Source organism: Sceloporus undulatus, chromosome 4 (assembly GCF_019175285.1).
Source record: "Sceloporus undulatus isolate JIND9_A2432 ecotype Alabama chromosome 4, SceUnd_v1.1, whole genome shotgun sequence".
In the NCBI taxonomy this organism is placed as follows: Eukaryota; Metazoa; Chordata; class Lepidosauria; order Squamata; family Phrynosomatidae; genus Sceloporus; species Sceloporus undulatus.
The window spans coordinates 231,414,425-231,486,513 of record NC_056525.1 but is presented as its reverse complement, the minus strand read 5'-3'; positions in this window follow the sequence as shown (position 1 = coordinate 231,486,513).

The following is a 72,089-nucleotide window of genomic DNA, read 5'->3' as shown; positions in this document are numbered from 1 at the left end:
CCCCTTCAGAATGATGCAATTCAGATCCATCGTTCCCATGTGCTTAACACGCTTCGGAATCTATTCTTTTTAAAAGCACCGCCAAAGAACTATTATCAGGAAAGAGCAGGGTTTTGGTGTTTGCTTTGCTTTATCACAATTGAAACCGATCACAGTTGGATGGGAATCGGTTTCAAATGGGAATAATGGTCATATAACATGATCAGCAACTCAATTTAAATCATAGGCCTAAGGAAATGTTGAGGGTGTGTTCATTTTGGGGTTATAATGGCCAGGCCCCTGCTGGTGTCCTAGGCATGCATAAGTTCCCCTACAGAAGATGTTGGACATTTTTGCTGTCTCCATTGATTAATTTATTTGCCAGAAACTTGTTGGAGTCATATACAATAGCAATAGCATTTACATTTCTATACCACTTATCAGTGAACTCAGCAGTCTCTAATTGGTTTATAATTGGTAAGCTAATTGCCCTCAACAAGGTGGGTATTCATTTTACCAGTCTATGAAAAGATGGAAGGCTGAGTCAACTTTGGAGTCCTGGGATTGAACTCATGATGTTGTGGCTGCAGTGCTGGCATTTAACCACTGTGCCATTGGGGCTCCTTATGATTATGTTCCATTTATGTTCCTTTACATGTGCGGTTGTACTTTATTGGCCATTGTGTAATGGGCACATACAGTTCAAGGTTGCAGAAATAGTGTTGCAAAGGTTATATCCTGGTGCATTGATGCAGTGAATCCACAATGTACATTTTTGTTGTGCATTTGATTACACATTTGATGCCTTGGTTCCATTGCTCAAAGTTGCCATTCAGCACACAGTTTGCTACCATGAGGAATATATTATTTCTCATCCTTGATATAGGATCTTGCTGCTGCTGTTGTTTTCCATCAAGTGCACTTTGATGGATCATGACCTTATGAATGAAAAATCTCCAAGAGCTCCGACCATCAACAGCCCTGCTCAGGTTTGCAGAACCATTACTTCCTTGATTGAGTCTATCTGCCTGTAATGTGTTCTTCTCTTTTCCTACTACCTTCCAATTTACCAAGCATTCTTGTCTCCCCACCTCACAGCCCTTTCCTGGCACCCACTCGGAGTGACACCAAAGGGAATAACACCATTGATTTAAATAAATAAATACATCCTGGGTGTAGCTATGGGAGGGGAAGTAGCAAAATGAAAGTATTGTTCGTAACAATGGCAAAATTGCCAAAGGAATGTGAACATGGCAGATATAAGAGTTCTAAGTGTGCACTCTGTGCAGTGCTAGAAAATTTCACTGGCAGCAGAAATCTTATTTGGACAGGTAATGATCTCTTCCTCCTCCTCTTCTTCTTGTACTTATTTTCACTATGTTTCCCCCAAAATTGGGACTCAAAAACACAGTCTAAAAACACAGTACAATTAAAAACTTACAAAAGTGACAATTAAAATGGAATTAAACTATTACAATATTAAAACAGATCATTTTATATACACACAAACACACACATGCTACCCTCCTTCCTACAACCCAAGGAAAAATGAAATGAGCCCTCTTGTTTTTGCCTCCTACACTCACTTTGTATTTTGTAGTACGCTGGCACCATAAGAACCCAAAAGAGATTTATTGCCATTTGAGCAAGCATCCTTCAATTCCACACAGTCTTTCAAGCACTCAATCAAATTGGAAACAGCTTTATTAACCAACCTTTCCACTGCCCACCGTTTTCATTCATAAAAAGAAGAGGGCGATGATTCCAAGCTAACTAGAAGTGATGACATGTGATTCCCTACCCTCAGACCACACCTCTAATATAGAAAGTTCCATCTGATTATTCTGCCATATTCAGTGATGCTGTGATATTGTATTACTGCAAACAACCTATAGTGACTTCCCTCAATCTAGTGTCTTTCAGGTGTGTTGCATTACGACTGTGATCAGATTTAGCTGCCTGGCTGGAGATGCTGGGAGCTGTCATCCAAACCTTTGTAGGATTGGAGAAGAATGTTCTGCAGCTAGGGGGATAACCTGCTGCATTTCCCTCTTGCTTTGGCCCTGGATTATATGAAGTAAGACATGATGAAGATATTCCTGAATAGCAATGGTGGGGTGAACTCCCCAAAGCTCAATTTGGAATTGGGTCAGTAACCATTACAAGTGTCATTGAAGATTATTATATCTGTTTAAGACTCCTTGGAGATCTTTTGCTCAATGATATCTGAGCTATGCTTAATAACTATGACTTGGTATTCCAGAAAAGGTTTTACAATGCAATCCAATAATACATGCCAGTTTGAACACTGAATACAATAACACCTACACCAGGGAAAGTGAGCATAGGTTGCCACTTAATGTACTATAGACATTTTTTGTTGTTGTATGACTTCAAGTTGTTTCCAACATAGGGCGACCACTATACCATATTGGAATATAGGTTCTTCTTTTGCATTACAAACTGTAAACTCTCCAGATAAATGGCATTCAGTTTGTAACATCCTGAAGCATTTCAAGCCAGCAGAATTCCAAAATTTGTTGTTATTGTGTGCCTTCAAGTCCTTTCTGACTTAGGATATCCTAAAATTATCATGGGGGGGGGGGTAGGTGGGGCAGGATTGGTTTAGCAGGGAGTTGCCACTTTCTCCCTCTGGATCTGAGAAGTCACCCAGAGGGTTTCCATGACTGAGCAGGGCTTTGAACCCTGATCTCCCAAAAACCTAGGCTTGGGTCACACTGCAGAAATAAAGCAGTTTGACACCACTTTAACCTCCATAGCTCAATGGCATGGAATTTGATGGGGTATCAGAGCTCTCTAACAGGGGTGGCTAAATATTGCACAAAACTACAAATCCTGGAATGCCATAGCACTGAGTCAGTGCAGTTAAAGCAGTGTCAAACTGCACTGTTTCTGCACTGTGGCACCAGCCCTACTCCAGTATTGCAACCTTTACACCAGGCTATTCCAATATATTCCAAACTAGGTCATTAAAAACTTGTATACCGTGGCCACTGAGCATGTGCAAAGTGTATGTCTGTTGCCATGGGGTAATGACAGAATTTCTATATCTCTGCAATGGGCTTTTAGACTGATGAGAAAATGGGATTTTGAGACATCAGGCAGAATTTTGTTCTGACATCTCCCCTCCCCCCTGGAAGTTGAGCACTTCTGTCTATGGCTCAGCTCTGGCTCGTGTTAAACCTCAAAGATTGATTAGGCTGAGAGACAGGGACTGGCCCAAGGTTAGCTTTGTTAGCTTTGTTTTGTGGCTGAGCAAGATTTTTTAATCTGAGCCTCTCCCATACAAACCCAACTGTATATCTGATACACCAGACTGGCTAATTTTTTCACTGTATATAAATGAGATGTTTGTTTGGTTTTCCCTCCTCCCTCTCCCCCTGAGCATGGCTTGCTGAAAAGGTCACCACATGCTGTGGCTTGTAGCACGATGGAAGAATGAGATTTTCTCATCAGCTGTGCTCCTTTGCTATCTGCAGAGAGAGAAGCTGTTAGAGAAATCCAGGGGCTGTGTGCATGCAAAAATAAAACCCTCTGAATTCAGAGCCCAGGGTAGCTCAAATTTTGTGCCAGGAAAAATGGAAAAGATACAAATGTTTGTGTGTCTGCTGCACTAATTTTGCATAATCTATTGTGGATGGGGGGAAATAGCAATGCAAGCAGCATTGAAGTCTGCCTCCTTTTGAAATCCTGCTCATGCCCTCCCTTTCTCCCTTCTGCTAGCAACATAGGATACTGCTTTACAGTGAGTCAGATCAATAGTCCATGTAGTTCAGAGTTATCAGCACCAGACCTCAGGAATCTGTGGTGAACATATTTAGTTCCTGGATACTGGGCAATATATATAGCCTGTGCTTGTGATTCTTCAGAATTATTGGATGTCAGGATACTAGAAGTGGACAAACGTTATTCCTTCTCTTCCAAAAGTTTGGGGAGGGACAATCCAGGCAACTGGTGAACTTGATACCAGTACCAGGAAAGTTCTAAAATGGACCATTAAATGGTTATTCTGTGACAACGTAGGAAAATAATATAGGGGCTGTGCAGGCCACCACTGCATGCCATGGCCCCGATCTCACCTTTGCAGGGTGCAAAAAGGAGCTGCAAAAAGTGGCTCCTTTTTGCACCTTGCAAAGGGCACAATAACCATGGCATTGTGGCTTTATGTCTCTCCTTCGGGGCTGCATCATGTGGATGCAGCACCAGAGGAGCGCCATGATGCCATGTGCCATGAGGTGCAGTGCACAGCATCATGCTGGCCTGGGGTGGAGGCAGGGCATGTGTCATATAAAGGCCATGCCCCAGCTCTGCCCCCAACCCAACTTTCCTGCCAGTCTGCACAGCCCCACTGTGAAATAACTCAGGCCAAATTTAATCAAAAAAAGAAATGAGATTAGAATGACAGCCTTGTAGATCAGGGGGATACAGTGAATATTGTGTATCTTGATTTTAATGAAACCTTTAAGTAGCACCCCTATGGTATTATTGTGGTAAAATTTTGAGATAGTGGCTAGTAGACTGCAAGCTACACAATGCTGTTTCTAGGTGACTTTGCAGTTGATGGATCAAACCAAAGGGATTCTCACCAATAGCTACTTGTCCTCCTAGATGGAAGTGCCAAGTGAAAAAGAGAAGCTGTGAGGTGGTATAATAATTATCTTAAAATATCTGAAGGGTTGTTACACAGAAGATGGAATGCATTTTTTTTCTGCTGCTCTAGAGAGTAGAAAGTAGGTTCAAATTACAGAACAAGAAGATTCTGACTAAAGATCATGAAAAACGTAAGATAGAGAAATAGACTGCATTGAAGAATGATGGTGGAATTCCTTTCAGTAGAAATTGCATGGCTACATCTTAAGGATGCTTTAGCAATGGAGTCATGCTCTGGTGGATAATTGCATTTTATGACCTCCCTTTCCAGCTCTAGTTCCATGACCCCTAATCTCATCAATCCCAGCCAGCAAGGTCAGTGCTGAGGGCTGATGAGAGAAGAGATTTATTAATATGTGCAGAGATATGGACTCCCCAAAGTGACCTATAGGAACCTGGTACCTCCCCATCTCTGTCAGTGCAAGACCCCTGACACAGCGTAAGATTTTGCCTAAGGCAGGAACTTCATTAGGGGTGTGGGGGGGATACAGACCACACCAACTGACACCCTAAGGGTGTGCCTTACCACTGCTCCCCAAACATCTGCTTTTTGGCAGAAATGGGATGTGGCATTTGCTTGTATCCCATTAAAATGCTGGAGCTCAGCAGAAGAGATAGTGTGAGTGGGTGAAGCTCAGTGGGAGGGGAGAGACCTCAGATTATTTTTTAAAAAATGTTTAAAACACCACATTTTACCAGATTTTTACTTTAACCACATGAAACTATGTGAATGTAAATACATTTAGGCTATGCATATGTTATTGTAATTTAAAGGTATAATTTTAATTTTGCTAGTTGTTTATGTCACAACTATTGCCCTTAAATTCTGTGATATACAGAAATTACAATTTATGAGTAAAATGAGTTCAAAATTCAAAGATATAGCCATGTTTGATATTTGTTGGAAATCAAACTCAGCCAAAACATTAAGGTCTAGCAAATTCCTTACTTGCCTGGACGACAATTTCATTGTCCAAAAGGTAGAAGAGGCAACAAGGGGATCAGCCACTTTAGATCTGATACTAACCAAGAAGGATGACCTGGTTAATGGGGTGCAAGTGGGGGGATCATTAGGTGGGAGTGACTATGTTCTCTTGGAGTTTGTTATACAGTGGAAAGGAGAAGCCAGGCATAGTCAGACATGCATTCTAGACTTTAGGAGAGTGGATTTCAGTAAACTTAGGGAAATACTGGGGGGGGGGGGGTGGTTTTCCCATGGCCAGTAATAGTAAAAGAGAGGGGAGTTCAGGATGGATGGAAGTTTCTCAAAAGGGGGATACTGAAGGCACAATTTCAAACTGTTCCATAGAGGAGGAAAAATGGGAACTGTCTCAAGAAATTGGGATGGATGACTAAGGAACTTTCAACTAAGCTAAGTTTTAAACGGAACATGTACTAAAATGAAAAGGGGGGGGAATAACCAATGAGGAATTCAAGCAAATAGGTAGCACATGTAAGGGGGAAATCAGAAAAGCAAAAATGCAGAATGAGCTCAGGCTTGCTAGAGAGGATAAGAACAATGAAAAGGGCTTTTGGGGGGTATGTCTGTAGCAAAAGGAAGAAAAAGGAAATGGTTGGGCCACTACATGGAGAAGATGATATAATGCTAACAGGAGACCGAGAAAAAGCAGAATTACTCAATACCTTCTTTGCCTCAGTCTTCTCAGAAAAGGAAAAGGGTTCTCAACCTGATGCAGCACCCAAAATGAGCTCTGTGTTGGGGCTCCTTCCTGCGCTTCAGCTAGGCCGCCGTAAGTGGCCTGGGGCAGCACGGAGATGTCGTGCACGCGCTGCGCCGTTTGGACGCAGCACATGCATGACATCATCATGGAGGCCCCCATGTGGACGGGAGGCCACCATGATGACACTACCACCACATACTAGGGTTGCAGGGTGTGCAGTCGCTCCGCCCCCATGCAACCCTTGTACGTGGCCAGGCTGGTGCAAAGTGCCAGTCTGGACCACACCAATGTTAGTCAGTATGTAAAGAGGTCTTTTAGACCTTTGAGACTAACTGAAAGAAAGAAGTTGGCAGCATGAGCTTTCATAGACTTAAGTCCACTTCCTCAAATGCATTTAGTGGAGTGGAATGCATACATAAACATTACTAAGAATACTGTATAGTGTAGCATGGGACGAGGTCAAGAGGATGTGCGATACTGCACTGGGTGATGCCAATCCTGTCATTGGCCTAAGGAAAACACACACACACACACACACAAAAACCCAGTCACTCTAGAAAGAAATCTGATTCTATCCATAGTTTGGAAAAGATACTCCCAACATCCCCCCTGGCAGCGCAACCAGAGATCAAGCTCACTAGGGGGGATTCTTGGACTTGAGGTCCAAAAAAGTAGCAATTTGTTGGATGATACTAGGTGTTGGAGTCCAAAAAAGTAACTTTCCTGAAGCTCTGATTCTAGTCTAAGCTGCATTTCCCATTTTCATCAAAGTAAGCCAGGAAGCATGATTTGAGGTTTAAGAGATTTGTAACCAAGACCTGGACTTATCACTATGTTCTTGGAAGAGAGATCTCAATATCTAAAGATAAGAGAGTGGTGGTCAGAATGTGTCACTGCTGTGATAGTGAATATCATCAGGCCTTGCATACTGATAGCTCTTTCCTGGTGATTACTCCCACACTACCCCCCTTGTGTTTTCTGGTATGACTTCGCTGAGATCTTATCTTTTGAGCATGCACTGAGTTCCACTTTTCTCACTACACTCAGCCATATTTCTACTCCTTGCTTGGATGAGTCCATTCCATTTTCCTGGCTGGCTGGCTGGCTGTTATTATTTTTTTTTAAAGCTGGATATCCCTGTTTTCCTCAGTGCCTCCTAAGCATTCCTCCATTTCATCTTCAGTCTGGGGGAGAAAAAGGCGACACGCTGTTTCAATCAAACCAACCAAAAGAAGCAGCAGAACATACTCAGCATGCCAAAGCCCTGAAGGAACCATTCATTACAAGTGAGCCTCAGTGGGAGTAGGGAATTAGTGCCAAGCTGCCTCCTTGAAGGGTGCTATCAAGCTTTGAAGTGAGGTATCGCACAGTCAACATTGTACGATGTGGGACTGTGTTGAAAGCAAGAGACAGGATGCAACTGTAACACTGATCCCCTGGTGCTTTTTGGGAACAACCTCAGTTGCCTTTTATGGGTAAATGTGTCAGCCCTAATGAGATGCACCACATGCTTTAGTGAAATAAACATTTGGGGATCCTATCATCTTTTCTTCAGCATTTGATATGAGTATGTGTGTCTTTGTTGTGTGCATCTATATTTCTATGCTCGAATGAATATTTGTGAATTTCTTCACACTACCAGTACAGTGGGCCCTTGATATCCACTAGGGTTTGGTTTCCTGTGGATACCAACATCTGTGAATACTGAAGTCCCATTAAATACAATAGTATAGTGAAATGGTGTCTCTTGTATAAAATGGCAAAATCAAGGGTTGCTTTTTGGAACATATATATTGGAATATTTTCAAGTCATGGATGGTTGAATCTGTGGGTAAAAACAATCTGTGGATATAGGGGCCCAACTGTACTTAGTTAATGGAGTTTACTGCCCTAAGATGGGATGTTGTATCTCATACTACTAAGAAGCCCTCCATGTCAATACTTGAAGGACTTCAAAGTGGTATGAGATACATCCGTGGTTTAGCACAAGGGTGGAGAATATCTGGTTCTCCAAATAGGGGTGCTGTCTGAAAGTTTAACAACCATTTCCCACAACCCTAGGAGCTGAACTACACATTACACTTACTGTATAGCATGCAGTTATGACTTTGTTATTACATTACCAGGTGTCCATCAACCAAACACAAATTCACCTATAAGCAGGGTTGCCAAGATGGATACAGGATGGGGTTTTTGTGAGTGTCTCATAGTTTGATAAGCAGGACAAGGGACCACAACATTCCATGAAGCTGGGTGAAGGTACCTGTCTTCCCTACATTTCACCCTCAAACCTTTGGCTCCAGCCATTCCCTTATAACACAGCTCTTGCTATCCTGATGTTTCTCTGCTGTCCTTTCTTCGCTCTCCCATAGGGAGTCACTAACTGTCTTAAAAGGGAACAGCTGTGAATGAAAGTTCAAGAATGAACGGTGAGCAAAGAGAGGTATCTTCACCCAGCTTCACAGATTTTCATGGTACCTTGCCCACGTTCTCCATCTGTTTGGGCTTAATGTTATAGTAGGCCCAATTCATATTCAACCAACCTATAAGTAGCATGATCTAGCCCATCATTCTGTTTCCGCAACAGCCAATCTCTGCTGCTTCTGGACAAGAAATAAGTAAAGTAACCATAACAGCATCCTCTTAGCCAGATTTTCCAGAAGCTGTTATTCAAATGCCTCTTGCCTCTAGTGCTTAGGGTTGCATCTACACCAGTGATTCCCAAATGATGTTCCTCCAGATTTTTGGACTTTAGCTCCCATAAGCCCTAGCTAGGTCAACAGTCAGGACTTCTGGTAGTTGTAATCCAAATCATCTGGAGGAACAAAGTTTAGGAACCACTGATCTACACTGTAGAAGTAATGTGGGTTGACACCGCTTTGTATGCCATGGCTCCATCCTATAGAATCCTGGGATTTCTAATTTTGTAAGGGATTTGCTCTAGCCTGCTTTGGCAAAGAAAGCCGATGACCTTGTAAAACTATAAATCCCAGGATTCCATAGGATGGATTCCTACAGCTTTTAAAGTAGTGTCAAGCTGCATTATTTCTACAGTGTAGAATGCACCCAGAAACAATATAATGGCCATCATGATTAACAACCAGAATTACCTTATCCCTTAATGAAGCTTCCTTTTCCAGCTCCAGTCCCAATGGAATCATCAAAAACCAAAGACAACTGCAAAGCTAAGAGTTTTTAGAAAGCTCCCATTTATTATATTCTGTGCGGGATTTTATAATTTTACTGTGATCATGTTGTATTTTTATCCAGTTATTATTGCATCAGTATTATGATTGAAACTGGACAGTCCATAAATCCATTTTACAATGAGTTTTTTTTAAACCACAGCGATTAGGATACCGTTGGTGTTTCATGTATACATACATTTCCCTATGGAAGTGGGTTGATATTTTTGTCTTATACGTAACATCTGCATTTAATGTAATGTTGCATTAGAGTAGCATGCACCTATAAGCATTAGGTTGTGCAGTCAACTGCCTGTAGATTTGTTTATGCATTTAGTTGTATAATGTTGCCATTTCTCACAGCATTTATATAGCACAACCCTCAGTGTGTCACTTTGTACTCTTGTGATTTACATTGTGCAACTCTGATGTATGATTTGCCTTACAAGTAAGTAAGTAAATAAATAAACTTTTGTGTATTTGCGCATGCATGGACACACACATATACCCACCTAGACTTTAACAAAAATCAAAGAAACAGCTAAACACTTCATCGTGGGTGCAATGTGTCATTTTACTCTCAGTCCTAGAAACTTGTTTTTCAAATACATAATAGCAAGGTTTCTCAGGATCCCATAATAGATATAACATTGTGTTCACCAGGCAGCCCACATACCCTCCAACATTTCATAATTGAAAACTGGGACATATGTGGTGAAGCAGTAGCAGAGTGTGGTAAAGATGGTGAAAGTTATTACTGATAAAGAGGCTTGCAGCAGTTTGCTTTTCCATGAGCGTACTGGGATGGGCAAGGCTCTACGCGCTCTGCTCTCTCCCCTTGCTGAGTCAACTGAGTGAAAACTGCTTTTGCATGTTGAACTCAGTTTGAGTAGTCGAAGTAAGCTGAGACTGTTGTTGCCAAGTTGGGACAATGGAGTATATTTTGTTGTTTGTTTGCTTGTTGTTATTGTTTTTGTTTTTGTGTGCCTTCAAGTTTTTTCCAACTTATGTAAATTAAATGGAGAGAGGAGGAATTGTAGGAAACAGTATGCATAACCACATTTGTCTTAAGTTTTAGAATATATCAGTTTTCCTGGAAGTGAAAGACTGTAATGGATTTGGTTCTCTTTATAAATGGACATGGTTCACTGCCAGAATCTGTGTTGGTTCATACCAGTCTCCCAGCTACAGACATAATGGTCTCCTTCATATCTCTCCACTGCTCACTTTCTTTTCTTGACATGCTGTTTTGTTAGTCTTTGGCAGCCACCAAACGTTGCAAAGGCAAACTAGCCTTCTAGGCTTCCCAAGTGCTTTTGCGCCCATACGCTTCAGAGGTTGGAAAGACAGTTTCACTAACATTGCTGCAAGTGCACACAGAGCAGAACGAAAGAACGTGGAGAGGAAATAAGTGACACAAAAACCTGAGGATGGAAAACAGAAGATGACGAGTGTGGGTGGGTGTCAAACAAGCCCGTCGCTTCCTGCAGAACACCAACAAAATAAGACTTTGGAGGACTTACAGAATGTGCAAATTATACAGCATTAAAAAAAGAAAAACCTAGCCCAAATCTATTGAGACACTCTAACTGAAAAGTGAATCTGAAAAGATTGCATGATCAACTACAAAAGAAGGCTTTGAGTTATTCCATGAGTAATCAAGTATAGAGTGACTGATGGGATTCCATTTTTATCGCTGCCCTTTCTCCTCTTTCACCAGGATTCTTCCAACTCTGCAGTCCTGTGCCTGCAATTTGTATTGCCAGAAAAGTGCTAATAAAATAATTATTTTCTGGATGAATGTGTATGACCAAGATCTCAGATCAGGGAGATGTAGAGTAAAGTTCTACAGGGGGAATTGTGCCATGCCACCTTCTCTTCATCTGCCTCCCAAATCACCTTTCACCTGCTGCAGGGATCTTTCACAACATGGCTGCTACCTGGCTAGCGGAGATATCAGTGCTGGGTATCCAACTATAGGGACATGGTTGGATGTTTCTCTGCCATCTCCCATCTGTCAGTCAGTAAAAAGCTGTGCTGGGGGAGTTGTACCATGTGAAAATTGAATTTTGAGAGGGAGCTGGGACATTGCATGAGCTTAGTAGACAATTCTAACCACAACAATTGATAAAATGACTTATGGAGGCAAAAGATGGACATGTGTGTCTGTAAATCACTAACAGAATGCTAATCCATATAATGACATTCATATCTTCCTACTGTCTCGATTTGGCAAGGATAGTCTTGATTAATCCTCTGTCATCCCATTTTTACAGCTGCTTCTAAAATGTCCCAGTTACTCTCTCTTCCTCCTACTTTCCCCCTTTGTCTTCATCATACTTCAAGTGCTGAAAATTCTCAAAGTTCCAAAATAGTTTGCATTAAACTCAGGGGAACTGGGTGAGAGAAAAGGAGGGCTGGAGTCTTCCTCTTCCCAGTAGGCTTAGGCAAACACAAAGTGCTGCAGTCTCTCCTAGCTTGTGTGTTCTTCCTGATCAATAATTTTTGTAATCTTCACTGCACTCTAGTGTTGCTTGACCACATGTACCAGTTTTTATCTTTTAAATGTTGAAGAGTATGGATGAGTTGAAGCTATCCAAGGCTGAGGAGTGGTTAGATGATGCTGTGGACCCCCGATTGTCTCCCTACAGCATCTCAGATGTGTATGGCTTTAGCATACCATTATATGCCTCTTCTAAGAAGTAACTTTCCAAACGTTGTATTTGGTGGAGGAACCTTTGGTAAGTTTGTCATTTCACCTGCTGTTTGGAGGAACTAGCTAGGCCTTAAAGTGTTGAAATTGATCAGGATCCCATTCTACCAAGGGATCAGAGCATCTCTGCATTGTATAGGCATAGCAGTTTGATACCATTTCAACTGTTGTTTAAAAATCATTGGCTCTGTCAGAAATGGGTGCTAGTTTGCCTCGGGTGAACAAAAGGATATGTTTTTTTCCTTATCTAGAAGCTAAATAAGTTCTGTTTTTACTAAAGCTATAAATAGGTTTTCTGTGTGAAAATGCCTTTTCGTCTCTGGAGTTGGCAACTCATAAGGAAGAACTGCCCAAGGGTTTTTATATTAGTTTCATACCATTCATTTATTCACTTATGCATCTCATTCATACACTGCTTTTCTTCCAGAGTAGGGCTCAAGGTGGCTCCCAAAGAAAATCAATTAAAAAACCTTAACAACAAAATAAAAAGTTCAAAAAAAAAAAACAATTTAAAATTCACCATATTCAATATTATAAAATCATTTAAAAGACATACAAAAGTTTAAAATAAATAAATAAAACATACACCACATTAACTGCCATGTTGTAGTCTGTAGAATTCTGGGATTTGTAGTTCAGCAAGGTACTTAGAATTCTTTACTAAAGTCAATAGTCCATTTTCTTGAACACCAGGACAAAAGCTTTCTAGCAGAAAATTCTAAAACATTGAGATCAAACTAAGGGCCCTTTTGCTATACAGAATTATAACACTTTGATACCACTTCAAGTGCTGTGGCTCCATCTAATGGAATCCTGGGATTTATAGTATCACGAGCTATTCAGAACTCCTTGCCAGATGCTCTAATGACTACTGAAACTACACATCCCAGGATCCTGTAGCATGTAGCCGTGGAACCAAAGTGCTATAATTGTGTAGTGTGAAAGGGTTTGTACAGTTCCCAAGATTTCACTATCTGGAGCCATGGTATTTCAAGTGGTATGAAACTGTTAAAACGTTGTGTAGTGCTGATATACTCTTCTTAGTTCAGCCCTGTGTATGCTAATTCAGAAGTCAGTCCCTGTGTGCTTAATGGACCTTATAACTTCAGACTGCAGGAGAGGATTTTTTTTAAAAAAAGGTGTAGTAGTTTGAGGTTCTCCATAATAAAGAAAGGTTCCTTCTAGTAAACCATCACAGCAAGGAGAAAGCATAGTCCGCTCGCTAAGGTGAGCATACTTGATTTGCAGGAAGGTGTTTCAGTGTGGTGTAGTAGTTTGAGTGTTCCTTTATGACTCTGGAGACCAGGGTTCAATTCCCTGCTCAGCCATGGAAACCCACTGGATGATCTTGGGCAAGTCACACACTCTCAGACCCAGAAAACCCCATGTAAGGTCGCCTTAGGGCAGGAGTTCCCAACCTGGGGGTCGCGAGCCCTTCTGGGGGGTCGCCAGGTTGGGAATCCCCCCTGCCTCCCCTCTCCCCTTCTCCCTGCGGGTGCTGGCGCTGGAGCAGGCATCGCGCGGGGAAAAGGGGAAGGGGTGGGGCTCCCTCCTTTCCCTTCTCCCTGCGAGTGCCCGCGCTGGCACAGGCACGCGCAAGGAAGAAGGGAATGGAGGAGGGGTTGCCTCCTCCTCTCTCTGCCTTCCTGCGGGTGCAGGCACCCTCAGGGAGTCAGGGAATGGAGGTGGGGGTCCCTCCTCCTACTTCTCTTCCTTCCCACGGCTGCCTGACAGCCGCAGGGGGGAAGGGGCAGGGGTCCCTCCTTCTTTTCCTTCCCACGGCTACCAGAAAGCCGCGGGGAGGAAGGGAAGGGGCAGAGGTCCCTCCTCCTCCTTCCCTCCCTTCCCGCGGCTGCCAGACAGCCGTGGGGAGGAAGGGACGGTCAGGGCTGCCTCCTCCTCTTCTCCCCACGGCTGCCAGGCAACCACGGGGAGAAGGGGACGGGTCTACAAGCCCCAGAGGCCTTTGAGGCCAGAAGTCCCGCCTCTTCTCCCCTGGTAGCCTCCCTAATTGGTTGCTTGTATGCAGCCGAAAATCCCCCCCCTTCCTGGCCTCCCAACCTATCAGGGGGGCCACGGGCGGGACTTTCATCCCCAATGGGGGTCGTGGCCCAACAAAGGTTGGGAACCGCTGCCTTAGGGCAACCATAAATCAGAAACAACTTGAAGGCACACAACAAGAACCGTGGTCTCCAGAGTCCTAGTCCAACACTCAAACCACCACACTACGCTGGTTCTCTGGTGTATCTGTTTGTTGTTGTTATTAACTGCCCTCAAGTCAATCTTGGCCTTGTGGATGAGACATCTCCAAGACCCCCTGTCCTCCACTGCTCTGCTTAGGTCCTGTGAACTCATATCTATGATCTCCTTAATAGACTCCATCCATCTAGCAAGCGGCCTTCCTTTCTTTCTACTTCCCTCAACCTTTCCTAGCATTATTGTTTTTTCCCATGAATCCTCCCTTCTCATGATGTGCCCAAAGTACGACAGCCTAAGTTTTGTCATCTTGGCTTCCAAGGACATTTCTAGCTTGATCTGCTTTAGGACCCATTTGTTTGTCTTTCTGGCTATCCATGAGATCCTCATCATTCTTCTTCAGCACCACATCTCAAATGCATTAATTTTCTTCTTATCTGTTTTCTTCACTGTCCAGCTCTCACATCCATACATGGTAATAAGGAATACAATGGCTTGTATGATTCTAACTTTTGTGCTGTGTTGTATATCTTTGCATTTTAGAATTTTTTCATTGCTGTAGTAGGTGTATCTGTAGTAGGCCATTAAAAAACAAATCAGAACTCTAGTTATTCTAATACTATTATTCACTTTATTATTAATTTGTATTCACTTCATTTATATTGTGCTTTGCCCCGCTTACTGCCCAAATCATGACTCGGTTGGCTTAGGGAGTCAGCAGGGCTCTCACTGTAGCTTGAAAAAACAAACTGGTATAAAATCTATTTTATTTGGATGTCACATTTCTAACGATGCTAGTTTTGGCTTATTGGAATGCATTAGTTATTTTACAGTGATTTTAAAAGATTTTATTGGAAGCCTTCTTGATCATAATTGGATTGTTATCCCACCCTTCAAAGGAATAGGTTTGTTTTATTTTATTCATACCCTGCCTTTATCCCAACATTGTACCCAAAGCAGCTTTCAGCTTGAGTTAAAACAATGGACAGTACAAACATTAAAAAATAAATTAATGAATGATTATATTAAAATGTTACTGGTAATTTAAAACAGCTTTTAAAAGGCAGCTAAAGATTATAACAACAATAATTATAAAAATACATATCTATATAGAGCAATGTTCATGCTGGCTGGGCAATCTGAGAAATAGAGATCGTTTCCCAGGACTGATGTTTAGAATATTCTATTAAAGCTTGGAATCCTCTGTGTTGGCAGGACAATTCTGGAAATTGTAGAGCAAAAAAGGTCCCCTGCCTCCAGGTCTGAGCTCTCTCTGGATTATTTTCATTTCTGGCTGATTCAGGAGCTGTAATGCTTCCCCCAAAACTGATTTAAATAGCATTTGCCCCGATTTGACTGTCCCAATTTGACAGGAATAGCCCCAGTCAATCCTCTTCTGTCCCACTTTTTCAGATTTTTAAAAAAAATGTTCGATTTTTCTCCTCCCACTTTCCCCGTTGTTCTCAGTTTACTTCAATCCAGACTTTTTGAAAAGACCCAGACTTTGTTCCTATTCTTTCTGATTTTATACTGGGTTAGAATAAACCATCCTGGAAAGTATAAAAAGTCTCTGATTATACAAGGCACTGACAGAAAATACTCTGGGATAAACAAAATGTGTATGACTCTCCAAAATAAATCAGAAAGAACAGGAACAAGCTCTAGGACTTTCTAGATTTTTAAATCAGTCTGAATGTACTGTTGCAAACTAAGTTCAAAGTACAAAAGTAGTTTGCACTCAGTTAACTCAGCAGGAGAGACAAGAGATGAGAGGGAAGGATTGTGTCTTTCCCAGTAGCCTCAGGCAAAAGTAAACTGCTGCAGCCTCTCCTAGCTTGTCTTTTCTTCCCCATTATCAACTTTCCCCACTTGACCACACTTTGATATTTTCCTGGCCACATGTGTCCTGGTTTTTAATATGTGAAATGTTGAAGGGTATGAAATACATACAGTTTAGGAGGGCCTAAAACTGTTCTTATACCTTGGATGAAATACTGATCAGAATAAGACTGCAGTCAAGATATAAGAAGATTAAGAATGGAGAGGGCAGCTATGAAAGAACTAGACAAGATCCTAAAGTATAAAGATATACAACTGAGCACTAAAGTTAGAATTGTCCGATCCACTGTATTTCCCATCACCATGTACAGAAGTGAGAACTGGACAGTGAAAAAAGTGGATAAAAAGAAAATCAACACATTTGAGATGTGGTGCTGGAGAAGAGTGCTGAAGGTACCATGGACAGCCCAAAAGACAAACAAATGAGTCCTTGAGCAGATCAAGACTCTCTTTCTGGAAGCCAAGATGATCAAACTGAGGCTGTCATACTTCGGTCACATCATGAGAAGAAATGACTCATAGGAAATGTAAAGGGCAGTAGAAAGAGAGGAAGACCACATGCCAGATGGATAGACTCAATCAGGGAGGTCACAGGCCTGACTCTACAAGACCTAAGCTGAGTGGTGGAGGATAATGGATCTTGGAGATGTCTCATCCCCAGGGTCACTGTAAGTCAAGGTCCACTCAAAGGCAGTTAACAACAACAACAACAACAACAACATAGTTAGATTGGGATTTTACTTTCTCTGATTCTAGCAGGTTTCCCACGCAAGGAAGCCAGGGCCAATGGTGTCAATGGGTTGGCTCCCTCTTTGTCCAACTTGGCAGAGCTTGCCTCAGTAGCTCATCTGGCCACAGGCTCACGTGGGAAATCCCTGGACCCCACTGGCTACAGCCTCTCTGACTCCAGCATGGGACTGTTTGTTTAGGCAGGCATGTGGAGGTCACTAAAAGCTGTGCAAAGGAGTGGGGAAAAGAAGTCACACTTGGTTTCCTGAGCAATTTGCAAAGGGCTCTTTCTCATTCAGCCAAAGCTGAATCCATCTTAAAAGGGGAGCCTTAGAATCTGACTACATTAAGGCAAATTTTGAGTCACATCAAATCCTGCTCTGCAAAGCTTGGGCAGCCTAGCATGGTCAAATGCTGCAGATTTGCTTTATCCCTTAATTGGAGGGAGGCTTCACCTGCGGCAAAGTGCTAAGGTGGAAGGAGAAAGTCAATAGGAAGATAGCTGAACATCCACCCACCTCCAGCTTCCTCTTTTTCATATTAGTCTTTAAAATGTTAGCAGCTGTACAGGGCCTTCAAAGGGCACAGTCAGGGTAAACTGAAGTATGGAAAATACCTGTCCTCATACACTCCAACTGTCACGATTTGAGAGGCACAGTCCCAATTAGTCCTCTGTCATCCCACTTTTCCAGCTGCTGTTAAAATGTTCCAGTTTCCTTCTCCTCCTTCCACTTTCCTGCTTATTCTCAGCTAACTTATGTTGCTGTAAACTGAGTCCTAAGTGCAAAAGTAGTTTGTATTCAAAGAACTCAGTGGAAGGACTCTTGACTTTCCTAGTAAACTCAGGGAAAAGCAAACTGCTGCAACCATTTCTGTTTTGTGTGTTTTTCCTCAGCAAAAGCTTTTGCCATCTTGACCACACTCTAATGTTGCTTAGCCACATGTGTCCCACTTTTCATCTGTGAAATACTGGAGGGTGTGTAAGCTGCTGTGAAGTGGTGATACATGCAGGACTAGCTGGAGAAAACGGTGCCACCATCAAGGTACAACATGAGGGTAGAAGCCAATCAGAAGGCGGCAGGAGAGCCTCCAAATGGGATTTAACAGTTTGAAACAAGTGAAATAATGTACATGACTAAACAAGGAAGACTATTTCAGACAAAGGTCTCTGTCACACGCATATCTTCCAACATTTCACAGATGAAAGCAGACTAGTGTGGCCAGGCAACATAGAATGCAGTTAAGATGGTAACAGTTCTTAATGAGGAAGAACAGACAAGCTAGGTGTTTGCTTTCGCCTGAGCCCACTGGGAAGGGCAGGATTGTGCCCCTTCTGATGTTCTCCCCACTGCTGGGTTAGTGAGGCACAAACTATTTTTGCATTTTGAACTCAATTTGTAGCAGCTGAAGTAAGGTGAGGACAAAGGAGAAAAGTAGGAGAAGGAGAGAGAAACTGGGATATCTTAGCTAGGATGCTTGGAAAGCCATAAAGCTTGATTTTCAGCTCCCCAAAAACTCTGGAGAACCACAGAATATCATCCTGGTGGTCATGTTGGATAATGTCCTGGCCTTTTTGAAGAGAATAGGGCTTTGTCTTCATCTAAAGGTATTTTTTGGACAACCCTCTACTTTTTTGGCTGAAAATATAGGGGTGTTCAGGGCTTTGAAGGGGCTAGTGAGGATACCAGTGGCCATGCTGGGAAACCCTCCAAAGGCCACACAATTCTCATTTGTGTTGAAAGACCACTTACCTTGGTGCCTAAGTGTAGAAGTGGGACAAGAAGTGGGACAAGTTGGAAGCATTTTCAATTTCCTAGTAATACCTAAGAAAATTTTACATGGTAAATCTAAATTGCATTAATTTTCTTTACAGAAGATATTGAAAATTGTTCTGTTGACTAAGGAAGTGTTTTGAAAAGTCCATGTTTTGGGCAACAACTCACTGAACCACCAGCCAGCATGGACATGCTGAGTGATACTGACAATTGCAGACTAAAGAAAGGAACTTTACTAGGCTCTGGAAACGTCACAAAACCATTTAAGCAGGATTTTAATGCATAATTGTGCCCAGGAAGGCTTCTTATTGGGGTATTTGCTTTGGTGTTTGCTTTTGCATGTTTCTAATGGTTTTAAATGTTTAACTTGGTATTTTTAAGGAGTTTACATTTTTGACTTGTTCTATTAATGTAGTGTTTTAACTGAGTTTTAATATTGTACTTTTTTGTTGTTATAAAATAATAATAAAATTTATTTATATCTCGCCTCTCTACAAAATGCAATCGAGGCGGTTTGTTGTTGTTGCTGCCACTTTTAAGCGTCTTTTCTGAGCTGCCTTGGGTCCAATTTGGGAGAAAGGTGACATATGAGATAGATAGATAGATAGATAGAACATTTCCCAACAAACTACAGTTCCCATCATTTATTTTGGGTCGATGGGTGGAGGGAGACATAGAAATTGGTATGAAACCTATTATTGACTTTTGACCCAGTAGAAGGTCCAGTAGAATCAAGGATTGGCAATTGTGGGTAATGAAGAAGCAAATTTTTGGTGGGTTTCCCATTCCAAAAATCAGCTGTAGGTCACCACATTTTGGCTTCCAAGCTGATATATGGAAATGAAAGGTTTGTAGTCACCTGACTGAGGCAACGGATTATTATAAAAGCAAGAAGTCAGTTTAGACTCCACACTGTATACTCTGAATTCAGAAAATGAAACCTCATTTAACTAAAAAGGAATGCTATCAATTATTGATCTCTTCATGCAGAACGCTGTTTTAAAAAAAAATTCATTAGGGTTTACTAAGGAAGCACTAAAGCTGTAGTGACCCTTTGTGGGTGTGCGAGAGAGAACTGAATATTTAGTAGAAACTCTTAGAAATGATAAAAGCAGAGAGACTTGCGGTATACTTTAATATTGGGGAAGATGTGAAGTAGATACTAAATGCAGAATAACTCCTTGTACCTCCCCTCCCCAGATCTTGTTTTTGTTTTTTTGTTTTTTTTCCCTAAGTTAACAAGGATAGATCATTCTCTACATTTACTCCTAAACATCTTTATTAAAATTTAAATCAGCAGTGGGTAAACTACTGCTTGGTGCACATATGCCATCCTTGGTGTGTCTCCTCTGCCCCTCTAGCTTGGTGAAAAAATGGTAGACAAATTGCCAAACTTGTCTGAACAGTCCATTGGAGGAGTCTCTAGGTCTGTTTTAGGCTCAATATAGCCTTTTAAGAAAGTGTGGGTGAATATACGCTGCACAGGTATACCACTCTGATAGCACTTTAAACATCATGGCTTTATCCTATAGAATCCTTGGAATTTTTAGTTTGGATTTGTTGTTGTGTGCCTTCACATTGTTTCTGGCCTATAGTGACCCTTAAAGTGAACCTATCATGGGATTTTCTTACCAAGATTTGTCAAGAATGAATTTGCCATTGCCTTCCTCTGAGGCTGAAATATTAGGAGCTGTCCAAGGTCACCCACTGGGTTTCCATGGCCAAGTTTGAATTTGAACCCTTGTCTCTCAGAGCCCTTTGGCTGGTACTCTGACTGGTAGTTTGTTTAAAGACTTTGGTGTAACCTGCATTGTAGAAATAATGCCATTTGAAACATATTAACTGCCTTGGTACAATGCTATGGAATGCTGAGATTTGTAATTTTGTGAAATGCTTAGCCTTCTCTGTCAGAGGGCTTTGATGCCAGAATAAACTACAATTCCCAGGGTTCCATAAGATGAAGCCAGGACAGATAAAGTGGTGTTAAACTGTACTAATTATGCAGTGTGGCAGCAGTCTCAGGCTTTGATTTTGCCCAGGGTGGCTGAGTGGAGATTTGAATACTGGTCTCCCAGTGGCCAAATCCAACTATACCATCCTGGTGCATGTCCAAAGGAGGGTGACCAAAATAATGAAGGGTCTGGAAACCATGCCTTATGAGGAGAGACTTGGGAGCTGAGTATGTTTAGCCTGGCAAAGAGAAGGTTAAGAGGTGATGTGATAGCCCTGTTTAAGTATTTGAAAGGATGTCATAAGATGGAGCAAGCTTGTTTTCTGCTGCTCCAGAAAATAGGACCCAGAACAATGGATTCCATCTACAGGAAAAGAGATTCTGCCTCAACATTAGGAGGAACTTTCTGACAGTAAGAGCTATTTGACACTCCCTCAGAGTGTGGTGGAGTCTCTCACTTTAGAGGTCTTTAAAAAGAGGATGGATGTCAGGGGTGCTTTGATTGTGAATTCCTGTATGGCAGGGGGTTGGACTGGATGGCCCTTGAGGTCTCTTTCCAGTGCTCCAGTTTATAGCACCTCAAAAATCCTTCAGTTTAAAAATCTTTCAGTTGACACTGCTTTAACTATCATGGTTCCATCCAATGAATCCAGGGATTTGTAGCTTATCGTGGCACCCAAGCTGACAGAGAAGACTAAATATCTCACAAAACTACAGATCCCAGAATTCCATAGCATTGAGCCACAGCAGTTAAAGCAATGGCAAATTGCATTAATTCTGCAGCGTAGGTGCAGTCTATGACAACGGAGCAGTACAGTGCGTCCACGGCACTCACGCTACCACGCCGCCATATGCATGAGCCCCGTTATCCTCAATGGGACTCAAGCATAAGCAGAACTTGCCTTATGTGGTGGGGTCTGGAACGAATCTCCTGAGTAAGGCAAAGGACCACAGTATTTCTATGCCACCTTTCTGGGACCCAAGGCAGCTTCCAGGACAATTATGACTGAAGATGGAGGATTTTGACCAGTATGTTTTAGATCTCCTGTAACCTAATAGCAAGATGAATTGCCTCTCCTGAAGGCTTCCTTCCCCCCCCCCTTCACAAAAAAGGTGTTCTAGAGCACCAAGGAGACAAAGTCATCAAAAACATCCTTGCAGAGTGGCACACAGACCCAGGGCCACACCTTGCGCATGCCTGATTTACAGCATCCTATCCATGGTTGTGAGTGGTAATGTTACATTATTTGTGGTTCCAGCTTTCTGTGCTCTTAGGCAGCCTGTTGACACCCGGAAACTTTAGAATTCAAATTCTTTAGAGAGCAATACTGGGGCTAATTAAATTTCCTGTTGCTGCCTTCAGCCATGCAAATCGGTCTGTGCTACGGTGGTTCTTTAGCTCCCAGGAGAAAAATTAAGGCCAACATCTTGATGAGGTTATCCACAGTACATCAACAGGTCACGATTCTTACTCCATTTGTGGTTATTACCCTTTGAACTGATGTTTTCCTCTCACATTTATCACTGGACTCCCAACTGCTTTGGTTTTCTATGCTGATCCTAACAGGCATTGTCAGATACACATTTTCAGAAGTTAATGCAAAAAGTCCATCTTGGTCAAAATGATAACTCATATTACAAATTCATCTTTTCCACATTAAAAACTGATCACATAAGCCAGAGGGGAAGAACATGTTGACATCCAGATATTGTTGGATTAGACCTTCCATCAACCATTGACCATGTTGGTTAGGACTGATGGGACTGGGAGTCCAACCATATCTGGACGGCCATAGGTTCTGTTATTGTTGTTTTTGCTTTGAGCCTTCAAGATATTTCTGATTTATGCCAACTTAAAGGTGAAGCAATTACTGGGTTTTGTTGGCAAGATCTGCTCTGAGGAGGTTTGCCGTTGCCTTACTCTGAGGGTGAGAAAGTAGGACTTTGTCAAATGAATTTCCACATCCAAGTAAGGATTTGAATGTTGCTTTCCTGAAATTGTAAGTTGCATCTACATTGCAGAATTAATGCAGTTTGACACTGCTTTGACTGCCATGGCTCAATGCAATGGAATTCTGGGATCTGTAGTTTTGTGAGATATTTAGTCTTCTCTGTCAGAGAGCTCTGGTGCCACAATAAGCTACAAATCTCTGGATTCATTGGATGGAGCCACTATACCACAATAACTCTCATAAGCTCTATATCCCTGACCTAAATGGTTCAAGAGAGTAGAATTTGCACCACAGACACAGAAAGGATATGATCAAGGGTCTTTCCAGTTAAAATATGGTAGTGCAGCAGGCAATACAGACATTGATGAATTCTCTTACCTTTCCTCACCTAACCTGTAACCTTCCACTTTTCTTTACCTTATATGTGGCAAATCTACAGTGCAGATCTTGGGAAAGTTTAATTGTGGACTGCAGCTCCCAAAATTCCCTGGCACAGGATTGTACAGACTGTATTTTTCTTTTCTTAAAAAGGAAAACTTTTCCAAGTTCTGCACTAACTATAGCAAATCGGATAAAAGAACATTTAGATCAGAAGAAGAATGGTTAGGATAAATAATGGCTGGGTAGTATTCCATCTTCTCTTACAATGTACCAGTCAAACTACTAGAAGAATATTAAAGGTTTTACTCTGAGCTGGCATTTTTCTGAGAGAAACTTCAGAGACAATCTGAGACCTACTGTATCTTTGGAAACAGTCTTCAGAGTTATTGCTAAATTACACTTTTTGAGTTTGTTTTGATTGGGACTGTGAACACAATGTCCTGTTAAGCATTTATGTTGAGCTCATGCAAGCTACATTTGTCCCCCTTCCATGTCCCCAGGTTTTGAGCACTTCTGAAGGAATGTGTAGCATGAAGGTTTGTTGTATGTGAAGCCATTTGAATTAATGTGCACTTGTGTAAAGGGCCAAGGTGAGAACAGAATGTTGTTCCACGTAGGCCGTTGCTTTGATCCACCATGTTGTTGTTGTTAACCACCCTTGAGTGGATCTCAACCCATGGCGACCCTGTGATTGAGACATCTCCAAGACTCCCTGTCCTCCACTGCTTTGCTTAGTTCCTGTAAGCTCATACCTGTGCCCTCCTTAGTAAAGTTCATCCATCTAGCCTGCACCCTGCCTCTCTTTCTGCCTCCAATATTTTTTAGTATTATTGTTTTTTCCAGTGTTTTCTGATGATGTGTGACAGCCTCAGCTTGGTCATCTTAGCTTCCAAGGAGATTTCTGGCTTGATTTGCTCTAGGACCCATTTGTTTGTCTTTTTGGATGTCCTCATCACTCTTCTCCAGGACTACATCTTGAATGAATTGATTTTCTTCCTATCTTCTTTCTTAACTGTTCAGCTCTCACATCCATACATGGTAATAGGGATAAAATGGCTTATATGATTCTAAGTTTTGTGCTCAATCGTATATCTTTGCATTTTAGGATCTTTTTTGTTCTTTCTCAGCCACCCTTCCCATTCTTGATATTCTTCTGATTTCCTGTCTGCAATCTCCATTTCTATCAATGTTTGATCCCGGCTATGAGAACTCTTTTATTACTTCTATTCTTTCACTGTCTAGATTGAATTTGTTTAGATTCTCCATGGTCATTATTTTTGTTTTGTTTATGTCCACCATGACTTTTTTTATTTTCTAACCCCGTGCATGAAATCCCCCTCCAGGTCTTGTGGGCACCACAATTCAAAAAGGATGTTGACAAGCTGGAGAGTGTTCAGAGGAAGGCAATCAAAATGGTGAAAAATCTGGAAAGATCATTCCCTCTGAGGAATGACTTAGGGAGCTGGGTATGTTTAGCCTGGGGTGAGATGATAGCCTTGTTTAAATATTTGAAGGGATGTCATATCAAGGAAGGAGCAAGCTTGTTTTCTGCTGCTCCAGAGAATAGGACCCAGAGCAATGAATTTAAACTACTGGAAAAGAAGTTCCACCTAAATATTAAGAAGAACTTCCTGATGGCAAGAGCGTTTGACAACAGAACATGCTTCCTTGGAGTGTGGTGGAGTCTCCTTCTTTGGGGGTGGGTTAAACAAGGACTGGGTAGCCATATGTTGGGGGTGCTTTGCTTGTGCATTCCTGTATGGAAGGGACTGGGCTTAATGGCCCTTGAGGTCTCTTCCAAGTCCAGGATTCTATAATTTTAGGACAAAGTCTTTAGAGAAGCCCCTGTGCCTTGGAATGATGCATGTGGGTGGGTCCAGCGTATACCTCTGTCCTCTCAACAGCTTTAGGCTGTGTGTTTGGAAACGAGCATTTCGAAATACTTTGGGACTTTGTCCAAAGTGATGCCCACATCTGCTTTGTTAGCTGAGGTGTGCCTGTATTCTGGTTCTTTCAGAGAATATTTGAGAGATTTATATGTTGCTTGCGATGTCTTTGTTTTATGACCTCAGCAGAGCTTGGAAATCTTTTTGGGGTAACGGGGGACCCCACTTCAAGAATTCCCCAACCAGCATGGCTAAGTTCTCAGCTGGAGACTATGAAAGTGGATAAAAGAAGATTAAGCTGGATGTGTGTGTGCACAAAACGAAGACCCTAATGTCATAACCATTTTCCAAGTCATATTTTTTTTTACAAAATTACTGACAGAGAGTAAAGGAGCATTCATTTCTTCTTGTGGTGCTCTTTCTGAAATTCCCACTTTAAAACTATTACTTAAGGGTAGATTCACCCCAAATGAGTCTCTTTGCTGAGATTACTTCCTCGTGAAGACAGTTGGTCCCTGGGGCAGAAGATCACTGCTGAGGTGCAAGTTAGACCCACTGCATTCTTCCAAGATCAATGCTCTTAACTTGGAGATCATCCCAGAAAAGGGTGCATAGGATATTTGGCAGCAACTCTACCTCAGGAGAACTATGAATAGTGTGCTGTTTCACAACATTGTGGCTGTAGTACCAGGAGTTGTCCAGTGCACTGCCAGGGCACCAAGATGTCAAGAATAATGAATGAGAAGGAACACACAAGCTAGCAGAGGCTGCAGGAGTTTGCGTTTGCCTGAGCCTATAGGGAAGGGCAAGATTCTTTCCTCTCGTCTCCTCTCCTCTGTTCCCGTCTGTTTTAGTGCAAACTACTTTTTCTCTTTGAACTCAGAGAAATAATGCATTTTGACCCCACTTTAAGGATCCATTCATGATCTGGAAAGTTACACATGTGCAATGTCATTGTGCATTCAATGGGCATGCATGTGGTGGGTGTATATGTGCATGTGAATGTTCACAGATATGTACATTCAGTTGCACTTTTATTTGAGCAACATTACCATTCTACACAAGGGCTGTACAACACAATTAGTGCATAACTCCATGAGAGGAAATTTAAATTGCACAACCCTGATATAAGATCTCAGCTGAGCATTATGGCTATCCTGCTATGCACCTAGTGATGGTGTCCTAATTGCATTTGGAAAACATGTTTGTTTGTTTGTTTGTTTTTTGCTACAGCAATGAGAGCTTTCCATTGGCTATGTTGGCTGGGGATTTCTAGGGGTTGTGGTCCAAAAAAGTAACATTTCCAAACTGTGCAAACTTATTAGACAAATAGGGCACATTTGACCAAGCAACCAGTTGTTCAGATTCTTACTCCTTTGGATAATGTGCACTTGATCTCTTGTGAGTGTAGAAGCAATTACATCATCCTAAGGAGTAACAAAAAAGACAAACCCTTACTTTATGTAAACTATTTTGTCATGGAAGATGTCTTGGGTTCCACCCTGGGGGAAAGGTGGCATATAAATAAAGTAAATAACATAAATAAATAAATAAATAACCCCCTAGAGGGGAGTGTGGCCCTTCAGATGCCGTTAGACTGCAATTCCAAACAGTCCTTACCATTGGCAATGCTGGCTAGGGCTACTGGGAGTTATAGTCCAACAACACTGAGGCCAATTTGCACACCATTATTATTATTATTATTATTATTATTATTATTATTATTATCCTTTATTTATGAAGCGCCTTAAATTTACACAGCGCTGTACATGCAATCCTTTTAGTTAGACGGTTCCCTGCCCTCAGGCTTACAATCTAAAAAGACATAACACAGAAGGAGAAGGGAGTGGTGACGGGAAAGGGTAAGAGGTCCAGCAGTTCCTCTCAACCTCCGAGGCCTGGACCAAGGCAGATGGACTGAAGGGAGGGCATGGCTTCAAAATGGAAGGTTAATCATTATCCAGGGAAAATACATACTCACAAGTAGGATAATGCATATACAGTACATAGCAATACAGGAAATGGATCGATAAACAGCCAACAACAGAACATCAGATAGTAAGCGACAATTATGCGATGTCTGAATAGGATGGTTTTCAACTCCGTTTTGAAGCTGGTTAATGAAGTGATGGCTCTTGCTTGTGGAGGAAGAAGGTTCCAGGAGTGAGGGGCAGCAAGTGAAAAGGGGCGAATCCTAGTTGTCCTAGACTTTTAAACTCAGCCCTGATTCTGACAGAAGTATTAAAATGTCATTTCTAAAAGCTTGTTAGATGAGGAGGCCACCAGTCCATGTTACTTTTGATTCTTATTTTTGCTTGTGTGGAACAATAAGACTTCTAAAAAATTTACAGTTTTCATCAATAACTCCAGGCTTAAAAGAAATGATGTCATGATAACAGATAGTTCCATTAACTCCATAGAAGGCTTTGCCTTGGAATTAATACGACTAGTCTCCACCATTTATAGAATAGATTTCCTCTTGAAGCCATGAATGTTAGCTCATTTATCCTTAAAACAACCCTGCACAGCAGGTAATTATCCTGTTTTTGAAGACAGCGAAAAAGAGATTGAGAAATTAAGTGAATTGGTCAAGGCCGTGCAATAAAGGTCGATCAAAAATGAAATTAACAACATCCGTGGTCTAATTGTTCTACAGCACTGACTCTGAGATGAAACAACAGAGCAGAAGCATTCAAAGAAACCTTCATAGTAGGCATAGTTAAAAAGTCACATCTAAGATGGTTCAAATTTCTGCAAGATAGGCAAATGATTTAAATTGAGTAGATAGAATCCAACATTAGTTCTGCTAATTATGTCAGTTGTAACTAACACATCCTATTCAGTTAAATGGTATGAACAAGGTTAGACTAATATTAGATTAGATTTCATATGTAACCACTGTCCTGTTCACAGTCTTAAACTTCATTTGAATTTACAGGGATGAACTCTCATTCCTATGTTCACCTTGGATAGGCTGACTAATAAGTGATGAGTATCAATCCTCATTCAGCCATGAAAACCCATTGAGTGGCCTTGGGCAAGTCACAATCTCTCTTCCTCAGAGGAACACAAGGGCAAACCCTCTCTGAACAAGCCTTGCCAAGAAAACCCAGTAATAGGTTAGCCTCAATTGGCAAAGACAAGGCTGCATCTTACCACCCTACTTGTTCAACTTATATGCAGATTATATTGTAAGAAAAGCAGGCTTGGGCACAGAAGAAGGAGGAGTGAAAATATGAGGAAGGAATATTAACAATCTGAGATACACAGATGACACCATAATACTAGCAGAAAACCACAAAGACCTGGAACACCTACTAAGAAAGATCAAGGAAGAAAGTGCAATGAAACATATGGGGGCCATTCAGACTACCATTTAACCAGGTTCAGGATTCGAAATTTGCACGTGAAGTTCATATTGGGCCCGATTCTGTCACAATCCGTGTCGAGGCTTGCACAAGGAAATGCCCCTTACCCCAGGGTAACCAGAATTGGGCTAAAATCCATCTTTTCTCAAAAGACCCGGGTTCCACAAAATATGAACTTGCCCTCGATCATTCAGGGAGGGATTAGGGTCAGAGGGCGGGCAGAGGTCAGAGCATTCCCTCCCCTCATCCGAGGGGAGGGGGAGGAAGAGGAGGAGGAGGAGGAGGAGGAAAGAGCCAAAGTACTGGAGGCTGAGAGGAGGCAAAAGGGGAAATCAGGGTGACTTTTGGGCTGCAAGGGGCTGTAAGAGGGAGGGGGGAGTGGAGAAAGTGATGATGGAGGAGGAGGAGGATGAAGGAGCTCTGGGAAGAAGGGAGTCATGGAGGGAATTCTCTAACGGAGCAGGAAGAGGAGGATGAAGGGCAGCTTGGGAGGGGAGGGTCAGAAGGAAAGAGGAGGAGGAGGATTGCCCAGGGAAATAGGGCCGTGGGGCTAAGCAAGGGGATGTAGGGAAATCCAGCTGCAGCAGAAGGAGCCTCTTTTATTTCTGACAATTTATGCACATGATTTTTTGGGTGACATGTCTGTGTGCTTGCTTGTGCTTTATTTCCTCTTGCTCCTGGGTTATTATTATTATTATTATTTGTGTTATATGCGGATGCTACAGTCAGAATGCCTGTGCTGCATTTCCCTTTTATTCCCAATTGATTCCATGGGTCAGTTGGAACTGACAGGTCACTCTCTCTCAGCCTCAGTGGAAGGCAATGGCAAAGCTCCTCTAGCAGGAGGAAAAGGGTCAGTTCAGGTCAGGTCAAAGGCAGGGCTCCCATCAGGAGCCTTCCCCCCTTTTTTTATTTTTTAAAATTATTTTTGACAAAATATGCGCATGTTTTTTTTTTGCTTGAGGCAGATATATAGATGGCTAGAACATGGCTAGCTGCTTGTTCACTTTCCCTTCTATTTGCTGGCTTCCAGCAAAGGGGAAATGTTGCAAAGGGCTAGACTTTTTCCCCTTTGTGAATCAATGCTATAATTCGAATGTTACATTTGTTGCTTTTGTCAATTAGGCAACTGGCAAAACGATACATGATTTTGCTACTGTCTCTTCAGGGCTAGCCCTGAATTGCTTTTAAAAGCAAAAAGGAATGCATGGCAATCGCATCCTTTTCTGGCATTTCCGAGGTGAGGAAATTATTATTATTATTATTATTATTATTATTATTATTATTATTATTACATGTGTACGAGGCATTCTGGGGTGGCAAGGAGCTGGGGATACAGGATGCATTAGCTTGCATTTTGGGGTTGAAAATGAGACCAAGGGCAGATCATAACCTGCACTGACCCAAATGCCCCCCTCCCCCCTTACACACATGAGGTTTTAAATTTTGACGTGTGCACTTTGGGGCATTTTGTGCATGGCTCTTTTAAAAAAGGAGGAGGGGAGGACACTTCTGATGCCCCTGCAAACGCCACCTATGATGATCACTTGATTGACAGCAGGTGCCTTCAAGGTAACCCGATAAGGCATTCGTGTTAAAATGCCCCTCAAATCTAGTGGGCACTCGCTAACAGAGAGATTTGGGGGAGGGGCATCCAGATCTACCCAGTTCCACCCATGTTAAATGGGCCAGGGGGAATGGGGCCAAAGAAAACAAAAAAAAGTGACCACAGTGAACCTACACAAATTTGAATTAAGACAACGAAGAAATAGAAAAAGTAAAAGAATTCTCATACCTGGGATCAAACATTGATAGAAATGGAGACTTCAGCCAGGAAATCAGAAGAAGATGAAGAATGAGGGGGACAGCTGTGAAAGAACTAGAAAACATCCTAAAATGCAAGGATATACAACTGAGCACAAAAGTTAACATCATACAAGCCATTGTATTCTCTATTGCCATATATGGATCTGAGAGCTGGACAGTTAAGAAGGAGGAGAAGAGGAAAATCAACTCATTCAAAATGTGATGCTGAAGAAGAGTGCTAATGATTCCATGGACAGCCAAAAAGACCAACAAATCGGTCCTGGAGTAGAGCAGGCCAGAAATCTCGCTAGAAGCCGAGATGACAAAACTCAGGTTGTCATACTTTGGATACATCATGAGAAGGCATGAATCATTGGAAAAAACAGTAATGCTAGGAAAGGTAGAGGGAAGTAGAAAGAGAGAAAGGCCACATGCAAGACGGATGGACTCTATTAAAGAGATCACAAGTATGAATTTGCAAGAGTTGAGCAGAGCAGTGGAGGACAGAGGGTCTTGGAGATGTCTCATCAACAGGGTCGCCATGTGTTGAAATAGACTCTAGGGCAGTTAACAACAACAGCAAAGTGTTGCTATAAGTCAGAACTTACTTGAAGGCATACAGTAACAACAAAAAGTAAACTGGGAACAGTTATGGATGCATAATATTTCAATTCAGTCAAACTTGTATGAGATGTTAATGGGTCATAATTATTCTTCAGATTCTGAGCTTTCAGATTCCCAATAGTTTAAAACTCCCAGAATCCCCATGCTGGCAGGATGGTTCTGTGAGTTGTATTTTAAGAAATAACACTGTTCTTTTGATATCTGGCTCTCTTCTCAGCAACAAACCTGGGCCTATAGGGTTAAACCCATCAGTTAATGGAGGTGTATTTTAATTGTTTGTTTTATGTTCCTTTACTCCACTGAGCTCAAGGGGAAAAAAAGGCTTTCCTCTTTTCCATTTTATCCTTACAACAACCCTGTGAGGTGGATCGCTCTCTGTTTTAAATGTTTGCCATAATTCTGTGGATTGCTAGTCTGCAAAGTTCAAAGCATCAAAATATTCTTTCCAGAGGTTTCAGCAGGGTAGGAAAAGCAGTTAGACTGTTGAACAAAACTTTGTTCTTTTATCAGTGTTTTCCCCAGTTACAAGTTTTCTAAAAACAGCTTTGATTCTGAAAGATTGGCAAATATTTCCCCAGACACACAAACAAAACAGACTTGCTTTCCCCTAGCTGCTCTGCTTTGCTAAAAGAACCCGTGAGTAACAGAGAAGCTAGTGAAGCAAAGGGAATCTTAACTGCCTTTTACCATCAAATTACTGAGCTCTGTTGTCAGATAACATACTTCATCAAAGGCCTGACTATGTGTTTGGGTCAAATTCTGGATGGACCTTTTGACAAGGCATAAGGGGAGAAATGCACAAGTAAGTAGAAAAAGGGTTAACTCAGTTTGTTAATAGCATTTAATTAGTTCACTACTTGATTAGTTAACCATTAATTAAACATCTAATTCAGTTGCATTTACATTTGAAGGAGAAAGTTTTACATGTTAAGTTCCCTGCATATACTCATGTATAAGTCCACAAAGTTTAGTTAAAAACTGACCCAAAAAATCTGGGTCGACTTCCATGGTTAAGTACTATAATTTGACACTTATCAAAAAAGAAGCCATCCCCTTTTCTGAGTAGAGAGGTGAAAGGTAAGAGGTGAGCTCATCCTGGAAACACCTAAAAGAAGCATGAACCCTACTTTCTCACTGTGACTTTTTTGAATAGGAAAAATGGCACTGGTGGCAGCTCATTGACACTTCTTCTCAAAGGAGCATCAAGAGGACTCAGGCTTTAAAGAATTTGAAGAAGACATTTGTGTTTGTTTGGCCCCATACAGACAGGCCAATATAAAGCTTCTTCAGGTCACTTTGGAGGTATGCTGTTTAAATGATGCATGCATTCTAAGAATCTGGAAGCCACACCAATGTGTGGAGCATGGCTTTGGTGTGGCTTCTGGACTCTTAGGACACATGCATCATTTAAACAGCATACCTCCAAAGTGACCTGAAGCAGCTTTGTTTTGGCCTGTCTGTATGGGCCCTTTGTCAGCTTTCTTGGGTTAAAATTAGCCAAAGTTATCACATTAAAGTTAAGGGCTATAATCATTTGTAATGTAGGGCCAAAACAGATGGGCAAAAAATGCATGCCCTAACACCACCCCAAGCTGGAGTCACGCCACCCTGCTGACCACACAGCAGTGTATTTTGTATCCTAAACCTCACAATTCATCAACTAAATGGAGGTTAATAAAAAGTAAGAAGTAGGTTAAAGAAACTGTAAAAAAAAATAATGCAGACTTTTTCCTCCTTAGTACTGCTTCCAGTTTAATTAATACGTATCATAATTAATGACCTACTTCTGGAATTAAGTTACAGCTGAAATTTCAACTTAAGTCAATCACTTTAGTTTAAAAAATAAATGTAATTAAATTGTGCCCCTATGCATTAGGAAATTTCCATTTTAACAGATAACTTAAGTGATTTTAGATAATTAATTCTAGACTTCAATTGAATAAGCCCTTAGCATTACATAAAACCCCACAAGTGGACATATTCCATTGCAGCACTATGCTACCCCCATGCAGAATAGTAACATAGGGTGATGCATGCAGACTAATGCTTGAGTAGCAGAATGACCCAACTACAATGTGCAAAAACTACTACATAGCAATAGGAATGGAGGCAAAGGGGAAATGACATAAGACAGGAGAACAGGAAATGGTCATTGCACAGTGTTGAGGGTTGTGAAACAGCATTTACACCATTGCATCCTGGATGTGCCAATAGCACAACATTGTACTCTGCAGTTCTTCACTTCTGCTGAATTGGTTTACTACCAGTGGCAACCTAGTATATTTAACACACAGCAAGGATCATTTTTAATACCCCTCTCCTCTTTTCAACAGCCTTTTCCATGTCTGGTGGAGTTGCTGGCCAGGCAGGAAAAGGAGGTTACTTATTTTCCACCCAACCAGCAGAGCTGCTGGAACCAAAATGCAGCCCCTTCCCACCAGTAGCCACTGGTAAGAATGGGCTGCTGCTGCTGCTGCTGCTGCTTTGCAGCCTTTCCCAAGTACCAGTATGTTAAACCTGCTAGGTGGGTGGGAAAGAGTGGAGATTCACTTTCCTGCCCGGCTACCAGAGCCACCAGGCCAGGAAGGCAGCCTTTTCTCACCAGTGCACCAGATGACACCACTATGTGCTCCACATCCCCTGTATCCCCTACTGACATCCCTGTCCATTGCACAATGCTGAATTCTTTATACCATGTGTGTAGTGCCTACTCCGTATGCATATGTGTCTTCTGAATGAAAGCCACTATATCCAATGAGGAGCTATACCCAATGTTTTGTGAGCTGACATCTGTTCATATAACAAGATTTCCCTAGTTTTCCCCATCTTGTATTCTCTGTATTGCCCATTTGCTTCAGAGTGCACTCTGACTCAGAACTGGAGGATGTGTACAAGGACAGAGGAATCTATTCCACCAGTGATATCTATTCTGCTGCTGAATGGACTGTCATATGCAAGCCAGAAGCCATCATTATTAGCAAGAGGGTTAAGGATGATAAGCATAAGAGAGAGAAGCCTGTCAGTCTGGGCTGAGAATAATTAGAATATCTAGTATGACCCAGATGCCATCAATAGTGGTATAGGCATTTGGTTGGGGATTGTGGCATTGCTGAACTCTAACTAGAGGACCTGAAGACAATGATTACCAACCCTGTCCCTCTTATTTATTTTAATATCAAACCGTTCTCCAGCACAGGATTCAAGGAGGGTTAAAAAAACAAAGTACAGCCAAAAACTATTAACACAAATGTTTTTTTTTAAATAAAGAACGATTCTGTTTAAAAAACACAAGTTCAAAAACGGTTTTTAAAAACACATAATAAGTTATGGACACAACACATACCATTATAAGCTCTATCTAGTTAAATAGAAAGGTCTTTGTCTGTCAGAGGATCCTGGCATGAAAGGGAGTTCCAATACTTGAGAGCAGTTACCACTCCTATGTCTTCACTAAATGTGTGTGTTGGACATCCAACCACCAAAGCATGGCCAGTGGTCAGAATTCTGGGAGTTGTAGTTGGAGAACATCTAGGAACTGAGGTCTGGTAACCACTGGTTCCCCTCAGTTCTATGGCTTAAATTGGGATGGGAATCATGGGGCCCTCCATAGGTTGTTAGACTGCAAGGGCCAGCATTCCTAGCCAGCATACACAAAGGTGAGGGATTCTGGGAGCTGTACTCCAACATTTACATGATTCCCAATGATAGGCCTATGCCTTATTGTTTCTCCCAACTAGAGTAGACCTATAGCATCAGTGCTAACTTAGTATGTCAACACTTAAGTAAACCTGATGGATTCAGTGGTCTACTCGAGTTTGAATTAACAAGCCTCTGTCTGACAGATTAAATTGTGGAAAGGTATATTTTACTAAATATGAAGAATATTAATGTGCTACCTTTGCAAAGGGTACACATAAATTAGGATCTGAAGATTAACAAGAAGACTGCATTGCTCCTCAGTCATTAAATCATTAAAGAGGGGAAACTATTTGACTTGCAAATATAATGTGGCTAATATTCTCACCATAGGAAAAGGCTTGGCTTCAAAAGCTGTAAATCATCCTCTCCTGATCTAGAGCACCTTTCATCCCATAGGATCCTAAAACACTTTCCTACAACTGTGCATAGCCTCATTTCTATTCAACAAGATTGTAATAATGTGCTGCATACAGTGAGCAATCTTTCTCTAAAGCGAAACCTTAGAAGTGTCAGCTATTGCCCAAGAGAATTTCAGTAAATATGCCTAGATCATTGATTCATGCAATTCCAGACCTTTTTCACTTTATTCTGAAAAAGTCAATATTTTTGAAAGATTGAGTGGGAGTGGGGCGTTATTTGTACAGTACATTGCTAACGACAGTTCTCCTTTGGCAAGAATTCATGAATGTTAGGGCCAATGAAACATTATAAATATTAAAGGAAGATTGTTCATGGCAGAAAAACAGAAGGAGTGGAACAGAGGTGTTTGATAGCCACATTCTCCATTTATTGGAAAGACATGCCATGTTTGAACAGCATACTCCTTAAACAATGAACAAAACACAAGAAATGTCAACAACCATAATCTTCTACTGGAAAATAAATAAAATGTTCTCATACCTGAAATGCATAGGTAGACTCTCAGGTTTTTCCAATTTCTCATGTATTTGGGAGCATGTTTATAGAGCCAAGAATGTCAAGTGACAAAGTATTTCCCCTAGGCTCTGCTACATCAGAATATGTGACAGGTGGCTTTTTGTGGTCCTCTGTCAAATTGTTAGACAGCAAAGGCTCATCCTCACCATCAGATATCCCATACCCTCCAACATTTCACAGATTTAAACAGAGACATGTGTGAAGAAAATGGAGACGTTAATGGGAAAGAACAGACAAGTTAGGTGAAGCAGCAACTGTTTGCTTTTGCTTACACTGGGAAGGGCTCATTTTTTGCACTTTCTTCTCTTCTTCTCACTGCTAAGTTAATGGAGTACAAACTACATTTGCACTTTGAACTAAGTTTACAGCAGTTGACGTAAGCTTAGAACAAAGGTGGGAGCTGGGAGGAGGAGAGAGAAATTGGGACATTTTAAAAGCACCTGAAAAATTGAGACAATGGAGGAATGATCAGGACTGTCCCTTCCAAACTGGAACAGTTGGAGGATGTTCTGTCCTAGCTAAGTCTAGTGGGAGTTGCATACCAACACCATTTGGAAGGCCACTAGTCGCCCAGGCATGGTGAAGGCACCCAGGTGCCACATCCAACCCACTAATCTCACATCCCATATGATATCCTATTATATAGTGAAGAAGAATATCAGGATGGACTTGGTCATGGACACACTCTGGAGTATCTTGGAAATGATAGGAGCCCTTAGGTATGTAGAAATATTTGGTATCTATATCAAGCAGAGTGCAGTGAAACCAGTGCGATATGTGCTTGTAGTAGAAAACAGGAGAAAATACTCAAGAAGCTCTTGTAAGGTTAAAAAATGAAGTCGCTCTCTCACTCTCTCTCTCTTGTTCAAGAAATCCATCCTGGGATAGGAAAGGAGGTAAACAAAAGAAGATTTCTATTAATATAAGAGCCCCAAAGCCTAGCTCTCGTGTGGAAGTTTGGCTAGCATTCTTCCTAAAGCAGCAGCCTCATGGACACTTTCTTTTCACACAAAGGGAGACAAAGGACAACTAACTTTTGGGAGAAAGCAAAAAGTCACCTTTGCTGGCAGAAAGGAAGCAAAAAGGCTGGAGTGAAATAAAAGAGCAGGCTCCATGTGGCTGCTGGCTGTTAAGATAGGTTTGGGGAGGTGGATCAGAAGAGGGTATGTCAACAGATCTCAAACTGTTAGGTGGGACCCTTGGGGATTGTGAGATTTGTTTGGGGGAGGGTGGGGGTGTGTGTGAGACTTGGAGGCCCTGATCCCTCTACTTCATTCTCCTTCTCCTCCTTTGCTTCCAAAAAACCCTTTCTGTCCCAAAGGGGAAAAGAAAGGTAAGTACTTTGAGTCTCTTCCTGAGGGAGGAGGAGAGCTGTTTCCATATAAAATGTTAAAAGATGGATATACATGACTATGTGGACAAAAATATGCAAACTAAACAAATAAAATATTTATATTCACATACTATGTTCAGTGTGGCAGGTGAGCCATGTCAACATGTAGATGTGAAGGGGGAGTCACAAAGGTAAAAAGTATGAAAGCCACTGGATTATGTGGTTAAACATTTCTAACTATGACTATGATTTAGGATCTTGGTCTAAGTCTCTAGCACTGTAGAACCTGAGACTGGGGACAAAATGTGGAGGTACTCTTCCATGAAATTGTTCTGTGAGTCACAAATCTGTATTTTTCTTTTAGCTAAAAGAGAGCAAGGCATGCAAGTGGAGAGCGGGTGGCATTATGAGAGCACAAGTTAAGGCAAAGGAAGGTGTCAGAGAGAAGGGAGAGAGAGGATTCATCTACACTGTAAAAATAATGCACCGGTGTAAGCTGAGCTGTACAGTACATGAAACAAGAGAGTGAGTAGGAGAGAAAGTGAGCAGTGTGACTGACAGTGCAAGAAGCAAAGGCAGAGTAGTTTTGCTGAGAAGTAATGGTGACCTCAGAGCACACGATCAATTCTATGACCACACTATTTGAACATTGGTTTCCCTGTTCCAAGTCTAGTCCTTTGCATATAACTCTGTACTAGTTCTCTATGATCATTTGTAATCCTACTAGTTAGTCCCAGCTATAGTACACCTGCTGAATCCACTGATGACTTGAGTCAGCCTCTAAGTAAATTTTATTAATTCAGTAAGTCTATTCTAGTTGCAACTAGCAACAGTGTTACACATTGCTACAGGTATACCTCAATTAATGAAGTAAATGTGTTTTTAGGCATTACTTCTTTAATTTTTTTTTTAAAAATGGTACTGGAGGTAGAGACTGCTTATATCCAGGGATGACATTTTCTTTCACTAGCTTCCATTTTTCTTATGATTTCCATTTTGGTGGCCAAAATTTTATATCTGTGCTTTTCAATTTGCTTGGGGTAGTTGGTGGGGCAGGCTTATCTTTCCTTTTTATCTCCATGTTATTATTCACATATGCTCACTAAAGGGGTTCTGGAGGCAGCTGTTCTTTAACCATCTTGATGTAAGAAAGCACACACAACTACACTAGAAAATATCATTCTCCAGCTCAAGTTTTATTACATTGTTTACAGCACACTGCTGCAACCCAAACTGAAAGTAGGAGTTTCTTCAATCCCCTTTCACCATCCTCCCAGAAAACAACAACAACAACTTCCAACTAGACTGAAATGAAGAGGAAAGGGGGCTGGGTGGGCATTAAAAGACTGTAAAATGAAGCTTCTTTGTCAGATACTTTGTTAACTGATATATGTTTTTAATATACTGCTTTTGAAATGTGTTTTAAACTACTTTTTAAACTTATAAACAGGGGAGAAAACTCCATCAATGCAGCCTGTATTTCCATTACATTTTTTGGCAGAGACTCATTGTTACAAAACACTCTTAAACAGGAATATTGCTTGCAATTATATAATTTTGTATAAGAAACATTGTTATGCCCATGTTTCTTGAAAATGTTGTAACTTGTAGCATGTGACTCCCAAGCCCTGTTTCACAGCACTTACAAACTAACACCAAAAGGCCAAGGTCAGCTTTCAGATAATTTGTGGTGCTGCAACAGTTGTATCTGCTGGTATTTTAACGTTTCTTTTGCTGGTCTTTTTTTAGCAGCCTGTTTAATTTGATTTACAAACCTAATTTCATATTTCAGTGTTGTTGCTGTGTGTGGTGTTACTGCATCGTTTTAATGTTGCAATGTTGTTAGTGTAAGATTTGGTGTTATTTTGTTGGCTGTTGTAAATCACTTTGGGGGGGGAAAGTTATTTTGAAATGTAGTTTAAATAGCTGCTTAAATAAATCTACGGCCCAGTACAGACAGGCCAAAATAAAGCTGCTTTGGATCACTTTGGAGGTATGTGGTTTAAATGATGCATGCGTCCTAAGAGTCCAGAAGCCACACCAAAGTCATGCCCCAGTCCTAAGGAATGGAGCGTGGCTTCCAGACTCTTAGGACACATGAATCATTTAAATAGCATACCTCCAAATTGACCCGAAGCAGCTTTATTTTGGCCCATCCCTATAGCTTTGAGCAGTGGCATTCCCACATAGGAGACTATGGGGGGGAAGGGGGAGGAGCTGGGAGTAAAAGGCATACTCCTGGCAAAGTCACACAATGGTGCTGAAGATTTTCAGACACATGACGCTTATCCAGGACTTAACCCATGAAGATCCAGGACTGCTCCAGCAACAAAACATTCACAGAAAAGTCCAACTTCATCTGAAAATCTTCAGCGTGATTGTGCAACTTTGCTGGGAGTGTGCCTTTTCTTCCCCGATTCCCCCCATCTGATAATCTCCATAATCAAGACTGCAGAACAAATACCCATAAGTATGCATGAACAGTTGTAACTGCCATCTTTGTGATGCTTTTACAATTTACCACCCTTCTGACAAACCATTCTACTCTACATTTTAGCTCTGAGGCATGTCTGGTTTCTGCTGCTTTATAGATGCCCAAATAACTGAATTGCCTCATTGAAGATGAAAGCCCATCTGCTTTGTTTAAATTGTGCTAATCTTGATTGATACCCTTGGGATGGTGTGGGTCTTTATCTGCAGTTCCTCCTTTTTTGTAGCCTTTATGTTCTTCATTTTCTACAGGGCCAGTTGAAGACATTTTGCTGTTTGGGGTGGAATAGTTCATGGTACCCCCCTCCCCTTTCCCTGGCAGGTTAAACCATGATAATAGTATCTTAAACATTTAATTCCCTCTCATGAAACCCAAAATCCTGCTGCTCTAGGAGCCTGTCATATCCTGACTACTGGTAAGGTCAGCACTGCTTTTCAGCATGAACCTAATGGGTCAATAGTTAGCTTCTGGGAACCCTATTGCACAAGAAAAGAAAGTTGAAACAGATTGGGAGAATAGCAGGCTTCTCCTTGCCTCTCTACATGCCATCGTGGCACTTCCGTTCTCCTGTCAGAGGAAGATGGTCATAAAAGTGTGCCTTCTACCAAACAGATTTTCCCAGCAAAACAAAGGATATGCTTTTATGACCATTTCCCTCGGGAAGAGAATGGGATCTTTTGCGACAAGGCTCTGAGACTGCAACCACATTGTAGAAATAATGCAGTCTGACACAACTTTAAGTGCTATGGCTTCATTCTATAAAATTCTGGTGTTTGTAGTTTTACAAAGTCTTTAGCCTTCTCTGCCAAAGACACAGTTTATATGATGTCAAACTGCATTATTTCTACAGTGTAGAATGCACCTTGAGGTATGGTTTGCATGTTTCCTACACACATTGAACAAACATGTTAAATGAGGGAGCAGGATGACACAAACTGATCCATACCCCTGTACTGTTGCTTTCCTGTTGTCTGCACATTTGGACAGAGTGGTAAAGAACTCTCCACACATCTTGATGTATACACATGCAGCTTTTCCATGAGATGAGGGACACTGATGCAAGCAGTGTCCTTTGCCACACAGAGGAATTCTACATACACATACATTAGTATGAATAGAGTGCCTATTCCAACCCTGTACAAATGTGCATCTTAGTACAGGGCATTTTTACCATGGGGAATATCAGCATGGTGCCTGACAGTGTTAGGGACAGAATTTGGAAAAAGTTGCTTTGAGGAACTACCACATCCAGAATCCCTCAGCCAGCATTTTTCAGTATATGTTGGTGGGTTCCCAGGAGTGCCCCCAGGGTTGGGGGGGGAAATGGTCAGGAGACTGCATATACCCTGTAGGCTATGTACATCCATCTCTGGAGTATAAGATCTCAGAGATCCACTACTGTTGTATGATTCTAAAGGGGTTTGTCACTTGTGGAGTCTAGAAAAACAACTGTGGTGAATAGTACTATTATGTGAGCAACCTTTATAGAATGATATTAGTGCAAAGGTTCACTCCATGCCTTTGAGTAAGTAGACCAAGGCTGAAACAAACCAGCCCAAAGGGACGGCATGATGCTGCCCCTGAAAGAGCTGGGTGGGCAATTGCACACCATGGCCCCACTCCAGTGTTTTGCTGCTGCAAAAAAGAAGGAGCAAATTGCCCCTACTTTTTGCAGCATTTTTTCCACCCTGCCACAGCTTTTTGGCATTCCTGTGGCACAGTGCATGTAAATGTGATGCTGTTGGAATGTCATGATGCTGATGCATGTGTGATCAGACATACATCTTTCTGGCAGCATGTGCCATATGAACCCGATGCCACCGCGCCACCAGGAAGCTGGTGCTTACTGCCCATCTGTTTCGGCCCCAAGTCTAAGAAAGCTTATGCTACAATTTCTTTCACACAGTTAATCTCAAAGATGCTACAAAATTCCTTTGAATATTCATTTATTAGTTATTTTTTATATCCCACCTGTTCTCCAATAATTTCATAGTCCTGCCCCTCCCCTTTTATCCTCACAACAAGTCTGTGAGGTAGGCAAAAATGCAAGAAAGAAAGGTCAGCCAAAATGAGTTTTTTGGGGATGACAACGTGAAAAGCCTTGCACTCTAACCACTACATCACACTGTCTCTTCAATAAAAAGAATCAGGCAGCAGAGGAACATGAAAGCTGCATGTCCTCATCAGATCATAATGTGGTGTTCCATTGTGGCTGTCCTATAAGATTTGTCTGTAGATATTTGTCTACAAATTTTTGTGACCTGTAAGATTTTGTGTCATTATCACATGAAGCTGGAACAGCTGAAGGAACATAGAGAGAAGGGGTAACAAGAACATAGGCTGAGCTTGCTTTCTTGAATAACTGGAGAACAGCTGGGATGGAGCTCTTTGAGGATAGCTTTTAAATTAAGTAATTTATTCAGCTTTACAGTGTAAAGCTTAAAAGTCATTTAAGTTACCATTTAGATAAATTACCGTAATTGGTGTTTGGCTAACTCACTGAGCATTTCAGAATCTTTAGAAGTTTTGGCTTTAATTATTACGAGCTTCTAATTCCTATTAACTCAAATTTAAATAATTATACACACAAGTAAAAAAAAAATGGGAGTGAAAAATCTGCCATATAAAATCCAGAACCTCCTGACACCAGAAGGAGGCTGCAATTCCAGTAGTCTGTTTAAAATGATAACAATTAAAATAAGGAAAGTAGAAATAGCACAATAGAGGCAACTGTTTGGGATAATAAAGCCTTGCATCTCTTTCCACAGGGAGTATTCTTTTTTAAAGTTGCAATTATACTAGAATCCACAGTTAGCTGGATGTGGAATTGAAACAGAGATTCCATGCCTGTACTTAATACATCATTACATTTTTAAACTAAGGCTGCATCTGTACTGCAGAAATAATTCAGTTTGACACTACTGTACTTTAACTGTCATGGCTTAATAGAATTCTGGGACTTGTGGTTTTGGAAGACATTAAGCATTCTCTGTCAGAGAGCTTTGGTGCCACAACAAACTACAAATCCCAGGATTCCATAGCATTGAGCCATGACAGTTAAAGTGGCTTCAAACTGGATTATTTCTCCAGTGTGGATGTAGCCTAGGTGTATTTCCCTTCACCAATATCCTTCTATAATGGTTAATTGCATAATAGGAAAAGTGCTGTTCAGCAAAAGTCCTTTCCAGTATTAATGGAAAGCTTCCCATTTGCAGGGTCACCCTGTTTTGTTATTGTTCTGTTCCCCCACCCCTCCATGTGCTAGGAAGATCCTGGATTAATAGGCCTGTTACAGACAGCCAAAATAAAGCTGCTTCGAGACACACTGGAGATACGGTATTTCAATGATGCATGCGTCCTAAGAGCCCAGAAGTCGCACCAAAGCCATGCTCCAGCCTTAAAGACTGGAGCGTGGCTTTGGTGTGGCTTCTGGACTCTTAGGGCGCATGCATCATTGAAACACCATACCTCCACTGTGACTCGAAGCAGCTTTATTTTGGCTGTCTGTAACAGGCCATAGTCATTTATTTGATTTCATGCCCCATTCGAGACATGAAGCGGTGTTGTATTACTGTTATCTGATCATTTTCTTCCACTAACTTCATACAACTGTTTTTCACACAGACCCCTTGGGAGAGAATAGAGAACCGTCTCCTCAACATCTCCCCAAAGATCATCATACAATATTCTTTCTCAGTTACTATAGGCTGTGGCCATGCTGGCTAAGGAATTCTGGGAGTGATACTCCAAAATCTTTTACTCAGGGTGTAAGCATTTAGAGAAGACACCTCATTCTTTAGAGAGTCAGTGTGGTGTACTGGTTTGAGTGTTGGGACTATGAAGTTTTTCACACGACATTGTTATATCGTTCCTTTATCATCCCAAAGTGTAATGGAAGCGTCATAACAGATAGACGATTCCAAAAGATTTTCACATGAGGCTGTTAGTGTTCTTAAAACGCTGATATATCAGAATTCAGTAATAAGTAATTACAAAATGATTTCAAAACAGTTGAATTGCTGAATTCTGATATATCAATGTTTTAAGAACACTAACAGCCTCGTGTGAAAATCTTTTGGAATCGTCTATCTGTTATGACGATTCCATTACACTTTGGGATGATAAAGGAACGATATAATGATGTCATGTGAAAATCTTCAATGACTCTGGAGACCAGGGTTTGAATCCCTGCTTAGCCATGAAACCCACTGGGTGACCTTGGTCACGTCACACTCAGCCTCAGATGGCAATGTCAAACCCCCTCTGAAGAACTTTGCCAGGGAAACCCCATCATAGGTTTGCCTTAGGGTCACCATAAGTTGGAAATGACTTGAAGGCGCACAACAACAAGAAACCTCATTCTGTCCCACTGATGAAATAAGCTTATTGAGATGCTCATGTAAATATATGATCTTTGACCCATGAACCAACATCAGGGCCACCAAAAGGATGTACCTTGCTGAGATAGGGGCCTTACTGTAATGTTTGTTAGAAACCAATATGGAATAGACCTAGTCTAATGTTTCTCTGTGTTTCAAAGAGACAGCATTGTCTACAGGTGAACTGCAGCATTCTGGTCCCGCTGTGCCTGGCCCTGTATAGTACAGTTCAGTAACCTCAAGGGTATATAAGAAATCTATATGTCCTTTTCTACAGATGTTTCTTGAGGCAAAAAATGTTGGCAGCAAAGCAAACCCTTGCTTGGCACAGGATCTTGCCAGGGGCCTGGTGGGCTGCTGCTGATGGATGAGAGAGATCTGATTTCCCTGCTCATTCCTAGTTCTAGGAACCAGCTCAAACAGGAGCATAGAGCTGTATGCTGCTGTCACTCATCTAATAAGAACTGGGCCTACTGTTCTGCCAGTGGTGCAAAAACCTTAAACGGGAATGATGGACTGTAGTGCTGGTTCATAAGCAACACGTTGCATGCAAAGGACTGGCAGGGAGCAATCCTTTCAGATCCAACATCAGCACAATCTGATACCAAAGAAGCTGGTTATGCTGCAGCCTTTGGCAGGCATGAAATGCAAATAATATTTACCTAATGTTGGTTCCCCTTCTTCCATTCCCCACTTTTGTGGTGTTGAGGGCAGAGAGAACAAGGTGCTCAGGGTTCTCCTGGAAGTGAAGGGTCCCTCCACGGGCCAGTTAAAAGCCTGGAAAATGTGCTTTTTAGACTGCAATGCACAGAATTCCCAATCAATCTATGGGATTCTGGAAGGTGAATACATTTTTTTTTACTGAAGTTGTGGAAAGAAGCCTTTTCTTCTTTCCCTCTTTATATTTTAGGGAATAGCCACATAGATTGATGTTCTTTATCTTTAATAACACCCCCCCCCAACTGTCCTGATTTGTCAGGGAGAGTCTCAAATAGTCCTCTGTCATCCCACTTTTTCAGCAGCTTCAAGAATGTGCCAGTTTCTTTCTCCTGCTACCACTTTCCCTATTTGTCCTCAGCTTATTTCAATTGCTGCAGAGTTCAAAGTACAAAAGTTATCTGCCTTCAATTGATTCAATAGTGTCAGAATGGTACCCTTCCCAGGAGGTTTGGGCAAAAGCAAATTGCTTCAGCCTTTGTTAGTTTGTGCATTCTTACTCACCAATAACATTTGCCATCTTTACTACACTCTGTTGTTGCTTGACAAGACATGTCCCAATTTTCATCTGTTAAATATTGGAAGCTATGCAAAATATAAATAATAAATTGTTAAATAACAAAAAAGTTACCAATAAAATATCAATTAACTGAGCACCTTGAGATGCGTCTTTTGTTTCTTCAGCAGATTTTGATGGAAGCTCCCTAGTTTTTGTTGCCTTTCTGTTGGGACCCCATTTCCCAAGGGTGTGAAGCACATGCAAGCAGTTTATAGGGCTGAATTTACTTATTTATTTAATATCCTGCCTTTCTCTCAGTCTGAGATCCAAGGCTGCTCAAGATGTGGGTTCCAAAACAACAACCACTCAATCATTGCAATAAAAAAATAGTTAGCTATCATGGTTAAAAAAAAAAAAGCACAAAACAATTTAAAAGCATTTAAAAATACGAGAATAAAAGTAGAGCCCCTTCCATTAAAAGATCTTTCTGCAACAACTATTTAATACCCAAAGGTCTGTCTCCATAAAGACACCAAAAGGGCAAAGAGGTGGAACAAGGTGGCCTCCAGAAATGAACAGAATTTAAAGTCCAGAGGAAGTGACCTCCTTTCTCCCATCCTGTCATTCTTCTCTCTCTCCCAGATTGCCAGATCTCAGGGGCTGGCCCTAAGTCTCCAGTTTTCATGTGTCATTTCCAAACAGAAAAGGAGGATGCAAATTCCTCAGTTTTGGTGGGCTCAGCTTCAGGCAAGCGGAAAAGGCTATATGCTATTCTCCAGCACAGTTAGCAGAATAGCAGCTTACTTCAATATACAAGGCTTAATTGATTTGTTACTACAAGTTGCAAAGACTCGCTGGGGGATCTATGCATTTCCTAAGGGGCTGTACAAACAGCCCCATAGGGTGGCCTCCAGATACCCCTTCTTCAGCCAGATTGGGGCCATGGCAACTGCACACCATGACCGCAATCCAGCCTTTCCAGGGTGCGAAAAGGAGCCGCAAAAAGCAGCTCCTTTTGTCCCCTGGAAAGGGCTCCATAGCTATGGCACTGCAACTATATGGTGCCCCTTCAGCACTATGTGGAGCAGCACATGGTGTCATGGCACTCTGGGGGTGCTTGCATTGTGGAGATGCTATGTCCTGACTCTGCCCGCCAGCTGGCCCAAAGTGCCAGTCTGTACAGAACCTAAGTTAGCTTTCTTCTTCTCTCGCAGTTGCTGTAACACCAGGGCTCACCCTCTGCCCTGCATCTTGCTCTCAGGCAAGAAGCAAAGAAGCTAAATGAAATGTTTCTTATCCTATCTCCCTAAATTAAGTGAGAAGGAATAATCTCATTTCCCTTTGATCTGAGAACAGCCCCTTTAGCTAAGGGGCCATTCAGACTACCTTTTGTACCGAATTGTAACTCGGATTGAAATTCGAATGTTCCCACTGGCACCGGTTTAAACACATCAGAATTAGGGTCTTGCACACCCAATCCAGGGCAAATCCCCCTTAGAGCGGTTTTTCCGAAAGTGGATTATTTCCTGTGTCTTTTAGGAAAACCCGTTTCTTCCCTGCTGAAAATGTGAATTGGGTCATGATTGGGTCAGTTCAAGCAGGATGTAGCCAGGGGGGGGTCTGGGGGGTCCGGACCCGCCCCGCTTCCATTAGAAAAATGAATGGTGTCGTGCTGTCTGCGCCTGGCCGCACGCCCAGACCCCATTATAATGGGTGGCGACTTAGTCCCTGGACCCCTCCCCCCCTTCCTAAAATCCTAGCTACGTCCCTGGTTCAAGGGAGGGATTTAGGTCAGAGGGAGGGCAGAGGGCGGCACATGCCTGCCCTCTCGCAGGCAACTTTCTCTCCCTCTTTTTAATGTAATTTTATTTTTGACAGATTATGCGAATGCTTGTTGTACAGGCTGATACATATTGATAAAATGTGTCTGCTTGTGCTACATTTCCCTTTCGTTTGCTTGCTGCCAGCATGGCACCTCACTTTGCAAGTGGCATTTTTTAAAAATTATTTTGTGTGTGTGTGCGTGTGTGTGTGTGTGTGTGTGAGAGAGAGAGACAGAATATGCGAATGCTTGTGTTTCCTTTTAAATTTGGCAAATTGATACAATGTGTGAATGCTTTTGCTACATATGTGTATGTAAGGCATTCTGGGGTGGCAATCGGAGGAATACTTTTTTGTTGTTCAACATCCACAACACCTTAGTTGTTGTGCTTGCTCAGGGATACTGGAAGATACAGTACAACCACTTTTCCAAGCTCTGTTTTGGGGACTTTGCTATGCCAAATCCCACTTAGATGAAAAGAAGTGAAATATATACTGAACTCTTGGGCCAAGGCTCTAGACAATCTACCTGAAATATGCCTCAGTAAGCCAGTTCCTGAGTAGATTCTCTGGAGTCCTCTTAGTCCAGTAGTCCAGGGATGTAGCCAAGGGGGAGGGGTTCTTGGGGTCCGGCCCCCCCCCCCCCTTCCATTAGAAAAATGAATGGTGCGTGCTGCTGCGCTGCCGCGCCCAAGCCCCATTATAATGGTGGCACTTAGTCTGGACCCCCCCCCCACCACCACCACCTTCCTAAAATCCTGGCTACGTCCCTGAGTAGTCCTACTTCAAAGTCAGGGCAAGACAACCAATTCCTCTCTGCCAGAGTAGAAAGGGCTCAGGCCAGGCCAGAATACTTAAACTTAGAAAGTTTCGTCCAACTGCAAGACAGGCAGACACAGCTGATAAAATGGTTCTCTCCACAATGAGTGTGTGGGTTTAATTGAAAGCTAGAGGTTCAGCTGGTGCCTACAAACTACAACCAACCCTGAAGCCATCTCACTTTTTGAAAAATGACTTCTAATCTATGATGGAGCAATTCTCAATGTCAGCTCAAATCCATCTCGGAAAAAACTGAGTGAAACAAGATAATGCGTGGGTGTTGGCTAAAGAAACAGAAAACAAATGCCATGTTAAAACTTTTTTCCAGCATCTTTTGTTAAAAAAATTAAAATAAAATTTAAAAAATGGATGCTTCTTTTCCACACACCAGCTGCCTGTTTTCCACAGACAACCTCTTTCCACATTAAGATAAAGCAGGACAGATAGAGCGTGCTCTGGGTAATGGACTTCAGGGTCTAAAATTAATCATGTATGTGTACACTGTTGACTCATCCGAACTGGAAAAGAGGAGCCACGTTTTGTAAGGCCAGGAAGACACCCTGCCTGGCTTACTGAGGCAGAAGCTTTGTCAGCTGAGTTCTTCACTTTTAGATGGGAGTTGCTGAATCTGACTCCTGCTGCCCCATATGGTGAACCAGGGAGTTGTAGGTGGCCCCTTCTGATTTCTTAAATAAGCCTTGGTTTCGCCATAATCATGTTAGTAAAAGAAAATGGAAACCTGTAGGTTTGGGAGCATTCAGTTATCTCATATCTCTGCAGTAGTACAAAGGTGCTGTTTTTGCCACTGATGGTCTTTCACACACTCTTTTGCACTCCTCCTTAATCCTTTTCTGGTCTTACGCCCTACGCAGCATGACTTTTTGGATTTTTTATTTTTATTTTTTTATGCAATTCTGGAATTATACTAACATGATTTAATATTTTCAAAAAGGAAAACAGTCTGCTTGGGAATAGCGAGAGTATGGGGGGACAGGGGAAAAGTAGAACACACTGACACCATATGACTGCCAATATCAGAACTGCTGCAGAAGGGATGTTTTGCATCTGTGGAGTAATGGAACAGCAGGACTATTGGAAGTGTAGTGATGAGTTTTCCCCTTTAATGAAAAGAGATGCTCTAACAATGCTTCACAGGCACATCCGCAATGAGACAGAGACATCAGATGGAAAAAGGATGTCCCTGTCCTGTCCTTTTCCTGTCCTGGTGCTGTCCTTCCTATGTGATTGCAGGAAGGACTTTTACATGACGTTGCACTTATCCGGACATTGTCCCATCTGGGAAGTGACAGTGACAGTGATCGCACGAAAGCCTTTCATATGATGTCACACTGATCCTGCCATTGCCCTGTCACTGAAGTGGAATTGTCTTGGCATTTTATATTAACGGGAGTTTGTGTTAATACAATTCCACTTCAATGACAGGAGAATGACAGGATCAGTGCTACGTTATGAAAGGCTTTCATGTGATCACTGTCACAGACGGGATAAGGACGGGACAGCGATCTCGACCTTGTGCCATCCCCATCTGATAATCTCCGATATCATGCGATAAGTATTTTCAAAATTCTATTCTGCAACTTTAATTGCAGTTTAAAAGCCTGATTTGATAATGTCCTCAGTGAAGTACCTTTAGACCCTGGATTAGGGTGGGCAATTGTTGGGAGTTAGGAGGCCACAATGAGTCCCCAGGGAATGCATTGGCTCTCAAGGGAACTTGGAGGGCCCCATCCTCCAAAAATGTTTTTGAATTTTTGTCCCCAGGTGGCATGGGGCATTGGGAGTAAAAACAGTTTTTCAAAAATGTTACAGTAAATGTTTAAATAAAGGAAAATATGTATAAATCAATGTATAGGTAGTACCTGACTCCATAGAGACTCTCCAAAATATTTAAAGGAAACAACTGATTATGTTGGAAGTGTAAATCAGAATTAGATATTTATTTAGATGTATGGTGGAAATGTGGACAGGCAGAAAAATTTTGGAAAACAATACACCAGGAAATGAAAAAAATATTTAGCTGAAGGAAAAGAAAATAGAATTATAGCTTTACTTGACTAACAATCTATGGTTTAAATAATTAGAAAGTTAGTGATATATAAGTACTTAGTTATTACTAAATTTAGTTGCGCAAGGTCGATGTCAATGTTGAAATATCCGTATATTTCCAGAACTATAATGATTAAATAACCCTAGCAACTTTTGTTTTTTATGTATATACTTAATTAAGATTATGAAGATTATGTAGTAAAAAGATTAAGACTTAGAATTATTTTATTTACTGTTTCACTTACTGATCTTCACACAAACAGTTCAGGAAGTACGTTTGTTATTTGTGAATGTTTATATGTATTTATGTATATGTAGGCAGTTGTTGTTGTTGTTGTTGTTTCCTGTTTGTTTGTTTCTATTTTTTGCCTTTTTGCACCATCTTTAAATGTTTGAAATAAAATGTAAAAAAAACTGTTTTGGGTAGCTTTCATTTTCTTTGTTGTTTTAGACTGGTCTTTATTATTATTTTTTCTGCAAAGGAAGGAGATTGTTGCAATTCAATTGCAGTTAAATATTGCCTGCATATCTAGGCTTCCTGAACTCTGGTGTAGTGCTTTAATATTAGTTGTATACCATCCAGCATTTTGTAGATGAAAACCAGGACATTTGTGGCCAGCAACATCAGAGTGTGGCAAAGATGGCAAAATTGTTAATGAGAAAGAAGACACAAGCTAGGAGAGGCCTCATCAGTTTGCTTTTGCCTGAGCCTACTAGGAAGAAGAAAATTCTCCCCACTGCTTTCGTCAATCTCCACTGTTGAACTGAATGCAAACTACTTTTGAACTTTGACTACAGTCTGCAGAAATTCAAGCAAGCCAAGGACAAAGGGGGGCTAGTGGGAGAAGGAGAGAGAAACAGCAATATTTTAAAAGCAGATGCAAATGGAGGATGACAGGTGATTAATTGGGACTGTCCCTGATAAATCATGACAGCTGTAGGGTGTGGATGACCTCAAATATACATTGTCATTCTATGATCATATGAACCTGTATAGCAGGATCTCAAATGCAGCCTTATCTTGTAGCTAGAGCTTGAAGTGGTTACATTTTTGGATGACATTTCTTAGAATCTCTAGTCAGTGTGTTTTGTGGCTATGCTGCTTAGAGGGTTCTGGGAGTTGTGGTACAAAAAAAGTAACTTTTTCATGCCATGCTGTCAGATGCTCAGCAGCTTTCATGAACATACCCTCTGGCAGAGTTGATAAGAAAAGACCTTCTAGATCAGACCAAAGTTTGAGATTTTTTGATACAGAGCAGGAGATGAATATTTTAAGAAATAAATTTTAATAATGTCCTGCATTGTCCAGCATTCTGTTTCCCACAAAGTCCAGCCAGATGCATTCTGGAAAGCCCACAAGCAGAACACGAAGGCAAAATAGCCCACCTCCACTATTGTTTCCCAATAACTGGGGTTCAGAGGCAGAAACGGATCCAAATGAGGGATATAGTGGGCTACAAAAACAAAACTGCATGTATAGCTGGAGTGTTGTGTCAAATGTAACCATGTCCACTACTCTCACTGTGTTCCAAGAATTTCCGCTGCCAGACAGACAAGCTGATTTGGAAACAGCACTGTAGCCATCCTGTTTGGCAGTGGGATCTATTGCAGAAGGACTAAGTGAAAGCAAATGTCTAATTTTCTTCTACACATAGACTTCTTTGGACCTCAGTCTATATTCAGATATTGTTGAGACTTTGCAAGCCTGAAGTATAATAGAATCCGTTAAGTGGGGTCTAGCTGCTGCTCTAGCTGTGTGTATGGAAACTGCTCTCATTTAAAGTTCACATTGTTGTTTGTCTTCAAACTTAAGGGTTTTGACTTATGACTTTATCTAAGGTAAACCTATCATGGCATTTTCTTGGCAAGATTTGTTCAGAGGGGGTTTGGCTTTGCCTTCTGAGCCTGAGAGAGTGTTATGTGCCCAAGGTCACCCAGCTGGTTTTCATGGCTTATTGGGGGAATTTGAACCCTGGTCTCCAGAATTGTAGTTCCAATGCTTAAATCACTGCACCACACTGGCTCTATGTAAATGCACATGCAGGAAGTTGTAGCATTAAGCTTTTGTAGAACAGTCTACTTCCTCAGATGTATGGATGTATTAGAACAGGGGTAGGGAACCTTTTTGAGCCGGGGGCCGGACTGCTGTCCCTCAGACAACTGGGGGGCCGAAGCCAAAAAATAAATAGTTAAATAATTTTTTAAAAAATTAAATAAATAAATAAACCAGGACAAATGTAAGACAAAATTTTCAAATGGAAGACACTTTTTTAAAAAAATATATGGAGGACACGCAAAAATTTTTGATTTTTTAAAAAATGTTAATATAAATGCATGTTTCGGAGGCTTCTATAGAAAATTGCCCCCCTTGCCTGCTGCTTGCCCACCCTTGCCTGTCTCCTCCTGATAGGCCAAAGGCCCCATGCCCTCACGCGAGAGGCCAAAGGCTCCAGCGGCAATCGGCGGCAGGACCGGGCTGGGGCCGGTCCCAAGGCCTTGCCGGGCCGCATCCTGCCCGTGGGCCGGAGGTTGCCTACCCCTGTATTAGAAGATGTAGACTTAGGGCCAGTATAGACTGGCACAATATGTTGTCTTACTAGCAGCGTGGGGGTGTGGTGTATGGACAACACATGCCCTGACACTACCCTGATGCTGGCATCACCGCATCCTGTTGCCCACACATGGGGTAACCTTTTGGCACTCTGGCAGCAAAGCATTTAGACACTGCATGCCACAGGGGCACAAAAAAACTGTGGCGGTGGTGGAAATGGTGACTTTTTTCTGGTGCAAATAGTAGCAGCATTTTGCCTCTTCTTTTTGGCTTGGAAAAATGCCAGATTGGGGCTATGGCGTATAGTTGCCGTGGCCCGATCTGGTGATCAAAGAGTCTTTTAAGGATTGTCTGTTTTGGCCCTAAGTCTATGAAAACTTATGAATGAATGTTTTATTCATTCAATGAATGTCAAAGGTGCTACAAGATCCCTTTGTATAACTGGGTTTAATTTATTACAGTGCCCCTGCACCATATATGGGCACGCTATACATGGCTTTCAGCTTACGCTGGAAAAACAATGGTGTGCATGCCTGTGGCGCGCAAGCCATGCTGCATGCAAGCAGACAATTGTTTTCAATGGGGCTCAAGCATACGCATTTTCCCCTTATGCTAGGTTTTTTTTTCCAGAACAGATCCCAGTGTAAGGGTGGGACCCACTGTATTTTTATTTTCTCACATCCATAATTACCCAGGCCTAAATCCAATCACTCGTTCCAAGTAGAGTGATTAATTGCATACCTTTCACTGTTCCAATTTGGCAGGGATAGCCCCATTTAATTTTTTGTCATCTCACCTTTTCAGAGGGTTTTACAATGTTCCAGTTTATCTCTCCTCTTTGCACTTTCCCTTGATTTCTCAGCTCACTTCAATTGCTACAAACTGAGTTCAAAGTGCAAAAGCAGTTTGCATTCAACAGTAGGGACAGCAGGAGCAGAATCTTGCATTTCCCAGTAAGGACAGTTAAAAGCAAACTGTTGCAGCCATTCCTGACCTGTTCTTTTTCATTCATAACCTTTGTCATTTTAATCACAATATTCTGATATTGCTTGGCCACATGTCTCACAGTTTTGATTTGTGAAATGGTGGAAGGTGTGAGGATATGCAATTGTTGATATCCATATATCCTAAAGGCACCAAATCACACCTAATCTTGGAAGCTAAGCTGGGGCAGCCCTTGTTACTACTTGGATAAGAGATTACCAAAGAATACCAGGTATTGTGGGGTATATTTCAGAGGAAGGAAATGGGAAAATAATATCTGAGTACTTCTTGCTTTAAAAAACTCTATGTAATTCATGGGTTCGCCATAAGTCTACAGCTGATTTGAAGGAACATGAACATGAAGTTGCTGAATAGAAACTCAACAATTATGTAACTCTTTTTGCTTCAATTTTTCTATCAGAGTTGGGATTACTAATTGGTGTTAGTCCACAAAACAGTTTACAAGAGTGAAAACAAGCCATAAGGAATGCTGTCCTCCCAGAACTCACTACATGCTCCCTGTCCCCTAGTATCTGCAGCCTGAGACAGCTACCTTGACACCTTTTCATGACATTCTGCTGCCTGAGGCAGATTCCTCAATTTGCTAAATGGCAGGGCTGGCCCTGTTGAATCAGTGCTTTATTTGCAGAAATAACTCTGGTACAGTGTTTTCTGCACTGAAATTCAGAGAGAGACTAGCTATTTATTCTTGGTTTGGCTGGAGGAAGCTATAAGTACCCATCAATGTCCTAATTTTGTCTTTTGAGATGGTATGGTACAGGCAGCTATGTGTCTTACTTTACAAAGACATTGGTTGGCCTATGACAATTAAACATTCTCTCTCTCTCTCTCTCTCTCTGGTCTTTGGTACTTTCTTATAGTGGATGTTGTCCTGTGCCCAACCACAAAAAAGTATATTTCTGTTTAATTGCCATAGGCCCAGAATGTAGGCTTCTGCCAAGTACAGTAGCTCACTCACTTTGTGACCTCAGGCAATACTTTGACCTCCTTGTCTCTCCTTCAGATCCCTGACATAATTGGGAAACAGCAGGATATAGCCCCAAATTTGGGAGAACTAACCATTAAAATGCCAGCCTGCATTATACTGTTAATGGGTATGGGTGATTTATACTAATAGAACAGATTCCTTTCCCTTCCAGTGTGTTGCATGTCTAGGAAAGAATATGGCACCCACATATCTTGGCTGGTGCAGCTGATACATAGGAATTAGCTGCCTGCGTCATTACATTTTATGAGATTAATCTTATTATCATCTTTGTATTAATGTAATCACTACATCTTCCTTGGCACTCAGAGACCTTGGAACACAGGAACTCAATGCTGAAATTGGCCTTGTGGGTAGAGACATACACTCTGATCTGGCAAGGAAGTTGTGCATGTGTGAGCAGCTTCTACCACACACAGAATCCATTGATGGACTGGGAAACAGATTGGGATGTGATAAACTGCACCACACACAATTCCCTTGTTGCAACAGCTCCGTTGGGTTCTGGCTTGTTTCTGGACACAATTCAAACTGCTGATATGACCTACAAAGCTCTATATGGATCAGGTTACGTGAAGGACTGTATCTCCGTGTATGACCCTGCACATGTCTTGAGATCTTCTGGAAAGGCTTCTCTCTCTGTCCCACCATGCTCATAGATGGGAACATGGAAGAGGTCCTTCTTGGGTATTTCCAGCTTATAGTGACCTTAAAATGAACCTATCATGGGGTTTTCTTGGCAGATTTCTTCAGAGGAGGTTTGCCATTGCAGTGTGACTAGCCCAAGGTCACCCAGTGGGTTTACATGGTGAAAGGGGCATTATAAATAAACATTGTAGTTGTTGTTGTTACTACATTAAATGGACCAGGGGCCTGACTCAGTACAAGGCTACGTCCTATGTTACAGGGTGTCCATTTACAAAACACAACATTGTAAGTTCAGTCCTAGAGGAGGGCTCCAAGGTCCACTGAGCCTTCCATCATTTCATAGGTTGGTAAAATGAGTACCCAGCTTGTTATGAGCAATTGGCTTACACATTATAAACCACTGAGGGAGTGCTAGTTCACAGATAAGCTGTATAGAAATGCATTTGCTATTGTCATGGTGGCGAACCTATGGTACGCGGGCCAGAGATGGCAAGCGACATGATTTGGCCCAGCAGTTGGCAGAGAGAAAGTGGAACACGCCTGTTCCTCCTCCTCCCAGACCTTTACCAGCCTCCAGCTATCTCTGCGGAGGCAACTGGAAGCTAGGAAAGGCACAGGGGGAGAAGAAGGTATAGGTGTGTCTGTTCCTCTTCCTTCCAGACCTTTCCTGGTTTCCAGCTGCTTCTCCAGAGGCAGCTTGAGGCTGGGAGAAGGAGGAACAGGCACTGGAGGCTAGGAAAGGCACAGGGAGAGAAGGAGGAACAGGTGCACACCTGCTCCTCGACCTCCCAGACCTTTTCTGGCGTCCAGCTGTCTCTCCAAAGACAGCTGGAGGCCAGGAAAAACACGGAGGGAGAAGTCTTACCCTGGAAGTCCTGGAAAAACTCTTAGTTGGGGTACGTGGCCCTGAAAAGGTTCGCTATCACTGTGCACTTGCTATAAGAAATTTCTGTTACTTTCATATGCTGGGTCATGCTGTGTTAAAAAATTGGAGAGTGTGTTTTACAATAGTAATAGCTGTAGCTATAACAAATACATTTCTTACTGCTTCATAGTGAACTAAGCATTCCCTAAGCAGTTTATAATCTGTAAACCAATTGCCCCCAACAAGCTGGGCACTCATTTTATGGACCTATGAAAGGATGGAAAGCTGAGTTGACCTTGGAGCCTTCCAGGATTGAACATACAATGTTGTGGCTGCAGGACCAGCATTTAATCACTGCACCACCAAGGCTCCTTATAACAATAGGTTAGATAATTATAGAAACAACCTAAATACCCTAAAGGCAACAAATCCCACCTTATCTTGGAAGCTAAGCAGGGTCAGATCTAATTTGTACTTGGATAGGAGACCGCCAACAAATACCAGGTGCTGTAGGTTATATCTCAGAGGAAGGAACTGGCAAAACCACCTCAGAATATACTTTGCTAAGAAAGCCCTATGACGTTCATGTGATCACTGTACATCAACAGGTAACTTGAAGAGATACATACACATATGATTGTAGCAATCAAATTACTTTTAAAGGAAATAATATTTTTGAGAAATAGGAACTACTTTGTTGGTCTTGGCACTATAAAAGCAATAAATTTCTTTTTAAAAGTAACTTCTAAAGTCTGGGTAACTCCTCAATTTATATCTGGGAGTTTTTAGACACAGGCCGTGGTTGTCTTTGCAGAATAGCCTGGCTGCATATGTTACCAGGAAGGATATTATGATGAGGCATCCTGTGATCACACCTGACCACTGTTTTGTACCAGCTGGCCCTTATGTTTCAGTTCTATAACTGGACCAAGCCATAAATGTCAGTGATCTTTCAGAAATGTGAAAAGCTAGTGATGATTTAAAGTTGTTATTCATGCATTCCTTGGAACTCATCTTTGAAAGTCATAAATTACTTAAACATAAAGTCATAAATACTTGGCTTAAATGCCTGTGGAAGAAAATTAATGACTCTAGAGAAACAGTGTATGGGGTGGCAGAGAGACATATGGCCTTCTTGTAGGAAAACTTTCAATAGGAAATTAGAATTTAGCTTTCTTGTAAGGGCGGGGGGACAAAAAAAAGAGATGATCCTCTTCTCTGTAGCTTTGAACATAAAAAGGACAAGTTATTTCTCCAAAACAGTCATTTAGACAAGGTTCTTGAGGCACTGAAGGTAGGTGTTCCACAGTGCTAAGTCCACTGAGTTGAAAAGAGGTAATTTAATGAGGAAGGAGGATTGCTACAAAAACCCTGCTCTTAAGAATTTGAGAGATATCTCTTAAAGTAAGAGCATAAAAGGTCAAACAGGTTTTTATGGTGGAGGGTAATCCATGAGAGAGTTCAGACAGAAAGAATTCACACTGCATTTATATATAGGGCTCAGGTAAACCAAAGAATCCAGACATTTTCCAAAGAGCGCTCTCTGTGTGTGTGTGTGTGTGTGTGTGTGTGTGTGTGCGTGCGCGCGCCTTCCGGTTGCCTGATGACTTATGGCAACCCATGACTTTAATAGGATGTTCTTAGGCAAGGAATCCTCAGAGGTGGCTTTGCCAGTTCCTTCCTCTGACATATAGATTACAGCACCTGGTATTCTTTGGCAGTCTCCCATCCAAGTACTAATCAGGGCTGACCCTACTTAGCTTCCAAGATCAGATGGAATCTGATGCTTTTCATTTCATTAAATGAGGTTGCAAATAGAAATTTAGTTCCTTGATGTTCTGTAGATCAAGGTTCTCATATATATTACACTTCCCCAACCATAAGTAGAGCATTAGGATTTTGAGGCCCAATCAGTCAATCACTTTATATTCCACCTGCTGCAAACTACCCTGATTGTAATACAATATAATGAACAAGGAATTCAGATCCTATAGATTTATTAAAAATCCAAACAAACCCTGTCGTCTAATGGAGTTGAAAATGGTTAGACCTGCATTGCTAAAATGGACCAGTGTGTATGTCTGCATTTTTGGACTCTTCTTGTGGTGGGGAGGGAGACATGACCATAGAAACCAACACAATGGGCACCTGTACAACCAAATATACAACTTTATCACTGGACACTTTAAAGATCACTGGTGATATTGGCTGGAGAATTCTTGTATTTGCAGAAGTAAAAAGTAACTTCCCCAAGCTCTGTATTGGCACCATCTTAATGGCCCTGCCTGCTCTTTAGGTGATAATGGTCCACTGTGACTTGAGCTGGGTGTCTGTAAGCCCTTTGTCATTTCAGTTGCACACAAGGTACCCAGCTGGGCATAATTATGGGGCATTCTGGGTAGTTAAAATGAGTCTGTGTATGCAGCAGGTCTGGCATCATCAGCATGCCATGCCAGGGCACCAAGACCCTGGCAGATGTCCAAAAATGCCAAGTGCTGACTTCAGCCTTGACTTAGATGCAGTAATGATTGTTTTGTGGCTATTTTGTTTTCATGTGAGATATATAAACCAAACTGTCTAGATTTTCTTTTCTTTGTAACAAGGCAGCCTCTTTTCCAAGTATTTCTGTATTCCACAAGGCTCAATCTGATCGTGACCTTCTGTTATCTAGCACAGTGTGTTCAGAACATAGGGTGGGGGAAGACTCTTAAATGTTTTATATATATCGTAGTCAGAGTTTGCTGCCCTCTCAGAAGTGCCTTTAGGACAAGTGAAAACAGTGCTTATTAGCACCCCTAGGTAAGGAAATAATAGAGGGGTTAGCAATGAACTGGTAGAGGCATTTATCTCCTATGGATGCAGTGGACTGTTATGTGTCAGAGTCAAGGAGGTGGAAGGAGCAATATTACATAGGGGGAGGGAGGGCTGGATAGCACTATTCTAGCACAATGCAATGCATGATTTCTCAGCCAGGGTTCCCTGGAATCCTAGGATTTTGTAGGAGATTCTGCAGGAGTTAGTGATGGGGGGGGTGGCTTTTGGAACTGTAGAGGTAATAAATTTTATGCAGGGGTTCCCTGAGGACTGAACATTAATTTCAAGGGATCTTTTAGCTCCTTTGAGACTAACTGAAAGAAAGATGCATGAGGAAATAGACTCAAGTCTACGAAAGCTCATGCTACCAGCTTCTTTTTTTCAGTTAGTCTCAAAGGTGCTACAAGATCCTTTTGCATACTGATTTTCTGGACTCACATTGTTATGTTTTTGAAATAATTTCAAGGATTCTTCCAGGGTAAGAAGGCTGGGAAAAGCTGCCCCAAAGACTTTCAAGAAAGACATAAGTGAGGAACCTCTTCTGGTCTAGCATAAGGCCCAGGGGCAGCCAGTGTTGGCCCTCTCAGCAGGACAGTGAATCTGCTCATAGTTTTAGTCCAAAGTTTAAAAGAGCTATTCATGGTGCTGCACTTATTTTGGGTATTTTGGACAGCTCCTTTAAGTCTTGGAGTGGATGCACAGCTGCACTGACATGGATATTGACAGTTGCCTCTGTTAAGACCATTCTGGCCTCCATTATCTGGACAACTCAGTTACATAGGAATAGGAATTGGCTTTAGTGAGGATGGAACCACATTATTTGTTTTTCTGTGATTCCTTCCCTGGTCCAAATTTTCTTTTGTGATACCAGTTAGCTGAGTGGCTTTAAATTTAGCAAATGACCAGCAAAAATTATGTGGAGTGATGGGGAGGGACCATGTGTGGCCCTGTTGCAACTGGTTGTCACAAAGCACACCTCACTCCATAGAGCCTTGGAAATCTTGCTGGTTGTGGGGCTGCCTGGCTTTTATGATATGTTTTAGGTGAAACAATTGTAAACATGAATTCCAAAAATGTGAATTCCAAAACAAATGACATAGGTTGGATTTATGACCTCATAAATGCTGAACTGGATGTCAGCCATACATCTTCTTGTTGTTTTTATATGCTTTCAAGTTGTTTCCAACTCATGGTGACCCTAAAGCAACTCTATCACAGGGTTTTCTGGGGCTGAGAGTGTGTGACTTGCCCAAGGCTAACCAGTAAGTTTCCACAGCTGAGTGGGGAATTAAATCCCAATCTCCAGAGGTGAATATGCATGTGTGAGTGCGAGCACACACAGTCACACATTTTTCAAGCAATGCTCTCAACCTGAGATTCTTCCAATGCACCCTGAGGACTGAAGAACAGGGTGCAGGCCCTGAGAATTAGGGCCAGCCCTGGAGATCTGGAAATTCCCCAATGTTTAGGGAATGTGGGATCAATTTTGCCATGTTTTTGCCCCCTTTCCATGTTGTTCTATGGTCAGAGTCTTCCCCCCCCCCCCCAAAAAAAAAACAAACAAACCTGGAAGTGGCTTCTGGTTCATTTCAAAGAAAAAAAATCTCATGGGACTCAAATAGCCTAGAAGTTGCCAGTATCATAGCAATATCCCTAAGTCCCATTGCGACTTGGGGGGCATATTGAATATATTTTTGAAAATTCATAAATAATTGGGGTTGGACGCACATGGGATGGTGCCAAGGGCCAATAAGAGCCAGTGTAGTCTCCAAACCTCAGATAGTTGCCCATCTCAATTCAAGGGGTCAAACCTCCTCTTTTGTTTTGTCTACATCACAGTCTATGTTAGCTTTCAGAATCCTGAGCTACATTGCAAGACCCAATGAAACCTTACTAGTGAATTGTGAAGTTGGACATCTGATCACTTGCAAGAGTGTTCTAGTGAGTATTGGTGAGTATTGATCACTTCTGATGTGCACTGGATACATCTGATGCATTTTGGGCATTTCTCATGCTCACTGGGCACTTCTGATGCACATAGGATACTTCTGATACACATGGGGCACTTCTGTAGTTCATGTGACACATCTGATGAAAATTTGACATTTCTCATGTTCATTGGGCACTTCTCATGCTAACTGGGCACTTCCGGTGCACATGGGACACTTCTGATGCATACTGGGCATTTCTTATGTTCATTGGATACTTCTGATGAACGTGACACTCCTGATGTGGACTGGTACCCCCTAGATGGTGTCCAGATGCACACTGATACTGCTCGAATGCAGACTTCTTTCATTGTTCATTGGGCCTGTGGTGCATCTCCACTGGCTACCATTGTGCAACAGGTACCCATACATTGTAATGTTGGAGAATGTGGACATTGCAAAACCACTTCATTCTATTTCTCACACATGTAAGTCCACTTATGCTGAATTCCAACCATGCTTTCTTTGGAATATTCTCCCAGAATCCTCCCGTCAACTGGCTGGGGGATTCTGGGAGCTACAGTCCAAAACAACATAAGTTTCCCAATGGGTGAAGCATCAGTTTTGAAGGGATGGGTAACATTAAACTGAGACTACATGTGTCAGACGAAGAAAACAAACAGTTGAAACATAGGAAGAGTTTACCTTGCCATGGCCATTATCAGACGAGTGTGGAACTGGGGGTCTTCCGCACTGGGTGGTTCGAATTCACGTTATTTCGCACAATACCATCATACCAGCATTCGAATGGCCCAATCCGCACTCACGTTAAAGCGCGAGCTGCCGAACTGAATGCGCACTGGCTCCTCTTTTTGGAGCGTGTTGGCCAGTGCGCTGATAAGGGGATTGGCGATATCCTGGATTGGGGCTCTGTTCGATCTCAGTGCGAATGGGTCTGGTGTGACTACCCAGTCCTGAATTCCATCGCAAGACCCCCAGATTCCAGTTTTTACTTCCGGTGGGTCTTTCCTCTTGCCGGTTCCAGGGAAGAGGCGCGGGGGGCCGCTGGAATCGCGGTTCCAGCAGCCTCCTCCTCCTCCTCCCGGCTTGAGAGGCAGCTCTAGGGGCATCCCAGGCTGCCTCGCAAGCCGGGAGGAGGAGGAGGAGGCCGTTGGAACGGCGGCGATCGCCGCGATTCTAGCGGCCCCGCGCCTGTTCCCTGCCTGGGATGCAGCCCAGGCTGGCTCCCAAGCCGGGAGGAGGAGGAGGAGGCTGCTGGAACCGCGATTCCCGTTGCCCCCCGCGCCTCTTCCCTGCCTGGAAGGGCAAGGCATTTCCTCCCCTCATCGGAGGGGAGGGGGAGGAGGAAAGAGCCCTGGGCAGAAGGGAGCAAGGGAAGGCATTCTTTAGGAGCCTCTTTTCCCTGCATCCCCTGCCCAAAGCCCTCTGTCGCTGGGCATACCTTCCCTTGCAGGAGGAAAAAATCAGGTCATGAACGGAGCTCATGTCAGGCCACCCCACCTTTGTCAAATTCAAACATTTTTTTTGGCGCAGATGCGCTGTCAATATTCCTGAATGTATGTTTTATTTTTAACATTTTTTTTTAGCCAGCTGCGCATGGTTATATTCCAAGGCGAGAGCAGGCTGCACTTGTGCACTGCTAAACCCTGTCCTGGCTCTTTAAAAAGCCCCCCCCCCCAGAATACATATCAACACTACACACACCACACACCCGTAGAACCGGCATTGCTATTGTTGCAGGGAAGGTCATGGTAACATAAAAACCGAGGAATGTAGAGAGGAAAACAGTAAACGGGCACGTGTATCGCGATGTTAATGTGCATGGCTGGCTCCCGCTGTTTACCGGCGTCATGACGGGCCTCCCCTTTCACCCCGTAATCGTTTAAAGGTCGCAACCCATGCAGGGCACCACTGAGCATGTGCGAGGCGGCCGATACGAATCGGCCAATCCTCATGTTGAGCACCGGTGTGACCAAACATTCTGCACTGAATGCACTTCGCGCGAATGCAGATTGGCCAATTTGAATCCTGCCAATGCGGAGGGGCTCCCAGGTATGATGGTATTGTGCGAAATAACGTGAATTCGAACCGCCCAGTGCTGAAGACCCCCAGTTCCAGACTCATCTGATAAGGGCTCATGTCTTTTCCAACAAGCTCTCACAGCCTCCCATGCAACTTTACAACTGCTGTAGTTGCAGGTTGTACTGACATCTTGATTGAACTGCTGGCAATGATACCTTGATTTCTTTTCCCCTTTATTAGGTTACACTTCATTCAGGGCTCATCAGGGTTTACAGAAGTTTAAACTGCTCCAGACAGTCCAACTGTACATGTAGAAAATTATTTGGTGCCCTGCTGCTGAATTACTTAGCTTGGCTAACTCCCTGAGGTTTTGGATTTTTTTAAAAAATCCTCCTATCATCTTGACTAACCTAAATAATTTTGTTTCCATCAGCAAATGTTGGCCACCCTGTGCTCTTCACCCCGGCAGCTAATAAAGATATCATCATTGCTAGAAGCAGCAATATTGGATGGCTTTCCCCTCTTGGAATGCAAATAGAATGGTTATCTTGGGAGGTTAACACTGTAAGCAAAATTTTTAAGTTACCAGTACAGACATAGCTCTGATCCCTGGGTGCCAGGCTATTAGACTCTTTTTATTGCCTTTAAAATTGGCACTGTTATGATAATAAAAATATTCTGCTCCTAAGAGCTGAATTTCTTTAGAAGCTTTTTTTAAAAAAAATACACATTTTTAGCATTTCAGATATTTTCAGTCAAGGATCAAATCTACAGACCAGTTGAGCCCAAACTAAGCTGCATGCTGTCATTGTCATCAACATCTGCACTATCACTTCTTTTATATCATGCCTTTCTCTTGAGGGTGTATCCATACTGCAAATTTTTAACCTTTCAAAACCACTTTAACTCATACGGCTTTGTTCTACGGAATTCTGGGATTTGGAGGACTTTATCACATGAGCCTTGTTCTTACCAGTATCGCATTAGTAAAAGAAATGGATACTAACTAATATGAGTGCTTTGCTTATTACATGTCCTTTCACTAGCATGATGGGGACTATTTCTGCCATCACCGGTCCCTTGGGTTCTCTTCCACACTCTACATTAGCCCCACTTCTCTACTCTATTCATGCCTTTCATTTTTAATTTTTTTTATTTGCATTTGTAACACAATTCCATACTTACGGAAATGCAGTTTAGTGTGGCGTAGTGGTTAGAGTGTTGAACTATGACTCTAGAGACCAGGGTTTGATTCCCAGCTCAGCCATGAAACTCACTGGGTGACCTTGGGCAAGTCACATGCTCTCAACCTCAGGGGGAGGCTATGGAAAACCTCTTCTGCACAAATCTTGCCAAGAAAAACCTGTGATAGGTTCACCTTAGGGTCTTCATAAGTTGGAAATGACTTGAAGGCACTCAACACACATCATTTAGTGAAACAAAGATGAAAAAAAGAAAAGAAAGTGAAAAAGGAAAAGAAAAACAACCAGTCTGAAAATAGTAAGGGGAAACAAGGAGAGGAGAAGACTTGACTGGCCAATCTCAGAACTCCTGCAGGAGGAACTTATTGCACCTGAAGACTAATGGCAAAGCAGCACCCTTGTGAGCTTATTGCTGGTTTTCCTTTGTCAGTGAAACAGAGGGGACATCATACAATAGGTATTGCCAAAGATGCTGTTTTCTAACTTTAATTGTGGATTTAATGCCATGTATGACAAGATCAATAGTTTGGTGCCATGTTAGGAGAGCTTTCTAGCAGAAAATTCAGAATACTGGTCAACAAAGTACAAATCTTCATGTGCCCTCTGCATTGTGAGCCACAATGCAAGGTGGCACATGGAGCCACATATGGTAGTGCTAGTTAGGTGTAGGTCAGAGTGCAGCTTCAGTATAATTTCAGTCCAGTCTGTCTAGCTGTCTAGCTAACGAAGAGCACATATGAGCTCTGTAGAGTGAATGGCACATCTCTAGCTTCTTATTGGGGTGTGTGCCTTTTTAAACACTTCTGTACACCCTTTAAATAATTTTATATTGTTTTAATGTGATGATCTGATCTTTTAAATTCCACCTTGAGTCCTTATATTGGGAGAAAAATGGGATAGAAGAAAATAATAATAATAATAATAATAATAATTATTTTAGTGTTTGTTTTAAAAATGTTACTGTCAACTTTTAATTGATTCCCTTTGTGAGCCATTTTGCGTCCCACTCCAGGAAAAAGGTGGAATATAAATGAAATAAATCAGTCAATAGATAAATAAATAAAGCTTGTAATGACATCCTGACCCTCCAGCAGTGGAACCTCTTGTGCCAGTAATTAAGGAAGATCATTGTAGAAAACAGACAAAGAGCAACGGGAAAAAGTTTCATGCCAATGCAGAAATCACACCAACTTGCACAGTGTTTGTGCATGCACAACTATTCTTACATTATGCAAAGCCAAAATTACATTTACATGCATAAGGGACTTACACCTGGCATATGTCACCAACAATTGCCCAACCATCATGTAGTCAAAAAGTTGCAGGTTTCATTTGCTTGTCTAGATCAGAGAACCTGTGTGGCATGGGCATTCTGGAAGCATTTCCTTTTCATGTTGTCACATTTAGACCAGGGATGAGGAATGTGCCACCTTCCAGATGTTGTCGTATCAACTATCCCTATTGGCTATGGTAGCTAGAATGGGTGGGAGTTATAGTCCAAAATCTCTGTAGTAGTGACTGAAAGAATATTTGAAAAATTCTGCCAATCTCAGAATTCTGGACTGATGAGCATCCAGCACAAAATTTGCAAAACAGCAGAAAATGCTGGGTTGTTATTGTTGTTGTTGTTGTTGTTTCAGAAAATGCCACAGTTGTAGCTTCATTCTGCACAATATTGAATGTTTTCCCCTGCCATTTTCTGTGCAACCTCCCCCCCCCCCCAAAAAAAAAACCTCATGGGCAAATATTGCACTGAAAAAATCCCAACTATGAATAATCTTCAAAAACTCTTCAGTTTTTAAATACTTTCTTGCAGCAGGAAGAACATTTTTAAAATTACTAATTCCTTCCTTTCAGAATGAAGTTAGTGAAGAATTAACTCTCTACTCTGGAGGATCACACGTTCCCCAGTGCTGATGCAGTGTTACCATACTTTAGACATATTCTCAAAGATATAGCCATGTTAAACTGTAGAATCAGTATGTAGAGTGATCTTGTAGCACCGTTGAGACTAACTAAAGAAAGAAGTTGGCAGCACGAGCTTTCATAGACTTAAGTCTGGGGATTCTGTTGGTGTACCGGCCACCCCGTGCGCTAACGGACTCCCTTAACGAGCTGACACAGCTGGTTGCGTAGCTGCTGCTGGAGACACCCAGGCTGTTAGTCCTGGGTGACTTCAACATCCCCTTCGCGGCCAACTATGTTCCATCCAGTGCGGCTCGGGAATTCATGGATACCATGGCGGCCATGGGCCTGTCCCAGCTGATTTCAGGTCCTACGCATTTTGCGGGTAATACACTGGATTTGGGTTTTTGCACGGATGCAGAGGATCCGTGGGCGGAAATAACTAATATTTCCCCCCTGTCATGGACGGATCATTTCCTTGTGGAGGCAAAAATCAAGGCCTCTACCCAGATCCCCCCCGGGGGTGGTGGACCTATTAGGATGGTCCACCCTCGAAGGCTGATGGAACCCAAAAGGTTCCAAGAAGCCTTAGAGGGGAACATGGTTGGAAATGACGGCAACTCTGTTGATGCCCTGACTGGTATCTGGAATACCGGTCTTTCTAGGGCTATACACAGTATCGCTCCCAAGCGCCCTTTCAGGCCCGCTTCCAAACGTAAGCCCTGGTATACGGAAGATCTCCGGGCGAGGAAGCGGGTCCTGCGACGGCTAGAGTACCGCTGGCGGAAACACCTACGTTTACCCGACAAGGCTCTCCTCGACCACCTTTTGGAGGACTATGGAGAGGCGATACGAGCAGCTAAGAACTCGTTCTATGGTGCTCGTGTCGCTTCCGCGGAGTCACGTCCAGCAGAGTTGTTCAGGGTGGTTAGGGAGCTAACTCAGCTCCCTCCCACCCTGAACCAGATCCTTGAACCTTCCAAGGCCTGCTGTGACCAATTTAACAACTTCTTCGCGGATAAAACCTCTCGGATAAACGAGGGTCTTAACGCCAGCATTAGGGCAGAACCAAGGGTAGAGGCATCCAGAGCCTCCGTGGACTCCATTAAACTGGATCAGTTTGAGTTGGTCAGTACCGATGATGTGGACAAGATCCTTGGAAGCGTTCGGAAGACAACCTGCTCTCTCGAACCCTGTCCCTCATGGCTAGCGGCTCAGGGGGGACCGGTAGTAACCTCGATGTTACACCGGATTATTAATACATCTCTGAGGGATGGGCAATTTCCATCCAGCTTGAAATTGGCCACTATAAAACCGCTGTTAAAAAAGCCCTCCCTCAACCCCCTGATACATAATAATTATCGGCCAGTCTCACTGCTGCCATTTTTAGGGAAGGTGATCGAGAGGGCGGTTGCAATCCAGCTTCAATCGGTCTTGGATGAAACGGAGTATCTAGATCCATTTCAAACTGGCTTTCGGGCGGGTTACAGGGTTGAGACGGCCATGGTCGCCTTGGTCGATGATCTCCGTCTGGGCATCGACGGGGAAGCGTGTCCCTGTTGGTGCTCTTGGACATCTCAGCGGCTTTCGATACCATAGACCATGGTATCCTTCTGGAGCGCCTGGTAGAGGTGGGAATCGGGGGCACTGCGCTCCAGTGGTTCCGGTCCTACCTCTCCGGGAGGTTCCAGATGGTGCAGCTGGGAGACGTGTGCTCCGATAAGAGGGCCCTCACAACTGGAGTCCCTCAAGGAGCCATTCTGTCTCCCATGCTTTTTCACATTTACATGAAACCACTGGGAGAGATCATCCGGAGACATGGGGCGCGGGGTTATCAGTACGCTGATGACACCCAAATAATTTTCTCTATGTCTCCGACTGAAGCAGTGACTGAGGATGGCGTCTCTCCTCTCGTGGCCTGTCTGGAGTCGGTAATGGGCTGGATGAGGGAAAACCGACTCAGTCTGAATCCAGAGAAAACGGAGGTACTTGTGATAGGTTCCCCTGGTCCAGGAATGGCGGTGGTTCTACCTGTCCTGAACGGGATCACGCTTCCCGTGAAGGACTCCGTGCGCAGTCTGGGGGTGCTTCTTGATTCGTCGCTTCACTTTACAGCTCAGGTGAATGCGACGGTCAAGAACGCCTGTTATCAGTTTCGGCTTATTCGCCAGCTGCGCCCATACCTGGCCCAGAGGGACCTTGAAACGGTAGTACATGCTCTGGTAATCTCTCAATTGGATTTTTGCAACGTGCTCTACATGGGGCAACCCTTGTACCACACCCGGAAGCTACAGATGGTACAGAACATGGCAGCCAGACTGGTCACTGGTACCTCCAGGGCCAGTCACATTACACCTGTACTTAAAGATCTGCACTGGCTGCCTATTCGCTTCCGGGCGCAATACAAGGTGTTGGTTATAACCTATAAAGCCCTACATGGCTTGGGCCCAGGATACCTTGAGGACCGCCTCTCCCCATACATTCCGCCCCGCACCCTCAGAACATCTGGGCAGCAACTACTGAGGGTACCTGGGGCTAGATTAGCCTCCACAACAAGGAGGGCATATTCCATCAGCGCCCCGACCCTCTGGAACACGCTGCCCATGGAGCTCCGCTCGGCCACCTCCTTGGCCCAGTTCAGGAAGGAGTTGAAAACCTTCCTGTTTCGATTAGCATTCCCCGACACAAGCTCCAGCTAGTCTCCACCCCCCCCCCCGACAGTAGGGGTAACTGGCTGATGGGGTTTTTAACATTGGTTTTAACAGTTTTATTGTATTGATGTTTTGCTGATGAATTGTATTGTTTATATGCTGTTCACCGCCCTGATCATAGGAAGGGCGGTATACAAATAAAATTTTTATTATTTATTATTATTATAAGTCTACTACCTCGGATGCATTTGGTGAAAAGGTAAGCCAGAGACAAACATCTATACCATATAACATATACGTCTGTCCTTGGCTTACCACTCCACCAAATGCATCTGAGAAAGTAGACTTAAGTCTACAAAAGCTCATGCTGCCAACTTCTTTGTTTAGTTAGGGGCTATACAGACCACCCCAAAGGGGCGGTCTGCAGCCACCCCTTTACTGGCCAGATTGGGGCCACGGCAACCTCACGCCACGGCCCTATCTGGCCTCCAGAGGGAGCAAAAAGGAGCTGCAAAAGCAGCTCTTTTTTGTGCCCTCCAAGGGGCGCCATAGCCACAGCAGCACAGCTTTATGATGCCCCTTCGACGCTGCATCATGTGGATCAAGCACTGGAGGGGTGTCATGATGGCATATGCCGTGTTGACCAGCACATGCCAAAATGGCACCCTGAGGCAGGGTTAGGTCATCCAGCGTGAAGACCCTGCGCCTTAACTCTGCCGGCAATAAGTGCCTTTCTGTATCAGGCCTTAGTCTCAAAGGTGCTACAAGATCTCTCTACATATTTAGACATATACTGATATCCTCCAATTGTCCTGATTTGGATCCTCTGTCATTCCACTTTTCCAGCTGCTTTTAAAATGTTGGACTTTCTTTCTCCCCCTCCTACTTTCCCCATTTGTCTTTGTCTTACTTTAGTTGTGCAAACTGAGTGCAAGAGTAGTTTGTGTTCAATTAATTCAACAGGAAGGAGAAGAGAGGAATCTTACTCTTACTCTTAGGCTCAAGGAAAAGCAACCTGCTTCAGCCTTTTCCACATTAATACCTTTTGCTCTCTTGATCACACTCTGATGGCTAGAATATACTCTGGGTTCTCTTCAGATCCTTGAAATCTTTCTCCTTGTACTAAAGATTTCTGTGTATGCAAATCAAGTGATTACTTGATCAACTGATCAGAGCATTACTGGCAATAATAAAGGAGGCTGGGCTCATGACAGTCATCAATTCAGCTGCCTAAGGAGACCATATGGTAATGTCATACCTGAACTTCTTTAGTCAGACTGTTTATGCTTCCCTTGATTATTTTTGCCTCACATAAAATAACTCTTCCCTCTTGGGATTACTTTACCATAGTTATTAAATCATGATTATTATACTATAATTGTTATACCATAATAGGTGATGTCTCCTCCAGTTTAGATTTCATCCAACTGGGTGTGGGGAGTATATGGCAGGCGTTTAGGTTACATGGAGATATTGAAGGAGCAAAATTGTGACATTTTGCAGCTTTTTTTAGCTTTTTGGTAGTAGTGGGGGATTGTCCTGATTTTTCCCCATTTTTCAGTGGGCCTGGAGTCTTGCTGGGCTCCGGGGTCCATACTTTGGGATCCAAGAGGTATGTGGCCCACGGGCCACACTTTGTCCAACCCTTCCATAATAGGTAGCATGAGGTTACTGCATCAGGTGGGAGATGCTGAAAAGGAGCCACACAGACTACTCTGTAATCATTAAGCAAGCCTGCTGCCCTAAGTTTGATTGTCATATAGGCAAAACTGAGGTGAAATTCAGCAACCAGTCTCGTTCTTGTCCTTTACCACAAACAGAAAATTGACTCTGTTTCACAACATCTACTCATCTCCAATACATGGTTCTATTCTAGCAATGTCTTTCCAGTCTTCCTGCTGCCTTTGACATCTTCAGCATCGGTTGACTTCTTTGTCACCTGGGACTCTTTCCCACCACACCATAATTTCACTTTAACTGTCATGGCTGCATCCAGTGGAATTCTGTGATCTGTATTTTAGGAAGGGGCATTTTCAATTCTCAGGCAGATATCACTAATGCCTTGCCAAACTATAAATCCCAGGATTTTGTAAGGCATAGCCATGATAGTTAAAGTGGAATCATAGAGCTATAATTCTATAGTGTGAAAGTGCCTTTGCTTTTGCATGACTCTGAGTTCTTTAGTATATCATTTTTCTCCCATAGACATGTCCACTCCACTCCCTCTCTCAAGAAACCTTGGCAATACAATGTTTATCTCGTTTCTTTTTTGCCATATCTCTGTTGCTTTTTAGAGCAATTGGACCCTTGACTCTATAGATGAGCAATATCTTGTGTTGCCTCTGACCTCAAATCTTATTCCTTACATAGTTAGAAATGTACTCTATTATTTATTGGCACCCTGTGTGTGATCTTTATTTTTTGCTTTGATTTTTTCTCCTTATCTATGCTTTTCTCCTGCTTAAAAAATTAAAAAGCTCTTATTCTTTTTTTAAAAAAGTCTCTAAACTCCTCTGGATAGGGTTTGATCCTTTTTATGGCTTCTGTACTCTTATCCTTGATTGACTCTTATAAAAGCCAAATTTGTTGCAATTCATTTGAGAGGATGGCCTTCTTTTGATTAGCCTTGTCATTGGCGCTACTTGATCCAAAGGCTGTGTTATTATTACAGCGGATATCATGGACTGCTGAAAGGCAAATAAATGAGAATTAGAACAAATCAAGCTTGAACTTTCCCTAGAAGCCAAAATGACTAAATGGAGACTGTCATACTTTGGACATATCATGAAAAGGCAATAATGCTTCAGAAGGAAAAGAGGAAGACCACATACTAGATGGAGAGACTCAATCTAGAAAGACATGGCTCTGAGTCTGTAAGACCTGAGCAGGGCTGTTGATAACAGGGTGACTTGAAGGTCTCTCATTCATAGGGTTGCCATAAGTCATAGTTGATTTGGGCCACATCCACACTGCAGAAATAATCCAGTTTGATACTACTTTAACTGGTATGCTCATTGTTATGGAAATCTGGGAAGTATAGTTTATTGTGGCACCAAAGCAGTTAAAGTGGTGTGAAACCGGATTATTTCTGTAGTGTGGATGCAGCTTTGACAGCAGTTAACCACACCTTTGTCCCTTCTCTTCCTTCATGCAAGTAAGCTTTTCAGGTTTGGGTCTTTTACTAGTTCATTTTTAGTAACTCATTAATGTTAAATGTTATTTAACGAGTAGCAGAGTAACCAGTATCCTGTAGATGACAATTGCAGTTTTGTGAGACGTTTAGCCTTCCCACTCAGCAAGTTCTGGTGACACAGACTATTGAGCTGGAGCAATTCAAGTAGTCTCAGTCTGGATTATTTCTGCAGTGTGTTTTGGACCTAAGTAACCTTTCCTGCCCTCAACCGTCCCCTCCAAATCTGATGGAAGCTTCATTCACCTGGACTGGGATTGCTGGCAGAATGGACCTTCCATGCAGCTGGTGTAGGTTGGGGGGGGGGGGGTTTATGATCATGGCAGTGGTGTCCTAATTGTGACTAAACAGTGATTGTGAATAAAAAATAGTTACAGATGACGAAGTCTAAGTTTTTGCTGTTGTTATTGTATGTCTTCAAGTCATTTTTGACCTATGGTGACTCTAAGGAGACCCTATTCTGAGGTTTTCTTGGCAAGATTTGATCAGGGGCGGTTTGCCATTGTCTTCTCCTGAGGCTGTGAGCATATAACTCCCGCAAGGTTACTCAGTGTGTTTGATGGGTGAGTAGCAAATCAAACCCTGGTTTCCAGAGTCCTAGTTGAACAACCGTTCCATATTCATGACCACTACTTAGACATGATTGGGACACTATTGCCATGTCATAACTCCTCACCTACTTGCTTTATCATGTATCAGCAGTGTGGGGAGAAGGAAGTCCATCCTCCTGACGATCAGAGCATAGGTGAATGATGCTTCCATCATGTTTGGGGATGTCAGGCCAGGAGTGGATTTTTACATACA